The sequence below is a fragment of the Vulpes vulpes genome, chromosome 4 (genome assembly GCF_048418805.1).
Source record: "Vulpes vulpes isolate BD-2025 chromosome 4, VulVul3, whole genome shotgun sequence".
NCBI lineage: Eukaryota > Metazoa > Chordata > Mammalia > Carnivora > Canidae > Vulpes > Vulpes vulpes.
The window spans coordinates 18,967,667-19,039,755 of record NC_132783.1 but is presented as its reverse complement, the minus strand read 5'-3'; the positions used below and the strand labels follow the sequence as shown (position 1 = coordinate 19,039,755).

The following is a 72,089-nucleotide window of genomic DNA, read 5'->3' as shown; positions in this document are numbered from 1 at the left end:
TAATGGCCCCAGATGAAAAAAAATGAAAGTACAGGAACACAAGTTCAAGAGTTTCTAACTTATGCAGAAGGAAAAAATGGGACAATAGCAAAAATAATATTAAGAAGATAAATGAAGTTAAACTCTTATAATCTCCTTATAGTACTTAGGTCTTTTACTACTTTTTACTACTCTTGTGTTGTCATGATTGTATTTGGTATTTCTAATCTCTAAAATAATGATGCAAAAATGTATAACAAAAATAGTTAACAATAAAACATAATAATAAAATATAATTTATTAATGCAAAAAGAAGTAGTATCCTTAGTCAGTAAAGAATAGAAGGATATGACTCTTTTTAAATTTTTTTTTCTAATACAAGGTTGAACTATCTGAAGAGCTTCTACATTGGGTTTTTCATGTTTTTTTAAATATACTCTTAGAAACAACATATCTCCGTTTTCTTTTCCACTCCATATCAGCATGCCCACAGCTTGAGAGTATGCTTCACTATTAGTCTACTTATTTATTTTTAAAGATTTATTTATTTATTTATTTATTTATTTATTTGAGAGACAGAAAGAACAAGCAGGGGGAGGGGCAGAAAGAGGGAGACAAGTAGACTCCCCACTAAGCACAGAGCCCAATGCAGGGCTCAACCTCAACCTGAGTTCATGACCCCGAGATCATGACCTGAGATCATGACTTGAGCTGAAATCAAGAGTTGGATGCTCAGCCTAATGAGCCACCCAGGCATCCCTCTATTAATCAATTTAAATTACACACTGGTGTGTATTAGATTCCACTGCCTTCTTCATTCACTTGACACTAGATGTAATAGAAAATTTGCAACACCAAGACACATAAGTGTGCAGCATGCCCCATAGCCAGTGATCAGCTCATAAGGAATTGGGCCAACACGTCTATGACTATACTACTCTGAACGCACCCAATATTGTCTGATCTTGGAAGCTAAGCAGGGTATGGCCTGGTTAGTACTTGGATGGGAGAACTGGGCTAGCACAAAGATGATTATTATTATTATTTTTTTACCTCAAGTATGTTCTGTCCCACTTTCAGATATCATTAGAAGATGAGTAGGATTCTACTCTGAAAATGTATTAAAGTGGACTTGAGAAAAAAAGCAATTTTGATCAAGGTGTCATTAGAAGGCAATAAAGGGAATTAGATGCCAAAAATCCAAATTTTTACTTCTCACCCTCAGCCTATCTTTTTACCCATTTCTAGTTTTGTAAGTGTACTGATTTTGAAATTGTAGCCTGGGAGTACAGCCATATTTTTTCTGGTTTCTAACAGCAATTTTCTTATTCCTACTTTACAGGCCAGGCTTCCAAGACTTGTCAAAGTCTTGGAATAATTTATAGAGCATTTAGAAATAGAGATTCTCAAGTTTTGCCTAAAACCCAATTACATTGTAATCTATGTGAATGGGGTTCAGGAAATTATTGTTTTCAGATATGGAAATCACTCTTCCAATCTATGTTGTTTATTTAAAAGTACAAACAAAGCAAACAAAATTTCTACCTACCAAAAATGTACATGTGCTATACAAACTGCATTCCGTGACGCACATAACAGATCACAGTGCTGAGAACACAGTGGACTTCCCCCAAAAGAGCTGACCCACAGAATTATGGTTGGGTGAATCTTTACTAAGCATGTCTATTTGATAGTGTTATTAATGCAACTGCATTCCTTTACAAATATGTGGCTCAAGTAGATTTCCAAGTAACTGGGGTTTTCTAAGAATTATTATTCTTCCACCCTATTTTCAAATTTGCAAGATTTCACCAGTTGAAAGGAATGCACAGGAGCCAATGTTTCTATTCAGTTACATTGTCTGGCTTTTGAATAGGTTAATGAGCCCCAGGATCTATCTTAATTTGGGCGTTATTGCTCACATTCATATTCTACTTTAATTTTTCTTCCAAAAATAAAGTTTTGAGGGAATGATTTATTCCATAAAGCAAAAATCAGAAAGATACAGAATTCACGTTTTGTTACTAAGGTAAGAAAGAGTGTCAGGGCAAGAGGGGGGCAAAGCAGGAGTTCAACTGAGAATGAAAAACAGCTCCCCCAGTGTGGGGGCTTCCTCTCCCAGGCAACTCCTCGCCCTTCCTACAGGCTAAGTCGGCCTCTTGAGCAGAATGGCCTATTTTTATACCAGCCCAGGTGAGCTCTGAAAGAAGCAAAACAAGGCATAAACTGGGCTGTCAAGAGCATCCCACTAAAGGTTAAGGCACTGCACCTTCTCTCTTGCTGACAAACTCACTTGTGCATTAAGCCAGCCAGATCTTTTTTACCATTTACTTTCCAGACAGTAGAGGCAACTCGCCAACATTTAACCACAGACCAAACCTGGAAAAACTTAGCTCTGACCCAACCACGTGCTGGAGTTGCAGATGATCCTTAAAATTAACCTGTTCAGAGTCCTCTTCTTGAAGGCCAATTTTTATGCCTCTGACCTACCACTGTGCAGCAATGGCGCCACCTACAGAGCAATGTGTAAAAAAATGACAAGTGCCTCAGAGATGGTGGTCAGATTTGGTGGAGAGAGTGGAAAAATATAATTTCTAAAAACCATACCATTTTACACTGTATTTTCTGTATGCACATGGTAAGTTTAACTATCTTTACATTTATAAGGAAGCTCTGCATTTTTTCATTATCAACAGATTGCTTTATTTAAAAATGTGAAAAAGAGATAAAATGAAATATAAAAAAATAATAAATTTGGAATGAACAAATCACAATCCATGTAGTGTGTGAGTCATGACAAAAAAGATGGAGTCTTGAAGCCAACCATTTCAGAGGTAATCTCTTGATTCCTCATCTTCTATATTGGAATAGAGAAAGTGGCTTCTAGTCAGGCCAGTTAGAATTTATGAGAGTAATTCCTGCAAATTCAGCCTAGAGCTTGCTCCTCTAGCCTTTCCGAAAGTATTAGGAGTCACCTCAAAACTGCTATTTAACCTCTTTTAACATAAATTAACTAAAGGGTGTTCTGCTGCCATCAACCAAACCCTAACACTATATGATGACATAGAGGTGGAAGAGATTAATGACAGAAGAGAGTCAAGGGGTCCTCTGCTACAGCTGCTACAAAAAAACAAATGCTCCCATGATTGTGTTTCTCTGCAGAGACAGCACAAGCAGCTGAAGTGGGGCTTTTCCTAAGTTCCAATTATGATCTTAAATAATTATGAGTCACAGTTACAAAGGTAGATACATAAGTGTAATAGGTGTGTCTCCTAGAACTAGGCTGATGGTAGATCACAGGAAGCCTGACCTCTAAAGGTGTCTAGGAAATGTAGTCCTTATCCTCCAGACTGCAGCGTGCAGTAAGGTCCACTTCATGCAGATTGGAATGGAGCTGGTGAGCCAGTTTTCAGTACCAGCCTCATAGGATTTTGGCCTAAAAGATTTTTGTTGTTGTTGTTGTTTTGTGATTCAGCAAATTCTTCTTTGAGAAATTATAACCTTGCTATAACCATTATATTTTTTGTAGGGCATATTAATATAAATACATGACATTTAAGTTTCAAAATATTCAACAGAATGTCACCAAAAATTCTTGTGTGCCACTGCTGAGTACCCTAGTACCTGAAAAAGTGCTCGCTTTAGATTTAGGTCTGATCCTGCTCTACCTGTATTAGGCTCAGTAAGCTTTAGCATCCACTTTCCCAGAAAGATTCAGTCATAATGCTTATAAACGATTGCCAGATCAATTACCCAGTAGCCCTAAAAATAATAAACTATTAGATAAATTCTAATTTTCAAAGTTTCTAATATAGTAACTGATCTCTCTGGAAATCTTATATGTTTAAATATATGTCGTTTGACAATTATTCAATGAGGTAAGCTGGGATTTCACTCAGTAAGAAAACATGGGGCATAGTTTATAATAAAGCCAACATTGGTATCAGTAGAAAAAATGCCAAAATTGCTTTCATTTTTTTTGAGTTCTATGCTTATGATTTATGTACTTCTCTCTCTCTCTCTCTCTCTCTCTATATATATATATATATATATATTTATATTTATATGTATATCTTTGTGTGTGCATGTGTGTGTTATACTACAATAAAAGGTTTATAATAGAAAGAGATAAGTATCAAGAGATTTCATTCAAATCAACTTGGACATAGGTGGATGAAGATAAACAAGATAATTTCTATGGAAAAAATGTGCAATGAATGCAGATTAGCTATTCTGGCAGAATGAAAAGATAGCAAGAAAAAGATGCATGCATCTATGTTCTGGGAATCTCAATACAGAGTATTGGTTTGCATATCCAAGGGTCTCCTATTTTGCACATAATACAAATAGATTTGAGTCAAAAGAAAAATTATTGAAAATTACTCTTCATTCAGTGTTCTCACTTGGGTATTTTTCCCACTGATTTGAGTGAAGATTATATACATATTTTTAAATTATTCCATCCCCTCATATCATATAATTTGTTTCTTCTCCTTATGGCTTCAAGTAAATGTTTGTTGCTGTAGCATTATAGTTTCAGACATTTTAAGTGTAGGTGTTCTTCTTTCAAATACTTGGAAAATATAAGTACTTTTTATCTCAAAAATGTGTCATGATGTTGTAGAGAGGAAATTGAAGTAAAACTTTAACTGAGAACACAAAAATGCCAATACTAGAAGTTATGCAAACCATGAATTATGTGAAGGAGAGTACAATAGAAAGTTTCTAAAAATATATAAAAGCTGAAAGGAGCAAATAACAAGTTAAAAATGATACCACTGGAGACAGATATTGTATCTAAAGAGAAAATTACTCTTAAAATTTGTTTACATTTCTAACTGACTAAAGTTATAAAGTATAACAATAAGCATTAGGAAATCTGTCTATGTTCCCACAGTATCACCTTGAAAATTGATAAAACCAGTGTGGGCAAAACTCTGGATCCTGCTGGTAAAGATAGTCACAGAAACATTTGGTTTTTCTGTGACAGCTAATACAGTGGTATCAGGGCTGAGTTCCTCATTTTCCAGTATGACACAGCAGGTCATAAGTTGTCCATTCTCATGGAATGGATAGTGGCAGAGATTGTGTGGTGTTGGAGCCAGCAACAAGCACTGGCTTCCCAGTTCCCCACCTGTCAATGTTGGGTAATTAAGAAAAAAAAAAGGGGGCTTGATTTATTTGAATATGTGAGGCTAGAGTCTGTCTATTCTGCTGTGAGTAATTGATCCCTAATAGATGTAGGATGACAGAACAATAAAAGATTAATCATAGAAAATATGAATGATTTTAAAGTTTTGAGGAAGAATTGTGGCCCATTTTCAGAAAATTTAGGATAAAATCAACAACCATGTGTTTTCTCATTTTAGTGGGGTCTAATTCTGGGAAACTGAAGAAAATATTACTGTATTTAGCTCTATATGTCTATGTAGTAGAATGGAAGGTGGGATATTACTATGAATTTACAGAACTAGAAAGGATCATAAGAGAATACTATAAAAATTATACACCAAAAAATGCAATAACTTAGATGAAACTTAAAAAATTCTAAGACTTGGAGCACATGGGTGGCTCAGTCAGTTAAGCGTCCAACTCTTGATTTCAGCTCAGACATGATCTCAGGGTTGTGGGATTGAGCTCCACATTGGGCTCTGCACTGAGCTTGGAGCCTACTTAAAATTCCCTCTTTCCTTCTCCCTATGCCCCTTCTCCCCACTTGTGCTCTCTTTCTTTCAAAAAAAAATTTTTTTTGAAGAAAGACAAAAACTACTGAAACTGATTCAAGAAGAAATTTAATATCTGAATAAGCCAATAATTAATGAAGAGCTTCAATTAGTAATTTTTTAAAAATCCCACAAAAAAATAGCCCAGACCCAGATGGCTTCTGTGGATGAGTCCTACTAAATGTTTAAAGAGAAATTAACATATTCACAAACTCTTCCAAACACAAAACAAAACACAGAAAAATGGGAACAAGTCCCAATGTATTATACAAGGCCAGTATGATCCTGACACCAAAACCAGATAAAATAATCACAAGAAAATAAAATCATACTTCAATATCCATTATGAATATAGATGCAAAAACCTTCAACAAAATGCTAACAAACCAAATTTAGTGACATATAAGAATTATACCAAGTGGGATTTATCCCAGGTATGGAGTGTTCATTCAACATATGAAAATTAATAAATGCAGTCATGTTAATGGAATAAAGGACAAAAGTGACATGAACATCTTGATCGATATTACATGAATAGAAAGGAAATTATTCAATATGATAAAGGACATTTATGAAAAACCCACAACTAACATCATACTTTCCAGAGAAATACTAATAACTATCCGCCAAGTCAGGAATGATGCAGGATATACATTCTCACTATTTCTATTCAACATTGTTCTAGAGGTTCTGGTCAGGGCATGAGGAAAGAAAAAGAAATAAAAGGCATTCACATTGGAAAGGAAAAAGTATAACTGCTTCTATTCACAGAAGACATTAGTTTTTATATAGAAAAGCTTAGGAATCCACAATAAAAACAATCAGAGTTAATAAATAAGTTCAACAATATTGCTGGGTACGTGTTCGATATTCAAAAATCTGTTGTATTTTCCACACAGTAGCAATGAGCATCCAGGAAAGGATATTTTTAAATTTTTGTTTATAATTATGTCAAAAAAGAATAAAACATTTAGGACTAAATTTAGTAAAAGTACAAGACTTGTACACCAAAATTATAAAACATTGTTGAAATAAATTAAGGAAGACCAATAAATAGAAAGACATAAATAGATGAAGACATCTATGTTCATGGACTGAAAGATTTAATATTGTTGAAGTTGCAATACTCCCCACACTGATGTACAGATTCAGTGCAATCTCCATCAAAATTTGAATTTTTTTTTTTGCAGAAATTTAAAAAAATCTTAAAATTCCTATGGAAATGCAGGGGAACCAGAATACCCAAAACAGTCTTGAAAAGAGAGCAAAGTAGGACTACTCATGCTTCCAGATATTAAATTTTACTATAAAGTTGCAGTTACCTGTGATCAACAGTGGTCTGGAAGCAGATGGTCCTCCTTCTGAAGGTCAATAGGAGTCTAACACTACATCATAATGTCTATGCCATTCACCTCACTTTGATTTATCACAGGGGCATTTCATCATCTCACATCATCACAAGAAGAAAGCTGAGAGTACAGTAAGTTATTTTGAGAGAGATACCAGATTCACATAACTTTTATCCCAGCATATTGTTATAATTGTTCTATTTTGTAATTTAAATGTACTTGCATTCTAACACCAAATATGAATGGCTTTATCTACTTGTTATACTTTCCATTGTATTTTTTCCAAATGTGAGGCAATAAAGATATATAACATGAGAAAAATAGTACTTCAATTTTAGTGGGCAAAATAAGAACATCTTTTGTTTTAGGTCTTGAGTTTTACATTCTCAATGATCTGTGAAAGTAAGGCAATCATCAGATAAAAAACCCAAAACAGCCACTGGAGATAGAAATTTGCTTAAGTTATTCCAATTTAAGTTATTCATTTACCTAAATTCTTGTATTTTTATTATGAAGCCCAATTCTATTCTTTTTAAGCAAAAGAAAGCTTATAGTATACCTCTTTTATTTTCATTTAATTATGTGTGTATTTTGTTGTTATTTGTTTGTTTTAGAAATCATGTTCCTGGAAAAACTCAGCTCCAATTGACTAGGCACTTAAATCTATACGGTATACAGTTCTGTAAAATAAAATATAAATAAATTTAATATTTGCAGATGGAGTAACCAGTGATGCAATGTTTAAAGTAGCATCCTGTCAACCTGGTGAGATAGAGATTATGTACTTAGAGTTAATTTTATTAATTTTAACTTTATTTTATCTAAATACATTAATATGATATTCTTTACATTTCTGAGTTTTAGGCTTTAAACTTTCAACTACCACTATCTCATTGAATCTTTATACCCTTATTCTATAATAAGAAAGGTAAGATTCAAAGACATCAGTGAGTTATCTAAGCCAATTCAGCAAACAAGTGGTAGAGGTGGGATTTGAACCCCAGGATATGACTTTAGCCCATGTTCTGTCCACTATTCCACAGATGACTAAGTGTACAAGAAATGGAAATGGGGTACAGGGAAGGTATTCCAGGTTGTCATGAATGTCCCGCCTCCCAGATTAAAAGGCTCTTTGGTCTGGGGCACCTGGGTGGCTCAGTGATTGAGCATCTGTCTTTAGCTCAGGGCGTGATCCCAGGGTCCCGGGATCAAGTCCCATGTCAGGCTCCCCACAGGGACTCTGCTCCTCCCTCTGCCTATGTCTCTGCCTCTCTCTCTGTGTCTCTTATGAATAAATAGAATCTTTATATAAAAAAAAATAGTTCTTTGGTCTTCTTAGAATGAACAGAAGTGCCCAGATGATTATCACCCCTTGATAAAGTCCGGGTGATAACTAGTGAATTAACCAGGACTCCTCCATCTTTCAATTCTTCCCACACACCATCCTGAATGATAGTGTTTATACTCTGACTCAGACCTTTTGTTCATCCCTAATCCAGTTTCCTAAGCTAGCTAGAACATAAGTTTCATTAATGGAAGATCTGAGACCTCCCATCAAAATTTTAAGAGTTTCATGATCAAGAGACATAAAATGGTAAATTAAGAGAACTTATTATAAATTTCTGAGAAGCAACTATTCAATGTCACAGTCTCTGTACTCCCACACAACTTTCTTATCTTCAATAAGGCTTTAATAAGTATTACATGCACGCTAAAGCTGCTGGGTTTCTGCTGTGCTGTGACTCAAGTTGTTTATAAATACAAAATAAGAATAAACTCATATGACCCTTGAGGATAAAATAAGGATACATGTCAATTCAAATCAACAATTAAATATTTGACTGCTGCAAAGTGCAAAGCTCTATGCTTTGTACACCATATGTATATGTATAAACCATGTGTACATGTATATGCCACAAAGGAACCTACAAATTAGTTGGCAAGATAAGACATGAATGCAACCCACACAATATTAAGAAATAATTAAATAGCAATTTATGTAAATGATACCACCCCCTACCCTTACATTATGTGGGAACCTGAGATCCCTCCCTCTCCTCCCACTCCCCATAACCAATGCACTAGAGAATCCTGTCTATTCAACCTGCTAAGTATCTCTTCAATCTCTTTGGTCCTTCCCATCTTGATACTAATGTGTGTCTCTTAATAATGTCTAGCCTTCCCAGTAGGCATTACTACTCTCCGCTATCACAAACAGTATCTCATTTGTCTTACCACTATATTCTCAGAATCTAACAAAATTTCTGATATAGAATATGTCTCAATGAATGTGTTGAATAAAGGAATGAATAAACACTCAGAAAATATTAGCGTATTAATAAACCAGGATCCTTTTACATTTTGAACTCCAAGTAGTCAGTAACACAATGATTCAATAGCTTTTGAAAATGAATTCCACGCAAAACCCTGCACACAGATGTTTAAAGAAGCTTTATTCATTCAATGCCTTACATCTTTTCACTTACAGGTGACAAAAAAAAAATTCCAAATGGCTTAAATGAAAATTGAGTTTATTAACTTGTATTTCAGCATCCCAAGAGCGGATTTCCCTTAGTGAAGCTTGATCCGGGACCTGGTTTCTTTTTCCATTTTGTGCCTCCCCTCTCAGGGGAGGCCTTGTTCTTAAGTCACTGTTTGGCAATATTCACAAGATGGTTGCATCTGCACTTGCCCTGAATCCAGCAAGAAAGTGAAAGTGTTTCTACTTCAAAACTGACAAAAATGCCCTGGGCCTGACTCTCGTTGGCCAGAATTGGATCATGTGCCCATCCTTAAACCAATCACTGTAGCCTACACTAATCATGGAACATCTCCAGAGTTGAGAGTGGAGACAATTCTGATCAAACACAGTCTTATTTGAGAGAAGGGAATTCCCCAAAAGAAATTTTTCCCATAAAAAGGATAAATGTTTTCAGTATGGTCAAAACAACAAACAACAGATGCCCACTTTACATCCACAAAATTATTGTGAATTATTTGATTTTTGTTTATTTTGATTTTTTGCTTTTGATTATTGTTGCTACCAGGGCAGAAAAATACTGTTATATGTAGGAAGCTTGTGAGAGAGGAAGAAAGAACTATAGCATACACCACATTCCCCCAATGGTGCAGATGAAAGGTTTATTATAATATACGACTCAATATTTAGAACAAATAAGATCAAACAATGCCTCAAACCTATAAATATAAGCCCCAAAACAAGATTAGGAAGCCTTGGCAGATGAGACTGAGGCCAGAACAACCTGGTGTAGCAAAGAATGTGTTTCTTTATCCACCCTGTATAGGGTTACTACTGTCTGACTGAGAATTTGATGATTTTCTGAAAAATGCTTCCACATATATTCATATATTTATAATTTTTCAGATTCTGGTGACCAGAGTGGGTAAAATCAGGTGAGCAGCCCACTCATCCCTCACTTTTATAGAAATCTTTCTGTATATTTTCACGTTACATAAGGACACAAAAGCAAACAAGATCTCAGACAACAATAAAAGGCTGAATAGAACTGATTGCCAGAGACATGTGCCACAGGCGAAAAGTACGTTAAGAGTTGGAAGATAAATTGAATTAGGCCAAGCTCTTCAGGGAAACCTACAAAAATGTTTTGTCCTTCCTATAGGAAGATGATGCAGGAAACAAAAATATGTGGTTAGTTGCTTCTCCCCCCCCCCCCCCATAAGTAATAACTTCTTGGATGTGATTCAACCATGTATTCTTATCCTATCCCTCTTGTGACATAGGTGTGCACTGGTGAAAGACCAGCTAAGGATGAGGATGTCACCTATAGTCATGGAAACACAAAGCTTTGATCAGTTCTTGGGCAATCTTTTTTTTTTTTTTTTTAAGATTTTATTTATTTATTCATGAGAGACACACAGAGAGAGGCAGAGACACAGGCAGAGGGAGAGGCAGGCTCCATGCAGGGAGCCCGATGTGGGACTCCATCCCGGAACCCCGGGATCACACCCTGAGCCAAATGCAGACGCTCAACTGCTGAGCCACCCGGGCTGCCCATTCTTGAGCAATCTTCCTACAGAACGTTGAAAACCTCAGTGAGATTCCAGTTTCAAGGAACCTTGTTACCAGTGAGATCAGAGCCTCAAAAGAGAAAAATACCCTCTTCCTTTTCCTTTTTCACCCAAGGAGGTGATGAGGAAGAGATGGTGCCCAAAGGCTCAGCCACATCAAATTTCCAATGAGAGAAATGATTATCAGACAACCCAAAATCTCATCTAGTCACGGAAATCTGCCCTCTCGATGTTTTCTGGGCCACATCACACACTTTCTACCCTCCTATTGTAGCCACCCCTATTATCTGGGTCTGATGACAAAATGAAAACCTTTCATGTCTACTCAAAATCAATTCTTTTCCCCTTTACTACCTATTTTCTTCTGCTTTCTCATCATTTTTTTTCTGTTATTAAAAAACAGAACAGCTGGTATATTTTCAAGAAAATACCTCATACTTTAGTGTTCCCCTTCTCTGCTGATCTAAATTTCCCAGACAATCTCATTTACTCTTTGGCATTATTAGAAAAAATTTTTAATATCATGATATTTTGGGATCCCAGGGTGGCTCAGCGGTTTAGCGCCTGCCTTTGGCCCAGGGCATGATCCTGGAGACCTGGGATCGAGTCCCACGTCGGGCTCCCTGCATGGAGCCTGCTTCTCCCTCTGCCTGTGTCTCTGCCTCTCTCTCTCTCTCTCTTTCTCTCTCTCTCTCTCTGCCTCTCATGAATAATTAAAAAAAAAAAAAGACAATGATGTTTTGACTGACCATGAATTTGTGAAATCTAATTTCAATTTGGCCCACCTGCTCACCCAGAAACTCTTTCAATCATCTCTTTTTGACACATTCCACACAGTTGACTATTCTAGATCATTTCCATACAATTTAACCCTCTAAGCACTATTCCCTACTCACAGTAGATGTCTTTGTTTTATAACAAATCTTATTAGATTTTTTTAAAAGATTTTATTTATTCATTCATAAGAGACACACAGGGAGAGGCAGAGACACAGGCAGAGGGAGAAGCAGGCTCCATGCAGGGAGCCCGATGTGGGACTCGATCCCGAGTCTCCAGGACCACGCCCTGGGCCAAAGGCGGCACTAAACTTCTAAGCCACCTGGGCTGCCTTTAGATTTTTGATAGAATTCTCCCTCACCACCTCCAGGAATCTTTCTCTGCACTACTTCCCTTATCTAGAACATTCTTTAGTCCCCACAACTTGTCTAAAAATTTCAAATATCAGATCCTGTTGTCTTATTTCTCCTTAACTATTCTAGGACCTTCTCTAAATTATCATAGTAATATTTGGATCTCTTTTTTGATACAGTTTTTGCTGTCTAGTGTTGTCTTTACATGTGCATGTTCTGTCATCTTGAGTAACAGTAAACATCAAGACAGAAATCATAAGATAACTCCTACCGTAGTGTCTCAGAGTTCACACTTAATAAGTCTGCATTTTAAAGCATAAACAATCATTCTACAGGCATAAATATGTAAGTTTTGCAAATTTTTAAATTGTTACTTTATCATGTTCTCAAAAGTTCTGAAAATGGCTAATTAGTGAACTTATGTGTATGTACTTGCTTTCAAGATGACCAGTTAGGGGATCCCTGGGTGGCTCAGTGGTTCAGCGCCTGCCTTTGGCCCAGGGCGCGATCCTGATGTCCCGGGATTGAGTCCCACATCGGGTTCCCAGCGTGGAGCCTGCTTCTCCCTCTGCCTGTGTCTCTGACTCTCTCTCTCTCTCTCTCTCTCTCTCTCTCTCTCTCTGTCTATCATGAATAGATAAATAAAATCTTTTTTTAAAAAAGATGACCAGTTAGTTTCACTCAAAGCCCATTCTATGGACTAATAACTAATAAGTAGAGCTAACTATCTTGTAAATGCAGATTTGGCATATAGAAATCACTCAACAAATATATTTTGGATGGATAGAATAAAAATGTGATGACTTCATCCTCATCAGAAAAAGGAATTCAGTTGACATTGTGATAAAATGGACAGGGTTACCTGAGGGGGAAAGGAGTAACAAGGATGGTATAGTCTAAATTGGGGTGCTGGCAATTCTGCCCCTTGAGGGACATCCTCTCTTTCTATAAACTCATAAAGAGGGCAGCACCTGGATGCAGCCCCTATTCAGGCCTCCTGAATAGCCAAGATCTTTAATGCTGTAAGAAGGAGTATGAACATGCAGAGTAAATTAAGGAGACATCTGAAAAATACAGTTGCTATTAAAGGATGAAGATAGAATAAACAATCTAGGTAGTCATGCAAATTCAATAGAATGAAATCAAGAATTTAAAATAAGCATAATAGGAGCACCCAAGTGCCTTATTCAGTTGAATGTCTGACTCTTGATTTTAGCTCAGGTCATGATCTCAAGATCATGAGATTAATCCCTGCATCAGGCTCTGTGCTCAGCACTCAGCACTGTGTGTGCTTGAGATTATTTCACTCTCTCACTCCTTCTTCCCATCCCCTGCTCTATCTCTCTATAAAATAAATAAATAAATAAATAAATAAATAAATAAATAAATAAATAAAATCTTAAAAAATAGATGAAAAATATTAAATATCCTTCAAGAAATGTTACAGAGCTCACCTATACTTCTATTAAAATTTTTTTTTAATTAAGGAGGATTCTGGTGATATGAAAAAGAAACTGACAGTTACAATGAAAAATCAAGTGGATATGCTCAGTATGAAAAATATAAAATTTGAACTAAAAATATTATAAGCCAGGATCAAAAGACAGAGTAGATAGAGAAAAAGAACAAATTATTGAGCAACAATATCAAATTAGGAAACTCTCCCAGAAGACATCAAGGAGGTTTAAAGAGATGAAAAAAAAATCATTAATGAAAAATTGATGGAAATAGAGAGTGGAAGTAGAAGTGTCAAATCCATAGAATAGAAATTCTAGAAGAAAAAACAAAAATAAAGACAGGGAAGGAACTATTTGAAGAAATAATAACTAGAGCTCTCCAAAAATAAATTGAGAAACCTCAGATCCTATAAAATTTTACCATCATGTATTTAGATGTGTACTTTTTTCTTTGTTACCCTTAGAGTACTTTCAGTCTAAGTCAAAGAGCAAATTTTAAAAGATGCCAAAGAGAAAGACGGTATCTCAGACATCCAAATTCTTAACAGCTACATTGATATCAAACACAACATTACGGATTTAGATGTACTGAATGACATGAACTGAGAACTTAGACTTGTATATCTACCTAACCATCATTTAAGTATAAACATATGAGGAAAGATGTCCAGGCATACATGTACTGGATATTTTCTGTCTATCCACCCAGAATTATCTGCTCTGCATCACTCTGCTCCACGCCTGATCAAGGGGGTTGCCTTGCCTCTCAACTGTGTTTGGGGAATGGAGACCACTTGCAGATCAGAGGGACTATGACTCAGGTTAGTGCATTTGTGCTCATGGCACCTGCCATGAGGAGCATCATGGCCTGGCTCATGCCTCCACCCACAGTCACAACTTCTATAGGTAGCTCCCCACACATAGATTTTTCACTGTTCCTCTAATTTTTTTTTTCTCTTCCTATTCCTCCTTCTATTCATCCTCCTCCATCTTCTTGTTTGCTTTTCAGGCTTTGAGATAGAAACACTGCCTTGCTGTAGGTAGCAGCTGGTACTGTACCAACGCTTCTGTTTTTCTCTACCTTGCTCACTCCTTTTAAACCGTCCCTTTATTAATCCCCCCTCAAATTACTCAGTTTGAATGTGCCATCTGTCCCCAGGCACCACTAAATGATAAACAGAGCCTCAAGAGGTTTGCCACACAAACATACTTTAGGAAACACTTTTGAAGGAAACTTTTTTTTTTTGGTTCCTCTTAAATATATGGGGGATAAAAATGAGTAAATTATCTATTTTTAATTTCAGCAATATATTTTTAATTTCTTAGAGTTTTATTCACCCAGTTTTTCCCTTCTTGTAGCATGCTTTATTTATGGTTTTATCAAAACAGTATCTTTTTAAACCTGAGAATAGTACTAATTAAATTCATTTCTAAATTTTCTTTTGTTATCTTGAATTATTTGATTACTCTAGGGTTAGTTTTCTATCACTATCATAGTCTTGTTCCCTCATTTTTCAGGGTTTTCTAAAATGTATAACAATCCTTCAAGAAGGCAGAAATGAGAATTGATCAAGAACTTTGTAAACATGGGCTGATGGTGGCAAGCAGCTTTGATTAGGATGATTGAGTGTGGATTCATCACACTTGGGCACTCTGTCATTCCAGAACCCTGTGGTTTCTGCCAATAGTCACACTAATTGCTGTAGTTCTCCAATTTAATTCCAAAGGAAACTGTGTAGAGGGGTGGTGGGAGGAACCACTAAGTACAGAGAAGTAAACACCTTTATTGTGGCCATTTTGTATGTGGTGAGTAATGGGATGGGCTAGGATGGCTACCTTTTCTCTAGACAAATCATCAAGGAATCCTCTCCTTTTTACCCATCTTTTTCTCTCACTCTCCCACTCAGAGACTTCAAGTCTCTCTAGGATTCTGCTGAAGATGTAGTTTCCTCTTCTTAATCTGGTCTTCTCTGGGTGTATTCTAACCTATAACTTCCTCTGTTTTTCTTCATGATTATGATGTTTATAGTCAACACCTGAGCTCTGTTTTCAAGAAATTTATTGGAAAATTCTCATCCACTGTGACTACCCTTTGTTTTTCATCAATGTTGTGGGTTTATACATTTTGTTACTCTTTGTTATCATTCTGGTATCATAAATATGCTTATACAGTCTGTTATCTTAAATAAGAAATTCTTTAATTATTTTTGATTTCATTCAAGCTGGTAGAATTTAGAGAAAACCTGTGACACTTGAAATGTCTACTCCCTACAAAGAGGCTCTATAATTATAGATTTCCCAGATGCTCCTTCTCACTGAAATCTCCATGCTAAAAACTACCTTTGCCAGCTCATCAAAATATTTCTTTTAAAAATGGTTTCGGGACACCTGGGTAGCTCAGTTGGTTAAGCATCCAACTTTTTATTTTTAAGATTTTATTTATTTATTTGACAGAGAAAACCAGAGAGCACAACTGGTGGGAATGGCAGAGGGAGAGGGAGAAGCAGGCTTACTACTCAATAGGGAGGGAGGGCTTGATCCAGGGCTCAATTCCAGGCCTCTGGGATCATAACCTGAGCCAACGGCAGACACTTAACCGACCCAGACACCCCAAGCATCTGACTCTTGATTTCAACTCAGGTCATGATCTCAGGGAGATTTAGCCCCACATTGAGCTCCATGCTGAGCATGGAGCCTGCTTGAGATTCTCTCTGTCTCCCTCTGCCCCTCCCCACAGCTCTAGGCATGTGTGTACTCTCTCTCTCTCTCTCTCAATAATAATAATAAAATAAAAATAAAAAGGTTTCTTCATAGGTAGATTTTCCTAAGTTAACACAGTTTTGTGTTAATATAGCAATAGCCAAGGAATCTGGCATGGTGACCAGAAACCAGTGTAGTCAGAACAATATTTCAGTTATTCCTATCTTCTCAGGATTCTAAATATACAAATTGAAATATTTTATGCCATTTTATATCATTTCTTTCTGTCTTTTTTCTTTCATCGGTGAATCATAATCTCATTTCTAGAAGAAAAAAATTTGAACATACAAGAGGATAGAGGGCCTGAGATATAAGCCAGTAAAGCTATACATGTTTTTAAAGTATATAGACTCACCTAATTTTATGACTTTCTTCTCCCTATTCTCTCATTTGCCAGCCAACCTTCTTTAGCCTCATCTGGCTCAGAGTAGAAAGGATTTTCTTGATTTGAAATGGAAACAGGGTGTCTAGGTCTGACACATAGAGGAACTCCAAAAATATTGTTGAATAAGTGAATGAGAACAACATCTAAAAAAGGGTAGCCAGTCTACACTTTTTCATGAGTGGGTCTGTTTCAACATTTCATGGACTCCTGCACACTTATAGCTACTCCATTTGAAATGCAGCTGAACTGTTTAATCTCTGTTCATAGCAAAAACTTCTCAAGATTGTATTTAAAAAGCCTGCTAGTCTGACATATAATGGAATTAAACAGCTGCAGGCTGATTTGGGGGCTATAAAGCAAAAAAATCACGTTGAGGCTACTTTGATGAGCTGCGAATATCAAAACAACTCTTTGTGGAATGATGAAGAAAGGAATTGTGTTTTTATAGACCATATGCAGAATGGAGAGAGTCAGGCTGAATATTAGAAGGAAATTTTTTGTTTAATTTTCACATATCACCATAACTCCACCTGCCACACATGGCAGTAAACATGGTAATAAATAAAACATACAAATATATAAAATCATGTAACCATGACCAGAATCAAGATATGGAATATTTCTGTCATTCAAAGATGTCTCTTATGCCCTCTGTGCATTTAACTGCCTAAATTTAGCCAGCCCCTAGCCCATTTGCTATTCCTAGAGTTTTGTTTTTTCTAGAATTCATGTAAATGGAATCATAGAGCATATAGTATTTTCTTCTTGGCTTCTTTATCTTTGTCGTTGCATGTATCAGTAGTTAATTCCTTTTATTGCAGAGTCATATTCAATTGGATAGAATTACCAAAATGTTTTTATTCATTCACTGGTTGCTAAACATTTGGGCTGTTAACAATTTTTGGTTATTTTGAATTAAGCTGCTATGCATATTCATGTACAGGTCTTTTTATTTTTTATCAACGAAGTTCATTTTATTAAATTCTTTCTTCTAGGCTTCCTACTTTCAGTGCCCTATGAAATCTTTGCCTTGCCTAATCCAAGCTACAAAGATTTTATTCTATGTTTTATTCTAGAAGCTTTATAAATTAAGCTTTTATATTTAAGTCTATGATGCATTTTGAGTGAATGTATGTAGTATAAGGATCAAGTTCCTATTTTTGGTACTTGGCTATTGAATTGTTTCAGAACCATTTGTTTCAAAGATTTTCCTTTACCCATTGAATTATGTTGCCACCTTTGTCAAAATAAGTTGACCATATATGCGTGCATCTACTTCTGATATCTAGTCTTTTGCAATTGTTTATATTTCTATCCTTACGCCAATGCCACACTCTTTTGATTATTGTAATTTATAATAGGTCTTTGAATCAGGTAGCATAAACCCTGCAACTTGGTTCTTTTTAAAACATATTTGGACTTAGAGATTAGTGTTTAGTCAAACTAGTATGCATAATGCTGATGTCCTGATCCATAACAAAGTAAGCTACGATAAAAGAAGTGGGTTTGTCTTTCTTTCTTTCTCTTTCTCCTTTTTTTTTTTGTTTCTTTCTTTCTTTTTTCTTTTTCTTTTTTTTTTTTTTTTTTTTGGTACAGTGGAAGAAAAGACACAGCTCTTTTTGGCACAATGATCCATAATGAAATAAAAGGTTTAGAGGTCAGAGCAGTGATGCATATCTTTTCACTGATTTCATATACATTTTACCCAAATGCTAATGAATGATTTTAATGACTAGCTTTCTGTACCCCTCCACAACCCTATCTCCTGGATCCAAAGGGACCTTTTCAATTTTCACTTCAAGCACAAATTAAGGGGAAATCAGATGGAATAAAATGAGTGACAGCCTAAGGCAAAGGAAAAAAGGTGGGGAGGAGAAAGCAGATGCCTGGGTGGAGGACAAAGGGCCTAAGAGACTTAGGGGAGTGCAAAGTCTGAGGAAAGTAAAAGAAAGACCCGTAACCAGGGCTCCTTTTGCAAATCCAAGGTGAACTCTCTCTAAGCTCATAAGCTGTGTTATAGTTTTGGCAGGACTCATTGCCCAGACCGGACTCAGAGCTGCTTTGGCTAATTGTAACAGTTTCTCAATAATGGATTGGACCAGTTTTCTCTTCTAAACCTATATAATAGAGTAAGAAGATTGCATGTTTAAAGGACAAAAAAATAAGTGCTCTATTTTTGTTTCTGAAATGGCATTAATTCAATGTGAAGGGGAAAAAATCTTTCATAGGATGTCTGGACATTTTAGAGTAACTATTTATAATTTAATATCTAAATGTTTTTAGATCAAGCAATGTTTGGAAATTTAAAAAATCTGTAACCTTAAAAATTAAATGGTCAATAACAGTGATTTGTTCTTCATCAAGCTCTATTTGGAGCATGTGTCCATCAAATTTAGGAAGAGTCAGGTGGATATTTTCTGATTAAATAAGGACAATCAAAAGCAGAGAATCTGATTCATTTTTAATGGCTTAATGATAATTGTTGTTTTGCTCCAGGGTATCTAGCCATAATAAGATGCACACACACAACCCATAAATCCATTTCAACAAAAACCAAATCATCAGTTTTCTTCTCTTGATTTTGTTAATTTTCTTGTCATATTGCCATTTTTTCTTAATACCATGCAATGTTTCATTTTTGTACCATGATCCATGCTTATATTGACACACCTATAAAATTAAATGTCTATATTTTGAAAGATCCCAATGGCCTGAGTTCTCTGGGTTCCCAAACCTTGAAGCTTCCCAAGTGAAATACTCTGAGAATCCTTGAGCTTCTCTTCCTTTCTAGCCTTCCTGGAAGAAAGAGTAAGTGCTAGAAAACTGGAGGCAGAAGAAACATGTTAGCCAAGAGGCTGTGAATGGACTTTGGGAATCTCAGATGTTAAAGGGAAAGTGACAGGGCACTGCGATGCAGTCACTGGTTCCATGACATTTGAGGGTAAGAAGAGAAGATTGGAAAGAAGACGGGTTAAGTTTAAGGGAGACTCAGGTAAGGAAAATGGGTAGGGAATTCTGTTGTTCATCCTGGCCTCACTCTTGGGGGTCAATCTTGGGCACAGTAAAATCTCATGGGCTTGGAACGCATTCTCTCTCTCATCTGCTAACTGTATCTAAAAATCCTTTTATATAACAGTCTTTCATTCCACTAGTGAAATAAGGGATTGAAAAATAGAAATATTTGAGATAGATTGGAGCATGTATATTACAGTCAACCTATAAATGAGGTTCCCAGAAATATCCTTCTTTGGAATAGAGAAATGAGCTACAAACCAGATACATGAGGAAAGCTGCACAGGGTAGAGGACCACTCTTAGGAAACAAAAGGGAACAGGTCTCCAGGGGAGACCTGGAACAAGTTTCTGAATTTGAGAGTGCTTTAGAATATAAAGTGCTGGCAGGAGCCCTGTGAAGCAGAGGAAGGACCACCCCAGTTCACAAAGGAAAATACAGAGATGAGAAGTGGTTCAGTGGCTTGCCAGTCATCAGGGCAGCGGTGGATGGTAGGGCTGTGAGAGGCTCAAACTGGGGCATATGCTTCTAAATCTCATTCATCTGTCATTTTGAGGACAGACCTCATTTACAAGAGACTATACCACCAAGCTTCAACAGTGCACTTAAAATTACATTACTGTATTCAACTATTAACTCATTCAAGAGAGAAGGTTTAATCTTTAAGTTATTTTCTCATCTCATTTAGCAATACATAGAACGTCACCTTACAGGGGCCCCTCGGTGGCCCAGTCAGTTAAGCATCCAACTTTTGGTTTTGCCTCAGGTCACGATCTCATGAGTCCTGAGATGGAGCTCACTGTTGGGCTCCTCATTCAACGGGGAGTCTCCTTGAAATTCTCTCCATCTCCCTTCCCCAGTCTTCTCTCTAAAATAAATAAACAAATCTTTAAAATAAAAGAGTCACATTACATTGACTGAATTGAGGGAAAAACTACTATCCAAGAACATGTATTTCTGTACAAGTTTTTTCCTTAAGCTGATTTTTATAATCTAGAAGGATGGCTTACTAATTTTTCAAAACTGTGTTTTCATGTATATATATTTTTTCATGTATATTTTTAATGAAAAAATGGTTTGTTTCCTTCTTTTCATCACTGTGAGAATAAAAAAGTCTTCAACCTTTGCTCGAATAATTTTCTCTTCTGATTAAGCCATGAATGGTACTAATTATGAAAACAGTGTTATAATTAGTGCCCACTGCCTAAAGCAGAATTCTCAGAAAGTTCAGAACTGAACAGGGCAAGGTGTCATTTGAGATATTTTTTCCCCTCTGGTTGTTCACATAATTTGACTTCAATGTTGCCATCACTGAATGCTTCTCCTTTGGTCTCCTCTACAGGATTCTCTCTTCGGGAAAATATTGCTTTCTTCTGCATCATTGTAATTCCTGAATTTCCATGTCTACGTGCTGGAGATAAGGTTTCTTTTACTATGCAATAACAAACTGCAGATAAAAAATTTTTTTTGAAGTTTTCATTCATAAATGCATAAACAATGGGATTACAGATGGAATTGGAAAATCCAATTATTTGCACTATAGCAAAAATCATCTTGATTGTGACATCATCATATTCCTTTTCAAAATTGCCTGAAATAAAAAGTAATAATATAGAATGTATTATGTTCTAATGAGCACGAAATAAAATTATAATCTATCTTTACAGAACACTTATACTTTAACAAGTGACTAAAGGTGTGAAAAACTCTGAAGACAATTTTGGGAAGAGCCATCTGATGTCTGAAGAAAAATAAGCTCTGTGATGAGTCCTCATTCTTGGAGAGTCTTGGCTCACAAGCACAGCCTGGCACCCAGCACAAATTTAGGGAGCTTACTGCATTTCAATTTGATTCCAAGCTTCATATAAACTGGAAGCAGCAGTTACCATTCAAATGTTTGCTTGTGTTATAGAAACACAATCACCTGAGAATCATCTTAAGTCTCAGATTATCAAAGGTAATACACTGAGGATCTGGCTGAAATCATAGGTGTTATTAAATTCACGTGGTTCAAGTCAATATTCTAAATCTAAACAGAAAATTCATAGGATTTGGAGAAAAAATGGAGAACATTTCCCCAGTTTGAATGGCTTTGGGAGAACAGCAAATCATAGCATGAAAGAAGACTCTCCAAAATGTTTCTGTACCTTCTGTAATTATTAAATATTTGGTCAAAGTCATACATAATTATCTACCATGTAATGATCTGGTGGGTCTTGAAAACATGAAAGAAACCCATTAAATGTTTGCTATTTGATTACCCAAGTGAATAGCAACAAATTTCAATGATTCATTGTCCATCTAACAGGAAATGAACTAGGAGTCTTACCAAATGAGAATGAAAAGCACTTACTGTATTCCATCATCATGTGAACAACATGGAAAGGTGCCCAGCACACAGCAAAAAGAGCCACCACTGTCACCATCATAATGACAGCTCGCTTCTTCTTCCTGGACCCATAAAGATTATATTGTATTAGTTAACTTCTTGGCAAATTTGTCAAATATCAAAATTATTAAATAAGGGTTGAGCCTAAATCTCTCAACCATAATTTTTCAAATATTAATATAGCTCATGATAGGAAAACTGTGGGCTGTTTCTCGTCTGTTCCCATTGCTATTACCTCATCCCTATATTTCTCATATTATAAACATCCTTATGATGTATGCTCATGATATGTCTAGCACTCTGCTAGATGCTTTCCAGGGATTATATCATTCATCTTCTCAGTAAGCCATTTGACAGATGCAGAAACTGAGGCACAGAAGGTTAAGTAACTTGCAAAGTCAGACGACCAGTCAGATACCCAAGGCATTTAAACTGTAAGGGTTAGTGTGGACTCAAAGTTAGGCAGCTTAACTCAGTGCTTAAGCCCTTATTCGCTTTATGTTGAAGAGCACTCTTCTGAGGAAGTGGGAGAGCTCAAGCAGTTAAGTCCCAAGGTTCTCAACAGTCCAGCACTCTGCAGACAGGGAGGATTGCTTCGTACAAACTGGGCACTAGAGGTCGCTGCACACTTGAAGAAATGAGAAAATACCGCCCCACAAAACATAAGGCTTTGGTTTTGGTTTTTGCGTTTAATAGCCATTCCATGTAGATTATAAAATAAGCCATATTGACTACAAGTACCATATCAGTAAATTAGGTTTAAAATTTGTATTAATGAATATGATCAGAAAAGAAAGGTCTTATTATTATGTCAATAATAATAATTTAAAGTAAATAGAATACTCTGGTCACCAAAGAACTTTCATACATATCTCATGTATTTTAGCATCACTTTTGGGTAGGAGGAAGTGAGGATGGATATTTATTAAGCTCCCTGGTACCCATGAAGAAAGCAGGAGCCCTAGGATTAAAGAGACTCATCCACACCAAGTGTCTGGTGTGGTGGGGAGAACACCACAGTTCTTCCTACCATGTCATACTGACATGTAGATGAAAATGTAAGAATTATCTAAATTCCTGCCATACCTAAAAGCTCCAAAGTTCAAAGTCAGCCCATGCCCTAAACACAAATTACAAATGGCAGTTTGGCTAAATTTCCCAGGAATTCAGAGATCCCTGGCAACTGCTCCTTCAAGCCTGACTAATTATAAATATTTTAAACAGAGGTGAATATTTCATTAAACAGACCTGGTTATTTTTGACATTTCTTTTCCATGAATAGTTCGAAGCACTGAGCAATCCCCCACTCTCTTCTTTATCCAAAGTTCATAACCAATTTTACTGTATAGGATAAGCATCAGCATAAGAGGCAGGAGGAAGAGGATGACGAGGATGAAGGTGGTATAGATCTTCTGGTGTGCAGGGCTGGCCCACTCTTCCAAACAGCAGATGTGTTCTTTTTCATATAAGAAATCATACTTAATCTTTAACATAAGAACAATTCAGTTAGAGGAGCCAGAGTCACCATCAAAAAAAAAAACAAAAAAACAGAAAGCAGCCAAGTTGTATTGTAAGGCTGCATTTTTCAGATCCTATGTATTTACTGTGGGTACATATTCAGGTGAGATACAATTTTGATTGTTCTTTTGCTGTGAAGTGTCATTTTTCCATTTCATTCATTTCTTATATTCTTAATGGTTTTATACTGCCTTTTTTATTTTTATTTTTTTCCTTTTCTATTTTTAAGTAGAATTGAGATCAATAGCTTGTTTATTTTTTTAATCTTTCTGAACTTTTTACCTTAGAGCCATAATTTTCCAATTCAGGGAAAGAGCTATACTCTTTGACCAAAATGTGTATGTATACAGTCCAGATAAAGAACATTATTTCCAGATAAATAATATACTGCAATAACCAAAGTATGTATGAAAACAATATTTTGTACTTGCATGCCACCTACTTTAATGTTACATTATTTTGCTTCCTCAATTGTTGAAGAGTCAAATTTTGACAAGGCATCAGATGTCTTTGAATTGATGGGTACTGAACGCCTATATTCTGTTACTGCTATTTCAGATTGGAACAATCAGATTGCTTATAAAGATTTTAGAACGGTAACTGATAGCTTTAAGATTCTGAGATGAAAAAAAAGATTCTGAGATGAATAAGAAATTGGGATTCAAACTATTGTCAGTCTACAAATATTCAGACTCAGCTATAAGCCTTTGAGGTAGATATTTTACAGAAAGGCAATGTCTCTTTATTAACACTATTTCTGACAGACTCATGAGTTCAAAATATTATTAATAATAATATCAGTAATAATAGCAAATGCTAATAAGGGACAAACTAAGCAAAGCCTATTCAAGAGTCATTTATCTAGATAATAAGAACAAAAGAGAATTTAGCAAAACTATTGCCATTTTAGTTAAAGCTTTCCAGATGAAGAAAACCTAGGTCTTAGACTTATTTCTTCCTTCATTCCTGCAAATTTTATCACCAATCTTTAGTCAATTGAATTGGGGAGAAAGCTTTCTGGTATACTCATCAAAGGTAAGAGAATTCAAGCTCTAATCTAGGTGTTTTTTACAAATACAACAAGAGATGAAAACACTTATAATAATTTGAAGATCCAAACTCCCTGCGAACAGGATATAAAGTGAAATTCATTCTGATTCCATGTAGGCAAAGGCCGCAAAGGGCAACAACCATGGGGGCAACATATTGGCACATCTTAAAGCATAAGCTATACTAGCAGTCTCCAAATAGGTGCATGCTGCTCTGGGGACAAGCAAAACACCATGGGCAGATGGTTTTAAGGGAGCCAGTTTCAGATCTTCTATTCACAACCATACAGTTCACTAAAATTCTACTACCTCAGGATGCCTGGGTGGCTCGGTCAGGTAAGCATCTGACTCTTGATTTTGTTTTTGTTTTTTTTTTTTTTAATTTTTATTTATTTATGATAGGCACACAGTGAGAGAGAGAGAGAGAGAGAGGCAGAGACACAGGCAGAGGGAGAAGCAGGCTCCATGCACCGGGAGCCCAACGTGGGATTCGATCCCGGGCCTCCAGGATCGCGCCCTGGGCCAAAGGCAGGCGCTAAACCACTGCGTCACCCAGGGATCCCTGACTCTTGATTTTGGCTCAGGTCATGATCTCAGGGTCCTGGATCTGACTCTGAGTCAAGCTCTGTGCTCAGTAGGGAGTCGGCTTAGGATTCCTTCTCCCTCAGCCCCTCCCCCTGCTCACGCTCTCTAACGCTCTCTAAAATTAATTAATTAATTAATTTTAAAAAGTCTTGAAAAATCCTACTACCTAGGAGAAGTCTGAGACTGAGCATTGTGCTGGCTCTCCATTCCCAGTTTCTTGTTTCTAACTCCTCTTCTCCCTATCTGTATGTCAGGTCTCTTACAATGAGGCATTGAAAAAGGAGGTGGTTTGAATTACTGATGTCAGTGAAGCCACCTTGATCAAGAAACCATAAATACATGATAGGGCTTCGTGCTTTTCCCTATCTTAAACATATTTCTATTCAGGGTAAAGCTTGGCATTAGAAAAAAAGGTGCTTTGACAGGTATTGAAATGTTGTGAATTCACAGTGAAAGGACAGAAATGATGACAATTTTAATTTAACCACGTTGTTACTTCCATGCCCTGAATATTGTCAAATACATCTCTCCTGAGAAAGAGCCCAGTGACAGCAGAGCAAAGAGAACTTCATTAGGTGGAAATGGTGAACTCGGGGGCGCTTTGTTTCATCCAGGTGAGAAATTCAGGCTTTGTGCATGCTCACACACACTCTCTCTAGTAGAAATTTAGAAGTGACAAGGGAGCTGTGGGGATGCATATTAATACATTTATCTGGTATGAAAAATGAAATCACACTTCTTCCTGACAGAAATTTGATTTGGCTGATTTGGCTGATAGTGAGGAGCAGCTTTGCCAGTTACATATGCATTTTCTACAAAGTAAATAAGTTACATATTTAAACTATATTTAGAGCATATGATAAAATAATTTTATTTTAAAAATAGACAAATCCCCTTGTGTCTATGAGCCAGGAAGGGACCCCACAAATGAGTACTAGGTTGGGTCACTTATGAGAGGACTCCATTGGTACAGGATTCCTAATGGGATAAGGACAGCCTTGAAGAAAAGAACAGACCACCTACAACTATGTGTGGAAGCTCAAAGGTCTTGATGAGCAGCCTGCTGGAGAAAGGAATAACAGTCAGAAGCCTCAGTGTTGTTATCTTTGGAAAACCCCACAAGTAAAGAATTGATCATGGGCAACAGTCACCTGCAGAGAGCACAATACCCAAGGACACCTGCCCCTTCCTCTTCCTACCCTTCTCACCACTGCGCAAGGAGCCAGAGGCAGTTAATTGAATGGAAAAAGAGAAATGCACAATAAGGAAGCCGAGAGGAAGGGGATCGTGCCCCCTTTCCTAAAACAGCACAAGCTGAGGAGAGGGAGACATTTTGCATCAATTGAGAGTGTAGATTTATGTGATTATGACACTGGGCGTTTTAATAACAGAACTAACACTGTTGTGACTGCAAGTCACCAGAGGAATGTTGCTCTCTGCATGGGCTGGAAGAGTAACAGGGCCTGCTCGGGGCTGCATCCACAACATTGGGTCAGAGTACTAGGAAGTCCTCAGATCACATTTTTAAAGGTAGCAAGGGACAGAATAAAATTACCTCCTACTCTCACCCGAGTCCAGATCATTCAGTATACTGGTTACATAAAAAAAATCAAATCATATTTTAAACGTGCCCTCTCCTGAGGGCTCATTTACTATCCTTGCCAGTGGACATCGCGTATCCAGTAAAATTTCACATTTGCTTATATCAATTTAAAAAGGTATAAAGAAAAAAAATAAAAATAAATGAAAAGGTATAAAGAGGATAGATGGTTCAAAAAATTATCTTAGTGGCGTGTGAACAACCCCCTACTGCCTTTGAAGGCTACTGTCTGGGCTAGATCACTTAGGCAGGGGATACTGAAGTATGCATGCCCCATCAGACAGACTGGGTCGCTAAAAACAGCACGGTGCTCCCTCCACTGTGAATCCCCACGCAATGCTGGGCCCATCTGATAAAGGTGGGAGGGAAGGAGAGAGTTCAGATGAAATGATCCTGTGTCATGTTCCAATTCAAATTTCAATTTGTTAATATATGGGAGGCAGATAAGAAAGAACTTATGAAGGAGAATCAATTCATACGCAGATAATTAATGACAAATTCTTAATGTGATTTCAAAATGTAAAAAAATCTAGAGCAACCACTGAACTCTTAAAATGTAGTAAGATTCTGGAGGTCACTAGGACAGGCATGCTCAGCTGGCAAGAAAATGTACAAAGTGATCCTGGTGAATCTTCTTGTAAGCATGAAAGTCTTAACAATATAAGATCAAGGGAGAACTAGATACACGGGGGGGGGGGGGGGGGGGGGGGGGGGCGGGGGAGTCTCAAAACAAATCATTGCACTTGAAAAGTTTCCAGTGAAACTCTTCCAGTAGCTGGGGTCATACACATTTGCAGGAAGAAAATGGATTATCATTGAGAGGGCTGGGAAACATCTCAATAAAGGACTTTCAATAATCAACCCCAGTGCTGAATCTACCTCAAGGCGTTGCACGTGCCACATGGGCGATCCAACGATGACTGCCACCAGCCAGACCACACCTGCCAAGACATTAAAATCATGAGAATATGGTTCAGTCAGCGAAGCAAAACACATGCATGCTTATGCCATAAAGCAGATGGTCTAAGCATAAAGACTCCTTATATGTGATCATCTCTGCCCTGGAACAGTGCAGTGGCCTACATGTTCTCACAGCCACTCTTTCACTATCCTCAAAACTGCTGCTGGAGTAGTCTTCCTGAACCATTTTAAAATGCTTAATTAAAACTCCTTAAACATTTAAAAAAAATCCTGACTAGTATTTCAGTGCCTATAAGATAAAACTCAAACCCTTAACATGGTCCCTGAGGTTCTCTTACTTGCTTCTCTCTCCTCTTACATTTCTGTCCATGTTCTTCAAACCAGGGTCCTGTACTGAAGAATTTACAGAGTTGCCTTCAGCCCTCATATCCCAGAATGCATTGTGCTGCTCTGTGCCCTACAGTGTCACTCTGGATTAGTACCCTTTTCCCAACATCTATCTGTGAACTCATTTTCCAGGACTTGACTCAAAAGTCACTTTCTCTAGGAAATCTTTGAAGTCCACCATCATTTCCAGATAGAACTGACTGCTAATTGGCCGTTGTCTCCATGTGCCGTCTAGAGTGGCATCCTGTTGCCCTTGGTTGTTTCTTCTCAACTTCCCCTAAGATCACTGAGGGCAAAGACAATGCAATTTGGTTTGTTTGTTTCCCCAAATACGAGTCCAAGGAAAATTACTGGCCCTTAGTAGGTGTTGATCAAGCACCTGCTGTTTGGTTGTCAGACATGATATAGATCACCAGCTACAATCTCTTCTTAAAATTGAGTAAAATTTGTCTTAAGCATCACAACATGAGTATTATTTCCTTATTTACAAAAACACTTAAAATATCAGAAACCAGGGATCCCTGGGTGGCGCAGCGGTTTGGCGCCTGCCTTGGGCCCAGGGCGCGATCCTGGAGACCTGGGATCGAGTCCCACGTCTGGCTCCTGGTGCATGGAGCCTGCTTCTCCCTCTGCCTCTCTCTCTCTCTGTGTGTGTAACTATCATAAATAAATAAAAATTAAAAAAAAAAAAAACATCAGAAATCAGAGTGCTCTTTCCAAATTCCCTGTCCTCCACGTTTTGTTGGGAGAATTGCTTTAATGATGTGCCCTCAGCCACACACAAAAGAGAATCTGAATAGATTAGGATGAGGCTAGAACCAAGAGACCCAACATCAATTCTGAGAGCAATTTATTAGCTCAAACTCTTCTTGTTTTTTCTGTATTGGGTAACACCAGTGAGAAAACAGTGTATTGCCTTGGGTTTCAAGAAACGGAGACTCACTTAAACTGTAACTGGTGTTTCTCATAAGGAAACACATGAACTGACACTGCCTATAAAAAGTCATTATTAGGGGCACCTGGGTGGCTCAGTGGTTGAGCATCTGCCTTTGGCTCAGGTCATGATCCCAGAGTCCTGGGATCGAGTCCCACATTAGGCCTCCCATGGGGAGCCTGTTCCTCCCTCTGCCTGTGTCTCTGCTTCTCTCTCTGTGTCTCTCATGGATAAATAAATAAAATATTTTTTAAAGTCATTATTATTCAAAGATTCCAGATAGTTCTAAGACTCATAAATCAATCTTTCTTTACATCACCACACACATCTATTCCGTTTTGGTCCAATCAGTATCTCATTATGCTATCTTCTGCCCAATTACTTTTCCGGTCTTTAGTAGAAATGAATCTAATTGGCTTAGCTCATTGCCAATCCTTCTGGCTCTACTGCCCATTCAGGGAGAGAAGGGCCAGGGTTAGATTCATATTACTGGTATAATCTGTGAACCCATGGGTAAGTGAGTCTAGCAGGTCGCTGCTGATGGGGGCAAGGCAGTTTCAGCTAGGAGGTCCTGGGCATGAAGACAAGACTGGTTCCTAGTGTAACAGAGCTAGAGAGACATCAGGCAACACTGCACAAAAGCCCTACAGGGAGACGAGCCTTCTTGGTTTAAAATCTTTTCTGTCTCTCATGACTTTTTTGAGTCGAAAGTTCCAGGACTGCCTGTTACTGACTTTGCCTTCAGATATTGAAACTCTCTTCCTCTCTTTCCTTTTTTAATAACTTCTCTCCTCCATGTATGCCTTTTCTCACCTGCTTTCCACATCCACACATGCTTTTCAGATATTGTGAAGCGGAAAGATGTCAATTATTAAAAGGGAGATGAGGCCTTTGAATTCTTTGTAGGTAGGATGTGCCATACATTTGAAACTAACTAAAACTAAGGAATATTTTCCCTGTTTTCTCACTATTTGGCATTCCAAAGCCTTCAGGAATTCTTTCCCACACTGGCTAAATTCCAACAGCAGAAACAAATATTTACTCATTCCTCTCAAGATATTAGTAAAAATTGCTCTTTTTGGTTATTGCATTTGTCACTCCCTTAACCTTTCATTGGTTAGCTATCAGACATTCAAACAACTGGGAAGTGCATTAAGATTTTAAATGGCTCGATTATAACTATCAAATGGAGAAATGTTTCCATCTTATTGTGCTAGGCTTTAGGATGTTGCTTCGAGGTCACCACCTGTCAAGAAGTACCTGCTCATCATGACTTGCTGACTCAAGACCACTGACAGCAAGCCGAGGATTCAGAAATGCCTGGAGCAAAATTACAAAGTGGATGGAATTTGTCTTCACCAGGTGTCTCCAGCACTCAGCACCCAGGGTTCTCATGACCCTGGTGGCTTTCTGCTGTTGTGACCATTGGGGTCACCTCTGAGCAGCACCCTTGTTCTCTACCTTTCTAAAAAGCACCTTTCCTTCCCCTATCAAAAGCTATCTGCTCTAAGAAGGGCATTTTAGCTCAGATGCCTCTTACCTCAGGATGACAGTTTCCTAATCTAATAAATGTTAATGTGGTAATGCCACTAAAAGGTTATCTTAAATTAGCTGAAAGTAGTGTTAAAAAGTTAAGACTTAAACTGAAAAAGTAAGGCTGAAATGAGATTTTAAGTGTGGGAGTAGGCCTAAAGGTGAAAAGGAGTGGGGGTCAAGGTAAATGGGGAGACACCTAAAATCCCAGTTGTACCGCATGCCTACAAGCTCAACAAGAAGCTACTAGTCTGGTTCCTCAATATGATTCACCTTGAAGAAATTCTCTGTGTTCTGTAATAAAGACCGGCAGTACTGCCACTGGTGCCTCCTCACCTAACATGGTGAAAGCTCTCCGGTTGGTGTATTGTCCCTTCATTTTAAAAGGATGCACAAGTCCCTGGTGCCTTTCTGCAGCAATGCAGGTCATGGTGAGAATTTCTGTCACGACAGCAGTAGACTGGACAAATGGCAGCATCTTGCAAATGAAGGCACCTGCAGCAAGGAAACAGGAAAAGGTAAAATCATGAATAGAAGTTTTCTCTGTGTTTTTGTAATTGTTGCCATTAATTCTGAGCCTCTGTTCAAAATTTTTAGGACTACATAATCGCATTATAGACTCAAAATAACCGAGAAAGGTTGAACTGGCTGATATTTTCTCGAAGTTCCTAAATTATAGGTGATTACATGTAAGAGGACAATGAAAAGGCAAGTAAGTATCTGATCATTGATAATAGACAGAAAAAAAAAAATCAACATGAGTCTTGTCCAAGAAAGAGCAAAGTCAGTGTGAATTGGTCTCCTGGAGTGTCAACTACACAGTAATCGTGGATTATTTCTTCCTTTTTGGTTCTCTGCCAAATTATAACAAAAGAAGAATTCTCATCAGATTCATATTTCTTTTTTTATTTTTTATTCTCCTTTGACTTTCTGTCCATGACCTTACATGTGGATTACATCATTACACCCTGTAACTGATTTCGCTTTCTCTAATGCAAAGGTCTTAAACTGATGGCCCCTGGGCAAGATTTGGTCTGCAAACATGCTTTTTGTGATTTACAGAATCTTCTTAAAATATGTGAACACATTGACAGTATTTTGAAATGTTCACACTATCTGTCTTGCCCCTTCATCATTTATTTGCAACCCTGGTCTGGTATTTCTGCTCTTGAACCTATCCGCCTCATCACTATCAAATTAATTACTCTGAATTATCAGAAAATCAGAAGATCAGAGAATATGAAAAGTTGGAAGAGACCTCAGAAGTCATGGAGTGAGTGCAAGCTCTCCCCAAAGCCAGAAGCTGTCATTTCAGCTTCTCTCACAGACGCTCTGCCAGGCTCTGCTTGAGCACCTGCAGAGGAGGCTTCCTTGCCAGCATACTCCCGTCTCAGGCCAATATTTGGCTCTTCTTTTCTGCCTAGAATGATCTTCCCCCAGAGAACTCTCTCACACCATTCATCAAAGTATTTGCTCAGATGCCTCCTTCTCAATGAGGCTGACCTGCTCTGACAGCGTATCTGTGACTGAGGTCTGTCCCATTCCCCTTCCACCTCCTCTCATCCCTTGTCTCTTATTCTACTCTTTTTCCAAAACCCTTTCACCTTCCAACAGATTACATAATTTATTGATTGGTTTCATTATTTATTAAAAGTTACCCCATGCCTTCCAAAATGTAAACACTGCAAGAGCAAGGATTCTTGTCTGTTTTCCTCACTGATACACTTCAAGCATTTGGCATGGCACAAGAGGGCTCTCAACCAACATTCACTGAATTGAAGATAATGAGTAACCCAGGAGGCTTTTAAACCTCTAGAAGTGCCTCCATTCAACTTTAGGAAGGCTCTCACTGGAGAAACTGTTTTTTTTTTTTTTTTAATAATTCCACCCACTTCTTCCAGTTTCATTTTCTATTTCTTAGAGTTTTAGAACTAACCAACCATCTTTTCCAGACATCAGCTCTTCATATATTTGAAAGAAGCTTTCATGTCACTCTTAAGTCTTTTCTGGTTGGCCCAGCTGTTTCCCATTTGACACACTAATCAGACCTTTCAATTTCTTGCACATCTTCCGTGACTTTCTCTGGTTAGTAACTATATGGTCCTAAAGGAAGGAAACCCACTGTCCTCAAGATGAGGTCTGGCTAAAGCAGAAACTGCAGGAGTATATTGCCTCTTTGGGTCTGAAAACCTTTTTCTGTGACTGTAACTAAAATTTACATCAGCCTTTGGTGCTAGAATTTTCAATGGTTGGTTTCTTTTATACTTGAAATCAACCTGAAGTAAACTGTTTAATAGAAAATTGTTGCTTTCTTATAGAAAATTATTGTTAATCTAAGATTTTTGTGACTGAGAAAGAAATGCATTCAGATATCACTGTAGATACGACCTTTCCAGTCCTTTTTGGAAGTTCCAATTTTTAATCCAAAAGCCAATCACCCTCACTCTCAGCCTCTGTTCCAATTTCCCAAATCCTAACCCTGCTCAAAGTTTCTTTGTCTAGCAAGATAGTTTATATGCTAAATGAACAAATTTATTTTCAATACTAATGTATTTCACTGAATACTGATCATTACCTTAAATCCTGTTTCAGATGTGATATTTGAATAGAGGTATATGTGAATAAATTATTCATCTGAATATTTCTCCTTTGTCATTTTTAAAAAGTCTGATGAGTTTCTTCTATTCTTTCAACCAAGTTGTTTATTTTTAAAAAATAGTTAGATAGGCTGAGGTTAAAAAAAAACACCAGAAGAACCTTTCCATGAAAAAAACATGGACTTGGGGATCCCTGGGTGGCTCAGCAGTTTAGCACCTGCCTTCCGCCCAGGGCGTGATCCTGAGGTCCTGGGATCTGGTCCCACATGGGGCTCCCCACAGGGAGCCTGCTTCTCCCTCTGCCCGTATCTCTCTCTCTCTCTCTCTCTCTGTCTCTCATGAATAAATAAATAAATTTTTTTAAAAAAGAAAAAAACATGGACTCATTATCAACATCATTTAGGTGTAAGTATCCAAACAAGTAAGAATTATTATGGTAATGTCCACTGTAGTGTTACCTCATGGTAGTGTTATCCATCCTAAATATATTCATCTTATCTAACATAATAGCAATGGGAAATTGGTCAACTGATTCCCTGCTATCAAAACAAACTCTGATCCTGATTCACCTTATCTATTAGTTAGCACTCTGAGCCTCAATTTCATTATTTGCTAAAAGGGATTAATAACACCCATTTGTCATAGGACTGATGTGTGTGCTTTATAAAATCACATAATACCCAGCACAGGATGTGTTCTTTAATAAATGGAAGCTCTTTATCATCCAGAAACCTAGTTAAAAGAATTGAGGTAAATTTGGTACATGCAGAGCTAACAGATTCTTTGTGGATGGATTCTAAACTACCCACTAGAGGACATCTAGTTTTATAGCATTTCCCAGAAAGAAATAATGCAGCTCAAAAAACTCAAGTGATTTGCTCATGTCCACAGAGTTGTTTATTGACAGATGAGTGTTTGTGCCTATGTCATCTGACTCCAGTCCTTTTCACTGTGTCACCTTCACTTATCTTAACACACCTATGCTATCTGGGAGTTTTCTAGTCTCATAAATGTCTAATAATCTGGTTTAAAAATCCACTTGAGAACTTTGCACCCAGCTATAGTAACTCTATAATCCATTATCTTACCCTTCTAATGCATCCAGACACCATTTGCCCAACTTATTACTTCTGACATTTCTTCAACCAATACTCTAAGAAATTATCTTCAGTGGGTTTTTTTAAAAGATTTTATTTATTTATTTATTTAAAATGCAAATAGGGGGAGGGGCAGAAGAAGACGGAGAAAGAGAATCTCAGGCAGAGTTTGTACTGAGGCAGGAGTCCCACACAGGCTTGATCCCAGGACCCTGAGATCATGACCTGAGCTGAAACCAAAGTCAGATGCTTAATGGACTAAGCCACCCAGGAATCATTTTCCAAGGTCTAGAAGACTAAAGCAACATAGGTATTGAAGAGTTTGTATTTTTTTTTCTCTGCCCTTCATTAAATTTCCAACCCTCCCTTCCTTTTTCAGCTCCTTGCACTGGTAATCTCTCTGATGACTCTTTAGTCAGCTTGTTCTACATTTTAGTCTTCCCAATGTAAATTCCCAGGTCTGAGCTACTTTGCAAGAATGTGTCATTTGTGACACTTCTTCCTATAAAGGGCAATTTTAAACTGAGGTAATCCTAGAATTCCCTATATAGACCACTGTTTTCTTGGAATGTCCTTCCCTTTTTTCCTTATCGGATTATCTGATCTTAATATCAGCTTGTGTTTCTTAGAGTCTGCTTGGAATGGCTGTTTCTCATAATTCGATTATCCAGGCTCCACCTGTATTTTCTAGCAGCAACACAATCTCCTCTGGTACATAAACTCTCTCCTATGTGGGCAGATAAGGTAAGCAGCCCTGCTAGGGAAGACAAAGAATTCTCACAAAGAATCTACCAGCTTCCAATGTTCCAAATTTACATCAATTCTTTGAATCTGTTGAAAGAATGCAACAAAAGTGGAAGGGGGGATTGAGGTGCTACAGTGCTATGTTCACTGGATCTTGAGTGTTAACGGACCACAGCTTAGTTACTGCTGCTGACTTCTGAGGAACCTTGGTTCCTCAGTAACAGACCCACTCCTCCAGCTTTACACGGATTCTATGAGCCTCCCACATCCTTCTGGTACCTTCCTTTCTCTTAAGCCACTTAGCTATCAATAGTTGCTTATGACCAAGTAAACTTCTTCAATATACTCTATTTTTATTATCTTTCCTCTAGAAGATGGATTTCCTAAAATGTAGAAATCTCTGGATAGTGTTCCTTCTGTGTATATTGCTAATTCTAAGATAACACAGTCCAAATCCTACTATTACAATTTACCTCCATTGCTGCTTCCATCTCTACTATGTATGGCTCTTGCATTAGATGCTGCAAGTCTCCTTTGACTACTCGATGAGGAACAAATGCTTTGGTTTTACTATTTATTGCCTTCTACTTCCAATCTTACCTTATTTATACAACCTTATTTTCCCGAACATGAGTTCTGTTCTGGACATGAATGGTGCTCACTGTGTCTACTCAATTCTGCCCTCACCTTCTACGTACACAGTGTGGGTCTTGTGACTCAAATAGAAACAAGACCTCATTATTTCTAAAAATGATTATTAGAAATTGGGAACAATTTGACTTGCATTTGTTTTCACCCTAGTGTAATGGTGATTTTAAAACTGACCCAATGGGAAAGACAGAATAAAAAGAACAGAATATTCACATATAGAAAAATGAAAAGATTATTTTAATTTAGGAAATGGCATCATGAACTATAATTGCATAAAAGTATCTAATGATAGCTATTCTCTGAAGAATTTGTTCCCACGTTGGTAAAAAAAAATGTAAATAGACATTTGCAGATTCTATTATTAAAAAAAGACTACTTTATATAACCATTATTTGAAACAATGCTTTAAAATATTATAAAATAATCTAGCATTATAAGTCCTTAATTTCCTATGCCAAAAATAAAACAAGCCATATTCAAACAATCGATGCCCACTGGCCCAAATATAGCCTGTAAGTTTCTAGTTTTATTCAACATGTTTCTTAAGCAGATAGATATCAATCAGCAAATTTACCAAATTCTGAATCCTACCTCATCTTCAACCACACCTTATAGTAGGAGAGTAGGGAACAAATTAAATATAGTCAAAATCAGAATTCTTATACAAGCTGTGGCTGAGAACCACAGAAGAGTAAACTATGGAAGCCCCTCCAGAGAAGAGCCAGGTTGAGGCCTTTCCATCAGTGTTCCTTACAGCTCTGTGTTTCTAGGGGTACGCTAGAAGCTGCCAAGAAGGAGGAGAGGCAGGCTCAAGGCAAGAAGGGAGAAGAGGTTTTATGCTCTGACCCTGCTTCAACTGAAGCACTTCCAACTGCATCTAGTTTCATTGTTGAAGTTCCAGGATAGAAGCCACCCATAATTCTAGAGAAGTTATAAACCCTAAAGAGGTCTTATTCAAAATACATTATAATATTGTGTCTATTTGAGCCACACAACCCAAAGAAAATAGTTGCTAAATATTTTAAAAGAGATGTGTGAGAGATGACAGAGGAGTAGGGGACCCTAATTTCACCTGGTCCCTGGAATTCAACTAGTTAGTTATCAAATCATTCTGAACACCTGGGAAATCAATGGGAACTCAGAGAAAAGAATTGCTACAATCTTACAAATAGAAAAGTGGCCACTTTTTAGAAGGTAAGAGGTTCAGAGATGTGAATCTGGGACAATATATAGGAAGATATGGAGGAGGTTAGGGAACTTGCTTAAGGAGGCTGCCGCAAAGTACTAGAGCAGCAGAGTGCAAAACTGGAAAAAACTGCTACATCCTGGTTTAAAGGTGCTCAAGTGGCAAAAGAGGGTGCAGTCCCAGGTGCTACAATATTCTCAGGATCCCCAGGGTCACAAGAAGAATGGGAGTGCCTCAGTGTGGCAGAGTTCCCAGGCATCAGATCGGGAAGCCAGCTGAAAACAGTGAGTCTAGGTTCTGGCTTTCTGCACAGTGTTGCCATAAACTGCAAATCGCTGCATTGCCATGGGACCACTCTCTGATCAGGATCCCAGCAAAAGGCAGAAATCCAGGGAGACCCCACCCTGCCCCTGCCCTGGGAGGAATGGACAGGCATTGTTCCATGAAGCACAGGTCCCTAAAGTTCAGAGACTCCAATGGGGTCACGTGTCTGAGATAACAGTGCTTGGTCAAAGGCTGGGTGAATACAGAGTTCGGTTGGAAACAAGGGAGACAAGAATGAGGACTGCATTTCCTTGGGGGTGCGCTGAAGAGTAGGGGGATAAAGACAGGGGTGCTGTCATATTCATTCTGCCCGTCCATGCTGAAAGGCTTCAGGGAACAAAACATAGTGCCCAGGTACCACATAGTGCAATCTGGGGCCACTCACACTGAGCCCAGTCCTCTAGCAAGGGGAGTGCAGTTCCACCAGGGCAAGGACACCTGAGAACCAATACAACACAAGAGAACAAGAGCACAAGAGAACCCCCCTCCAGAGGACCAGCAGGAACAGCCAGTTAGCACCAAGTTTACTGATCCTAGAAACTGCAAAATTTCAGCTCTGGGGGAAAACAGTGGTTCTTTTATTATATTTTAGCCTTTCAATTTTATTTTTTCCAGCTCTTTTCTATTTTTTCCATTCTTTTAAAAAATTATTTTCTAGGGCAGCCCAGGTGGCTCCGCGGTTTAGCGCCACCTTTAGTCCAGGGTGTGATCCTGGAGACCTGGGATCAAGTCCCACATCGGGTTCCCTGCATGGGCCTGCTTCTCCCTCTGCCTGTGTTTCTGCCTCTGTGTGTGTGTGTGTGTGTGTGTGTGTGTGTGTGTGTCTCATGAATAGATAAATAAAATCTTTTTTAAAAAATTATTTTCGAATTTTTATTTGTATATGTACATATATATGTATATGTATGTTTCCTTTCATTGTATTTTATTTATTTTTGTATATATATATAAAAGTTTTTCTTTTTTTCCTATTTTGGGATCTAGTTTCATTTAACAAACAGACCCAAAATACACCAGGATCTAGTTTATGGTTTTGTTCTGTTTTACTTCTTGTTTGATATTATCTAGTTTTGTTTCTGTTTTCTTCTGGTTTGTTCTGTTATTTTTCTGGTGTTGTTGTTATTTTTGTCTTTTCTCTCTCTTTTATTCTTTTCTGGACATAATTACACACCTCAAAAGAAAGAAGAGGAGACATTCCTCACTGCCAAAGATTTCATCAATATGGACATAAGATGTCAGATTAGAATTCAAAACATGGATTATAAAGATACTAGTCAGGCTTGAAAAAAATAGAAGACAGTAGGGAATCCCTTACCATAGAAATAAAATTAACTACAATCTAATCAGGCCTAAATTTAAAATGCTATTACTGAGATTCAGTTAAAAATAGAGACTCTAAAAGTGGGATAAACAAGGCAGAAGAGAGAGTCAGTGATATAGAAGACAAAATGATGGAAAATAAAGAAGCCAAGAAAAAGAAAAACAACTACTGGATCACCAAGGAAGATTTAAAGAAATCACTGATATTATACGATAAAATAATATTTGAGTAATAGGGGTCACAGAAGATCAAGAGAGAGAAAGAGTGGTAGAAGGTTTATTTGAATACATTGTAGCTGAGAACTACAAGGTTAGAAACATATGGCTGGCAGCAGACCTGTCCACAGAGATCTGGCAGGCCAGAAAGGACTGGCATGATATATTTACTGTGTTAAATGGGAAAAATATGCATCAAAGAATACTTTATCCAGCAAGGCTCTCATTCAGAATAGAAGAGGAGATCAGGAGTTTCCAGAACAAACAAAAACTAAAGGAATTCATGAACACTAAGCCAGCTCTGCAAGAATATTAAACAGGATCCTTTCAGTGAAGACAGATCCCAAAAGTAACAAAGACCAGAAAGGAACAGAGAAAATCTACAGAAACAGTAACACTAAATCCGTATCTTTCGATGATTACTCTGAATGTACATGAACTAAATGCTCCAATTAAAAGACATAGGGTATCAGAATGGATTAAAAAAAAAGTCAGCAAAAAAAAAAAAAGTTAGCAAAAAAATGCTGTCTACAAGAGACTCATTTTAGACCCAAAGACACCTCCAGATTGAAAGCAAGGGGGTGAAGTACCATTTATCATGCTAATGGACATCAAAAGAAAGCTGGGGTAGTGATCGTTATATCAGACAAACTAGATTTTAAACCAAAGACTCTAATAAGAGATGAAAAAGGACACTACAGGGGATCCCTGGGTGGTGCAGTGGTTTGGCGCTTGCCTTTGGCCCAGGGCGCGATCCTGGAGACCCGGGATCGAATCCCACATCAGGCTTCCTGTGCATGGAGCCTGCTTCTCCCTCTGCCTATGTCTCTGCCTCTCTCTCTCTCTCTCTCTCTCTCTCTGTGACTATCATAAATAAATAAAAATTTAAAAAAATTAAAAAAAAAAGAAAAAGGATACTACATCATAATAGAAGGGTCTATCCAAAAAGAAGATCTAACAATTGTAAGCATTTATGTCTCTAACTTGGGAACAGTCAATTATATAAATCAATTAATAACAAAATTAAAAAAACATACTGATGATAATACAATAATACTAGGGAACTTCAACACCCCACTCATAGCAATAGACAGATCCTCTAAGCAGGAAATGAACAAGGAAAGAAGGATTTTGCATAACACACTGGACTAGATGGACTTCACAGATATATTCAGAGCACTTCATTCTAAAGCAACAGAATACACATTCTACTCAAGTGTACATGGAACATTCTCCAGAATAGATCACATATTGGGTCACATATCAGGTCTCAACTGGTACAAAAAGATTACAATTATGCCATGCATATTTTCAGACCACAATGCTTTAAAAGTTGAACTCAATCACAAGAGAAAATTTAGAAGAAACACAAATACATGGAGATTAAAATGCAGGCAGCCGGGTGGCTCAGCGGTTTAGCGCCTCCTTCAGCCTAGGGTGTGATTCTGGAGACCTGGGATTGAGTCCCACATCAGTCTCCCTGCATGGAGCCTGCTTCTCCCTCTGCCTGTGTCGGTCCCCCCCCACTCTGTCTCTCATGAATAAATAAATCTTTAAAAAAATGCATCCTACTAACAAATGAAGGGGACGACCAGGAAATTAAAGGAAAAAAAATTTTTTTAAAGATTTTACTCATTTATTCACAAGAGACACACACACAGACAGAGAGAGAGAGGCAGAGACACAGGCAGAGGGAGAAGCAGGCTCCATGCAGGAAGCCCGATGTGGGACTTGACCCCGGGATTCCAGGATCATGCCCTGGGCCAAAGGCAGGCTCTAAACTGCTGAGCCACCCAGGGATCCCCTAAAGGAAAAATAAAGATGAAAACATGACAGTTCAGAACCTTTGAGATGAGGTAGAGGTAGTCCTAAGAGGGAAGTATATAGTGATATAGGCCTTTCTCAAGAAACAAGAAAAGTCTCAAATACATAACCTAACTTTATACCTAAAGCAACTGTCAAAAGAACAGCAAATAAAGCCTGAATACATCAGGAGGAGAGAAATATAAAGATTAGAGCAGAAATCAATGATATAGAAATAATGCTAAAAAAACAAAACAGCAGAACAGCTCAATGAAACTAGGAGCTGGTTCTTTGAAAGAATTAATAAAATTAATAACCCCTTAGCCAGACTTATCAAAAAGAAATGAGAAAGGACTGAAATTAATAAAATCATTAAAGAAAGAGGAGAGATCACAACCAACACTGAAGAAACAAAAAAATTATAAGATAATATAATGAGCAATTATATGCCAACAAATTAGGCAATATGGAAGAAAAGGATGCATTCCTAGAAACATATGAACTACCAAAACTGAAACAGGAAGAAATAGAAAACCTGCATAGACTATAACTGGCAAAGAAATTGAAGTAGTAATAAAAAAATCTCCCAGCAAACAAGAATTCAGGGCCAGATAGCCTCCCAGTGGAATTCTATCAAATATTTAGAGAAGAATGAATTTATATTCTTCTGAAGCTATTTCAAAAAATAGAAATGAAAAAAAAAAAAAAAGAAATGGTAGAAAACTTCCAAACTCATTCTATAAGGCTGGCATTACCTTGATCCCAAAACCAGACCAAAAAGGAGAATTATAGACCAATATCCCTGATGAACATGGATACAAAAATTCTATCTTGGATCTTGGATCTATTCTAACTTGATGCAGTACATACAAAACATTGATCTTATCTTGATACAGTACATATAAAACATGACACACTACATATAAAACAACAGTACATATAAAATATTATTCACCATGACCAAGTAGGATTTATTCCTGGGCTGCAAGGGTGGTTCAGTATTCCCAAATCAATCAATGTGATACACCACATTAATAAAAGAAAGGAAGAAAGGACAGAAACCATATGATCCTCTCACTAGATGCAAAAAAAAAAAAAAAGCATTTGACAAAGTATAGCATCCTTTCTTGATAAAAACTCGCTGAAGTGTAGGGATCAAGGGAACATACCTGAATATCATAAAAACCATATATGAAAGACCACAGTGAATATCATCCTCAACAGGGAAAAGCTGAGAGCTTTTCCCTAAAGTCAGGAACACGACAAGAGTGTCCACTCTCATCACTGGTGTTCAACATACTACTGCCATAGTCCTAGCTTCAGCAATCAGACAACAAAAAGAAATAAAAGGCATCCCAATCAGCAAAGAAGTCAAACTCTCACTCTTCATAGATGACATGATACTCTATGTAGAAAACCCAAGACTCTAAAATTGCTAAAACTCATATAGCAATTCAGCAAAGTGGTAGGATATAAAATCAATGCACAGAAGCCATTTGCATTTTTGTACACTAAAAATGAGGCAGAAGAAAGAGAAATCAAGGAATTGATCCCATTTATAACTGTACCAAAAACCATAAAATATCTAGGAATAAGCCTAGCCAAAGAGTTAAAGGATCTGTACTCTGAAAATCATAGAAGAATTATCAAAGAAATTGAAGAAGACACAAAGAAATGGAAAACATTCCATGTTTGTGGATTGGAAGAACAAATATTGTTAAAAGTATATGCCACCCACTGTAATCTACACATTCAATGCAATCTCTATCAAAATACCATCGACATTTCTCACAAAGCTGGAACAAACAATCCTAAAATTTGTATAGAACCAGAAAAGACCCTGAATAGCCAAAGGAATATTGGTAAAGAAAACTAAAGCTGGTAGCATCACAGTTCTGGGCTTTAAGCTGTATTACAAAGCTGTAATCATCAAGACAGTATGGTCCTGGCACACACAATAAAATAATAAAAAATAAAATAAAATAAAATAAAATAAAATAAAATAAAATAAAATAAAATAAAATAAAATAAAACAAAGACATATATCAATGGAACAGAATAGATACCCAGAATTAGACCCTCAAATCTATAGTCAACTAATCCTTGACAAAGCAGGAAAGAATATCCAATGGAAAAAAGACAGTCTCTTCAACAAATGGTGCTGGGAAAATTGGACAGCCACATGCAGAAGAATGAAACTGGACTACTTTCTTACACCATACCCAAAAATAGATTCAAATGGATGAAAGACCTAAGTGTGAGACAGAAAACCATAAAAATCCTAGAGGTGAACACAGTAACCTTTTTGACATCAGCCATAGCAACTTATTTTTAGTTATGTCTCCTGAGGCAAGGGAAACAAAAGCAAGAGTGAACTATTGGGACTTCATCATGACAAAAAGCTTTCTGCATAGCAAAGGAAATAGTAAAAAAAAAACAAAAAAAAAAAAACTAAAAGGGAACCTGTGGAATGGGAGAAGATATTTGCAAATGACATAACAGATAGGGGCTAGTGTCCAAAATCTATAAAGAACTTATCAAACTCAACACCCAAAAAACAAAAAAATCCAGTAAAGAAATGGGTGGAAGACATGAACAGATATTTCTCCAAAGAAGACATTCATACATATGGCCAACAGAACATGAAAAAATGCTCAACATCACTCAGCATCAATGATATACAAATCAATACCACAATCAAATATTATGTCACACCTGTCAGAATGGTTAACAACTCAGGAAGCAATGTTGGTAAGGATGTGGAGAAAGGGGAACCCTCCTGCACTGCAGGTAGGAATGCAAAGTGGTGTAGCCACTCTGGAAAACAGTATGAAGGTTCCTCAAAAAGTTAAAAATAGAACTACCCTACAACCCAGCAATTACACTACTGGGTATTTATCCAAAGGATACAAACATAAAGATTCAAGGGGGCACATGTGCCCCAATGTTTATAGCAGCAATATTCACGATAGGCAAAATATGGAAAGAGCCCAGATGTCCACCAACAGATGAATTGATAAACAAGAGGTAGTATACACACACACACACACACACACACACACACACATCATGGAATATTACTCAGCCATCTTGCCATTTGCAATGACATGGATGGAACTAGAGGGTATTATGCTAAGCAAAATAAGTCAGCCAAAGAAAGACAAATATCAGATGATCTCACTCGTGGAATTTAAGAAACAAAACTGATGAACATAGAGGAAGGAAAGGAAAAATGAAAAAAGATGAAACAGGGAGTGAGACAAACTGTAAGAGATTTTTAACTATAGGAAACAAACTGAGGGTTGCGGAGGCAAGGTGGGTGAGGGATAGGGGTGGACATTAAGGAGGGCACATGATGTAATGAGCACTCAGTGTTATACGCAACTGATGAATCACTAAATTCTATATCTAAACTAATAATACACTACATGTTAACTAAATTGAAATAAAAAATCTTTTAAAAGATGATATTTAGCTCCTCTAGGCCCTGTGCTTACTGATATATATTTTAAAATTATCTTGCCTATGTTTTCAAAAAATCTTTCTGGGATTTTAATAGAAATTACATTAAACCTATTGATTGATTTGGGGAGAACTGTCATCTTTAATATCTTGAGTCTTTCAATCCATGAACACAGTATAACTCTCCATTCTTCTATTCACTGACTTCCTTCATCAGCATTTTCTAATTTTCAGCATGTACTACCTGTATGTTTTTGGTTCATAGTATACTTAAGTATTTCTTTTCTTTTCTTTTTTTTTTTTTTAAGATTTTATTTGTTTATTCATGCTCTCACAGAGAGAGAGGCAGAGACACAGGCGGAGGGAGAAGCAGGCTCCCTGCAGGAGCCCGATGCGGGACTCGATCCTGGACCCCAGGATCATGCCCTGAGTCAAAGGCAGATGTTCAACCACTGAGCCACACAGGCGTCCCAAGTATTTCATTTTCTTTGGAGTAATTATAAGTAGTATTGTATTTTTCATTTAAGTTTCTGAATGTTACTTGGTAATATAGGTAATATATAGAAATACCATTAAGTTCTGTGCACTGATCTCGTATACTGTGATCTTGCTGAATTTACTTATCATAGGAATTTTTTGTAGATTCCTTGGAATTTTCTATGCAGAAAATGTCATCTGCAAATAAAAGCATTATTTCTTCCTTTCCAAACTGCATGTCTTTTATTTCCTTTCTTTGCCTCCCTGCCGTGACTTGAATTTTGAGTGCTATATTATGTAAGAGTGGTGAGAACAAATATCCTTGTCCTGTTTCCAAACTTAGAACAAAAGTACTGTTTTTTACCATTAAGCATAGTGTTAGCTGTAGGTTTTTACATTTTACATTTTCTTCAGCAAGTTGAGGAAGTTTCTATTTCTAATTTGCTGAGAATTTTATCATGAATGGTGCTGGATTTTGTAAAATGTTATTTCCTGAGCAATTGCTGTGATTATATGATTTTTCTTTTTTAGCTAATTACATTGATTGGCTATGGTGGATTATATTGATTATTTTAATCAATTTGAGTCAGCCTTATACCTACAATAAATCCCACTTGATCGTCTTTTTTTTTTAAGATTTTATTTATTTATTCATGAGAGAGAGAGAGAGAGAGAGAGACAGAGGCAGAGACACAGGCAGAGGGAGAAGCAGGCTCCATGCAGGGAGCCTGATGTGGGACTTGATCCTGGGTCTCCAGGATCACGTCCCGGGCCGAAGGCCGCGCTAATCCTCTAAACCACTAGGCCACAAGGGCTGCCCTTGATCGTCCTTTTTGTATGTTGTTGGATTCTATCTGCTAATATATTAAGGATTTTTGTATCTAAGTTCATGAAAGATAGTTGTCCACATTTTTCTTTTTATTGTACTCTCTTTCTGGTTTATTTATCACAGTAACAAACACCTCATAAAATGAATTAGTAATTATTCCCTCTGCTTAAGTTTTCTGAAAGAGTTTGTATAAAACTAACATTAATTCTTTAAATGTTTCATATAATTTTCTAGTATAATTATTTGGACACGGAGATTTCTTCTTGGCAGATTTTCAGATGCAAAGTAAATTTGTCTCTTTCTTTTAAAAAATGTATTTTATATCACAGAATTATGAGCAATACTAATTGCTTCTCCCCAGAGCTTTTAATTTTCTTATAACACTCTCTTCAATAACTTCTTTGGAAAGGTTTTGGAGGTTATTTCCTAAATTCATGAATGTAGTTTCCTCTATCTTAGACTCATGAAGTAATATTTTTAAACCCCTATTCATTGGCTTCTCAACTTCCAACAGTTTATCTCGTTCCTCACTTTGCACGATGATACCTCACCTGCTTCTTCCTTTTCTCTCTCTCTTCTTCCTTTAAACTTCTATCAGTTTAGCTTTACATTTACTTTAAGGACAGGGATAGCTTTCCATTCTGTCTCATAGGCATATTAAGTCTTCTGCGCTTGACCTACATTTTAGTTATAACAGATTAATACTATAAACAGCATTTTCATTATTATATCTAGTTCAATATTATAATGACAAAGCCAACTTGTATGTTCTAAATACATTTCTTTTTCTGATTTTTATAATTGTGATCCTTGTTAACTTACTTATAGCTCTAAAGTATGTCATATTTTAATCTAGGCCATAACTTTCTTGTATAATATTTTTGTTTATTTAACTCTTCCCAGAGTTTTTGATTGCATTTGTTTTTTTTAGTTGGAAGAAGAAACATGTACCTTCATCAACACAATCTAGTGGTTTAGAGTATGAGCTCTGGAATTATTGCCTAAGTTTGGACCCTGTGTCTACCACTAGTTAACTGTGTGACCTAAAGCAAATTGTCTTACTTCCTTATGTCTTGTTTTCTTATCTTTAAATGTTAATGATGATAATACTACTTGTCCCATATAGCTGTTGGAAGATTAAATGAAATAATAAGTATAATGTGCTTAAGACAGTGCCTGGCACTATGTTAAAGTATATTCTTGAATGTTAGCTACATTTATTGCTGTCATCATCCCCATCATCACCATCTTCATCATTTTTACTATTATATCTCATCATTTTACTATTATATCTCAACATAACATTTACTGCTTAGAATTAATTACAAATGGCGTTAGGAAAACTGGGCAGCAACATGCAAAAGAATGCAACTGGAGCACTTTCTTATGCCATACACAAAAATAAATTCAAAATGGATGAAAGACCTAAATGTGAGATATGAAACCATCAAGATCCTAGAGAACACAGTCAGTAACCTTTTTGACATTAGCCATAGCAAAGGCTTACTAGATATGTCTCCTGAGGAAAGGGAAACAAAAGCAAAAAATAAACTATCAGGACTTCATCAATATTTGTTCTATGAAGATCCTTCTAGAAGACTACTTACTTCCAATTTTTTTAAAGATTTATTTATCTACTTTAGAGAGAGAGAGAGAGCACGAATGGGAGGGACAGAGGGAAAGGGAGAGATAATCTAAAACAGACTCTGCCCTGGACTCCACACTGGACTCTCCGACATGGGGTTCATTCTCACGAACCTGAAATCACTACCTGAGCCAAGACCGAGAGTCAGATGCTTAATCAACTATGCCACGCAGGTATCTCTACTGACTTCCAATTTTGATTATTACAGTTTTATAGGGGTTTGGGTTTTTTTTTTCTTTTTTAAGACTGCTGTAGAGCTGTTACCTTAACACCCATTTCATTGGATTCCTTCACCATTTCTTTCATTTTATGGCTTCTTATTCCTTGTGTTTTACATGAACCTTTTCAAGTAATTTCTTCAAAATAATGATTTTAAAGTAAGCTCATTAAGCTCTTGCATATCTGAAAATGGTTATAATACAACTTTAAATTCAATATCACCTTCCTTTGAAGACCTTACTTTATTGACTTTTAGCATCTACTTTTGATGTTAATGCATCTTTATTATCCACCTGATTTTTGTTCCCTTACAAGTATCCTGCTTTACTATGTGGAAACTTTTATTGCTCTCTTTATAATTGGAATTCTGAAATAGTGTGGAGAAATGTCGAAGGATGTGTTATTTTTAGCCTTCCTCTTTGGCTTTATGTGCACCTTTTGAATTTAGAGACTTCTAACTCATCTATTTCTGTTTTTCTTTGAGCATCTTTTTGTGTATGTGTGTGTAACTCCTGTTAATCAGATGTTGGAATTCCTAGGTTGCTCTTCATATGTTTGACACTTTTGTTTAAATATATTTTTTGCTTTATAAATTCTCTTTGTCTGTTTGTTCCACATCATGGAGATTTTCTTGTCTTTGTCTTCTAGCTGTTATAATTTATATATAAGTTCAGCAATCATGTTTTCACTCTTGAGAGCATTTTCTTGTTCTCAAAGTGTTTCTTTTTCAGAGAAACTTACTCATGATTTATGAATTCAGTATCTCCTTAAATCCAGATATCTCCCACTCAACATCAGTAACCCATTCATGAAAAGAAGACATTCTGTGTGGGATCCCTGGGTGGCGCAGCGGTTTACCACCTGCCTTTGACCCAGGGCGCGATCCTGGAGACCTGGGATCGAATCCCACATCGGGCTCACGGTGCATGGAGCCTGCTTCTCCCTCTGCCTATGTCGCTGCCTCTCTCTCTCTCTCTCTCTCTCTCTCTCTGTGACTATCATAAATAAATAAAAATTTTAAAAAAAGAAGACATTCTGTGTGAAATATGCACTGGTAACCTATTTTCCATCATTTAAAAACAAATTAAAGTCCTAGCAGATTTCCTTAACTGTAACTTGTGACTGAAACACAGTGAAACCCTCCTTCACTATATAAAATGTTGAAAATAATGCTCTTGACTGGAAAACAGAATGGTTGTTATAAAATGGTTTATATGCATGTTTCTCTGTATGCAGCATTCTCATGATGCATCATTAGTATTTTTTTCACAACAAGGCAGGGCAAACAGCACACATAAATTAATATTAATAAATTAATAAACATGTTAGAAGAGGGTAAAGGTAAAATTTGCAACAAAAATAGGGCAAATACCTTGGATGTCCTGTAGTTCATGAAGAAAGGAACAGAGAAGAAACATAAAAAAGGAGGAGAGCTGAAGTATAATCATGGTCACTGGTACTGGAAAGTGATATCATGGGTAAGCAGAATTGCAAAGGAACAATTTCAGGCAAACTATGAAACTCAGAAGCTTACAGATTCTTTATCGCTCCTGTACTGAAGCAGGGGTACTAAATGGATCTTCAGGGAGGCAGATGACATTTGAGCATGAAAAACTACAGAATGGAGCTTTATTTACTGTCCTCTAGTTATGTTTATAGAATTCTTTGCATAGTGCTATAAGGAGGATCAAGCAATAATATCTCCACCAACTTCATTATCACTGTGTCTGTATAGCCCACAGACTATTTTCAGCAAGCCATGTCTCATGGTTTAATTGAATGCTTTCCAAGTTACCATTAACTCTTCCAACTGATATTCTAACCAAGTTCAGTACTCGCTAATTTATCAGTATGATATTTAAAGAATTCTTCAATATCTTCTTCATTGACCTTTTCTCAAAGCCAGTTTTCTTTACAAGAGTTAATGAAGAATTGCAAAGAATGGCTCAATTGCAAAGAATGTATATAATGATGTGAAGCTTCTCTCAGTGTCAACAACATTTGGCACACACATTTGTGGACACTATAGGCATGCTTTTCAAAACATCTATTGGTAATTTTGATGTTCTACCAACTAGATTTGGAATATAGCTAAATAATAATTTTTCTCTGTATCATTTTTAAATGTTTTATTAATTTTGGGGACGTAAGTTTTTCTTATGTAGGTATCAGCTTAAAAATTGTGGTGCTGAATGATACATTTATTGTAGAAGTTTGAGACTTAAAAACAAATAGGGGCACCTGGGTAACTCAGTCCTTTAAGCATCCATCCAACTCCTGACCTCAGCTCAGGTCTGGATCTCAGGGTCATTATTTCAAGTCCTGCATTAGGCTCCACAACCAGCATGAAGCCTCCTTAAAAAAGAAACAAAATCAAACAAATAATAATTCCACTGAGGAAATATCAAATGAAAAGACATTTTTTAGGATATATCTGTAAATATAAACACACTACCTTAGAGTTTTATTTCTAAATTCATTTATAAATAATCCATATCTTCTGGTTTCATTTATCTGTCTTGTACCCTTTTATTCTGCAAACTTTACTCAAATTATCTAACAATTCTTAGTTGTCTTTACATATTCAAGAATGTGGCAATATGAAAAATAACTGACATTCTGTGTGTACATAGGCTGGAGTGGTACCCAGAAAGACTTTGATTTAGGATGAGTAGGCCTTACAGATTGCAAAATCTTCAGGTTTTTAATTGTGAAGCCAAAGCTACACCAGTTAGGTAGTTTTGCTCAGAGTGCTTTCTTCAATTACTTTATAAGACTCTTCTGGGTGTATATTTGTACCAGACAACAAGTTCAATAGAGTAAAATTGTGTGTCTCCTGTTATTTTTCTTCTAATTTTCATTATTCTAATGGCTACAAGTACTATTTTAGAAAAATAACTGAATTGTTTTTTTCCTCTCCACTAGTGGCAGTAATTAGACTTTCAAATGACAGAATTAAATGAGCCCAGGTTAAACATTAGAGGAATACAACAAAAAGCAGTATTACTGTGGTTTCATTACATTAAAAATGTTAAATAACTCATCGTCAAGTAATGTAGGAGGAATTTTTCTGTATGTATATTATAAAAGATATGAAAAAGGTCAGATTAGGCATTAGAAAAAATTCTTTGAAAATAAAGCCAACAAAATGTATTCTGAAGCATCCTTCCCAAGAATTGCTAAATTAAATTTTAGAAATATTTATGCAGTTTATTTACTCAGTTTCTCCAAACATACAATAATCTCAAATTAGTATAAACTAATCTCAAATAGTGAAAATGCTAAACAAATTATATGTCAATAAGATGTAAATTATTAAATTTATGAATACTTTAAAAGGAAGCAGAAAACTAACTGAAATCAAGCAGTAAACAAATAATATATACATGTGCACACACAAACACCCAAACATTAAAAGGTTTCTATTTTTCTGAAAATATATGCAGGACAAAACTAAAATATAATACACTAAAATGGTCATTATAATTCTTTCTAGATGTCAGAATATATAATTTTTATTTAGATTTGTTTTATGTGTTAGGATGTTTTGGACTGCAAATAAAAGAAAATTCAACTCAAGTGGATGAAAAAATAAGGAAAAGCTATTATTTCACATAGAAGGCACTCCAGAGGTAGGAAAGTAACAGTATGGTAATTCCACAGCGGAATGATTTCACCACAGATTGAGTTATCTCCATTGGGTTACTTTGTGCTCCTCAGCATGGTTTTGCTTTTGTTCTTGGGATTGTGCCTTTGTACAAATAAGATGACTTCAGTATCTCTAAGCACTGCACCTCAAACAATATTCAAAAAACAAAAGGGTAAAGGGAAGTATATATTTTTTGCAAGCCCTTCATAAAAATGAGGAAAACCTCAGACCCTGTGAACAAAATGGATTGCATGTCCATTTTTAAACTCATTATTGACAAGGAGGATGAAACTAAAAATATTGGCTTAAATTAATCAAATTCAACTCCTAGAGCTGGGAAGGAGGGGTCCTAACCTTCCCTAAAGAACATGCCCACCCAATACCTGAACATATCAGGTTTTGGCTAGCAAGGAATAACATCAAACAAGACCTAATAAATGGAGAGTTATTATATATGTATAGGGTGATTGTGTTATTTTCCTAATGCTGCTAGAACAAATTACCACAATCTTAGTGGCTTAAAAGACACAAATTTATATCTTATAATTCTGTAAGTCAGTTGTTTAAAATGGGTCTGTGGGGCTACATTCCTTCTAAAGACTGTAGGGGGGAATCTGTTTCCTTGCCTTTTCCAGTGTCTAGAGATTGCCCACATTCCTTGGCTCATGGCCTTGTATCATTCTGATCTCTGATATAGTTGTCACATTTCTTCTCTACCTCTGACATTCCAGACTCCCTTTTATTAAATACTCTGTGATTGATTGGGCCAATCCAAATAATCCAGGATAATTTCCCCATCTCCAGATCCTTTTGCCATGTAAGGATATAAGGTAATAGAGTATAAGGTAATATTGTAGTAGGTTGTGGGGATTATAATGTGGAAATCTTTGAAGGACTGTTCTGTTTTCACACAAAATGTTAATATGACAAATTATACAGTGACTTGACATTATAAAGATGTCAATTTATCTCCAAAACTATAAACAAATTGAACACAATACCTATCAAAATTCCAGGGTAATTTTTTTTTTTTTTTAGGAAATTGACAAACTTATTGGTTTTAAATGTATATGGAATAATAAAAGTCCATATATAGCTAACTCATCTCTGTAAAAGATAGTCAAGGAGTAGGGGACTTTCCTTATTCAATATTTAGATATGCTAATGACCTTTGCAATAAACGCTGCAGCACACAGGCAACTAGACAATGTTTCAAAATTGAAACTTAAGAAGGAGGGAAATTGATTTATAATTAAAATGGCACCACAGATCAGTGAAGAAATTATAAGCTGTTTGTTTATTAAGTGCTGTAAAGAAGACTAGCTCTCTATATGGAGAAAAACCCGATGTCTACCTTATATAATATACAAAAATGAACTTTAAATAGATAAATTATCTGCTGTAAACAAAAGTATTAGGTAAACATAGCAACCTGGGTAGAAGTCAGACGAGCCCATTTCTGAAGATAGAAACAGTCACCATCACTTAGTTACATTTTCAGCATATTCTCCCCTCTAGGGAGATATTCAGATCCCCCTTCCCAAAAACGGAATGTGTGTCTGTTGAGAATTCCAAGAGCTAGCCCCAGATTTTAGGCCCTCCAAAGCACTTGTGGAGGCCGAGAAAATTAAGGCCATTCCACTTTAAGTTCAGCGTTAGCACAAGTACAGCCATCCCAGGCCCCTCTTGAGTAAGAGCTGAACTTCACATTACTTCAGTTACAGGAAAAAAACAGCCTACAGCTTAATGTCCTAGAAAGCCCTAGAAAGCCCTATATTAGAAAGAGAACAGAGCCCAAGCCAAGGGCAGGAAGCCCCATATTAGAATGAGAACAGAGCTCATTGCCCTTGAACCCCATATCAGAATGTAAACAGAACTTGAGAAATTCCTCCCCCCACTTCTGGAGGTCCCCTAGACCAGCCCTTAAAACTCAGCTGAAACCCACCTCGGGGTCCAAGTCTCTGCTCCGCTCTGTCGGGTATACTTGGACCCAAGCTCGAGCTTGTAAATAAACCCTCTTGTGTTTGCATCAGTGTCAGCTCCTTGGTGGTTTCTCGGATACCTAATCTTGGGCACAACACACTGGCTCTCAAACTTGGCTACATGTTGGAATAACCTGGAAATCTCTAAAAGAAATTGATGCCTAAATCTCACTCTGAAAGATTCTAATTTATGGAATATGAGTCACACCTTAGCGTTTTAAAAAGTTCCCTTCCCGAGTGGTTTTAATATGTAGTGAAGTTTGAGAACCACTAGGGTGGAAATGGATTTGAAAGCGAACCTTCATTTCAAGGTCTATCTTTCTAACATTACTTCCAATTGTGGGGGGCTGGGGAGGTCTTGGAAGGATATTCTTAGTCCATCATATTGATTTTTCATTCTATATTTTGTTTTCTCATTCATTCATGCATTTGTTCATTCATTCACTTAAGGCTTTTTAAATACAGACCAAGACAAAACATAAACACCTCCAGCTGTTCTTCATGGAAATGATAGAGGAAAGTTTGGTTCTTGTTTCACAAAGAATGAATCTCACGGACAAAGGAGAGTGAGTAAAGGGATAGACGTTTATTAAGTGAGGATACAGAGAAAGCTCTCAGAAGTGAGAGGTGTTCCAATGGGTTGCAACTGGGGGATTGTAGGGTTGGTCTTTTATTGAGAGCCTAATCAGGGAACCTAAATTTTTTTAAGGTATCCATTAATATCATCATTGAGTGAGGACTAGTGATAACATCTTTAATGACTTACTTCCTTTTTAGGGTGGGATAATTCTTTGTTGATCACAAGTAGCTGATATAACATCTTCCCCACCCACACCTAGAGCAGGGTGGTCTGGCTTGTTCCATTATCTCTGGTTTCCTTACACCTCAGCGTTTTGGGGATTTTTGTGGGCCTGCTTCTGTGGCCCCTGCCTAGTCCTGCTTAGCCCCATTTGTCCCTAACTCAGAAAGAGAGCAGACATTAAACAATATTCCACAAATAAACATTTAGTTACAAGGTAGTATTCCAAACGATTCCTTTTGAATAGACACAAGGATAAAGGAATCAAAATATTTAAAAACCAAAAGCAAAATGTTAAAGTTGAGAAATGATAAAAGAAAAATATGCATTTAGGCAATAGTGACAAGTAATACCAAGAATGCTGTCTATTATTTATCATCCACGTTACAAGGGATACAAGTGAAGATGTGCTGGTAAAAGTTAACAACCAGCTCTCCAAATTAAAAAGAAGAAAAGATCCTGATTTGTAGTGTTTGCTAATTTCCTTGACATAAATAATCTCACCATGCCCATTTCCAAACTACCAATACGGTATGAACGGATGTGGAGTTGCAAAGAGACGCACACAGTTGGTTCTCATGAGCTGATGCAATCTAGCTCTAGTATACCATTAGACACCTGATAGTGTTCAAATAAATTATAACTAAAAATAATGCCAACTAATATATGTTTTATGGCCTCTTTTTTGGTTTCGTTTTCTTTTCTGTTCTTTCTCTGTGGTATCTGAATCACTACTCTCAAAAAGACTAATTGGAGGAGGTTTACATTTTATAGATGAATTCTTGTGATAGTTAATTTGATGTCAACTTGACTGGATCATGGGATGCCCACATATCTAATTAAGCAATATCTCTGGGTGTGTCTGTGAGGGTCTTTCCAAAAGAGATTAGCATTTGAATTGATGAACTGAGTAGAGCAGATGGCCCTCCTCACTGGAGTGGGTATCATCTAATCTTGTTGAGAGCCTAAATAGAACAAAAAGACAGAGGAAGTTTGAATTTGCTCTCTGCCTGACTGCTTGAGCTGAGAAATTGGTCTTCTCCTATCCTAGCATTCCCTGGTCCTCAGCCCTTCAGACTCAGACTGGAATCCACACACAGGATCTCTGGCTCTCAGGCCTTTGAACTACCACCACTGGTGGCTTTCTTGGACTTCTGACTTGCAGACAACAGATTGTGCAACTAACTATGGGAACCAGTTCTTATAATAAAATATAATTTTTTAATATACATAAAATTGGTTCTGTTTTCCTGGAGAAGCCTAATATGTTATCTTTCATCTCTTTCTCTGTACTGCTCTCATTAACTTCTGGAGTTTTGCAACAGCATGAAATTCCATCTCTGCTCTCTCCTGCTGTCTCTTCTTTTGTCCCTGTTTAGTACCCTATACCTGTCAGAAGTGTCCTTGGCTGAGCCACTGATGATGGTGTTCAAAGTTAAAAGACTAACTTCCCCTCTATTAACAATTATTCACCACTTACCATGTGCTGGGTACTGTTCTAGCAAGCATGAATTCCAGCCGTAACCACCATAAAATCCTTGTAGCAACACTATAAGGTAGTTACTATCTCCAGCTGAGAAAGAAATGAGGACTAAAGCAAATTCCCCTCAGGTCACTCCTATATTCCATAGTGATGGAGCCAGCAGTCTGACTCCACAGTCTATTCTCTTTGACACCGTAGAAGACAGCCCCTAAATCACAGGTTTTCAATACTAGTGCAGGCCTTACAAAAAAGTGAGTGTTCATTGTGTCTCAATGATTTGGAAGCATCAATGCTATTTCTTTTAAATTACTTCACTACCTGCCAAATTAATACAACTCTATTCTCTACTTGTGTGTATATTTAGACTGGAAGATGTTGATTGTCGCCATTCCTTCTCTGCATCTCATCCCTATGTTCTTCACATTTCCTATTGCTCTCCCCCTCTGTTTTTCTAACTGCTAGTTTTGGGTAACATTTTTTCTAAAATTTATTTGAGTGGAGGGGCTCCTATGATATAATTTACTAATCTCTAACTTCACACAGTCCGAAAATTAAAATATAGTATCCAGAAAGAGTACATACTTTTTTTTTTTTTTTTTCAGTAAAAGCTCTGTTTTTATTGCAGTAATAAAAAACAGAGCTAGGAGGCCCTCAGTAAAAATCATATGTAAGACAGCCATTCTTCCACTCAGCCACCACTTATGTCTTCTGACATAATCTAATCTAAGCAGTTTGCCTTTGTCACAGTCTCATTTATACCCACACTTCCAAGATGGATAAAGAACTTACTACTTTATTAGCAGCTAATCACAGGTAAATCAATTTTTCAATTATCTGTGTCCCTTTAAATTGTATCATCAATTCCTCCAGTTTAGTAACCCTATTGTGAGAGTTGGCTGGAAGGAAGTATAGTCACTGTGTAGCAATAGGCCCAAATCATGGCACTGCTGAGCCCTGCTGGGTTTAACCTGTTTATGGTCAACTGTACTTGCTCTAACCCAACTCCCTTGCCATCACTGGTTTTGGGGGGGTTTTTTGTTTGTTTGTTTTGTCTTGTTTTTTTTTTAAGATTATTTATTTATTTATTTATTTATTTATTTATTTATTTATTTAATTTTATGATAGTCACAGAGAGAGAGAGAGAGGCAGAGACATAGGCAGAGGGAGAAGCAGGCTCCATGCACTGGGAGCCCTATGTGGGATTCGATCCCGGGTCTCCAGGATCGCCCCCTGGGCTGCAGGTGGCGCTAAACTGCTGCACCATCAGGGCTACCCCCAACAGTGATTTTGACCACAACCCGCAGTAAGAAATACTTTACCATTATACACACACACAACTAAAGGTATTTCTTACTATGTGTGTATATATATATTTATATATGTGCGTACACACAACCAAAAGTTTTATCATATAAATGTTCTTTGATATTCTCTATTCTAATATATTTGGTTTTTTTCTCAATTGATAATCCTGACTCACCAAAAGACTTCATGACTTAAGACATTGCAACTCCTATTTTGAGATTCACTGCCCTAGACAGTGATGCCTCTGCTCCAAAATGAAGTTCAAACTCCTTAACATAGAACCAGAAGGCTCTTCATGTTCCGTCTTCCTTTCTCTTCAGTTTCATCTCTCATCACTTCCCCTTTGAATGCTAAACTCCAGGCCTACAGAACTACTTATAATTTCCAGGAAGCCTGATGTCTCTCAAAATCTTTACAATATCTACACCATGTACTATTCACCCTTGTGTCTCAGTTCAACATAGTGGTTGGTATCTACTAGGCATTCAATAAATAATAGGTGGATTAGTAAATACATGAATGAATGAACAAATGGAAAAGTTCTATCAACATCTATTTAAAAAATATACTTTGACTATAAAATCCCATCAATTTCACTCTGAAAATCCAGACATTGGCTACAGAAAGGAGAAAAAACATTCAATAACCTAGAGGTTTATTAAGAAAAATCGTAATTTCTGAAATCCAGAGTCAACGGTTTCCTAAAAGCTTATTTACTCAGGAAATTTTCACCCATTTAATTTGGGTCAGCTTGATTTTTTTGTCATCAATAAATCAAGCCCACAAGTAAAGTTGATTGCGTACTAAATTTTGTGCCCTTCTTGGGATAATGATGACTTAGAAAAATAGGGTGCAATGGCATAAGTCCTGGTTACTGTAGTAACGGCTTTTATGGTATAATAGATAATTAAGGAGAAGTATTTAGCCAATCTATTTGCTAATGGGAAGTGCTCAATAGGTAGCCTTTCATAGTTGGTCAAAATAATCTATCCTGTGTTCATCAGAAGCAAAAGTGGAACATAGCAACAGTATATTATAAACTAGCCTTGAACTTCCTTGTGCATATGGACTACACGGTTAATTTCATTAAAATACAGATTCTGATTCAGTAGGTCTGGAATGGAGCCTGAGACCGTTTCTTTTTTTTAAATTTTTTTTAATTTTTTTTTTTTTTTATTTATTTATGATAGTCACAGAGAGACAGAGAGAGAGGCAGAAACATAGGCAGAGGGAGAAACAGGCTCCATGCACCGGAAGCCTGATGTGGGATTCGATCCCGGGTCTCCAGGATCGCGCCCTGGGCCAAAGGCAAGCGCCAAACCACTGCGCCACCCAGGGATCACCCTCTGAGACTGTTTCTAACAAGGTTCCAGGTGATGCTGATGCTGTTGGTTCATGGAACAGATTCTAAGTGACAAGAAAAGTACACAGAATACTGAAGACTGTTTTGCTCCTAGGGAATATTATTTCCTGACACAAGCATTTTTGTTACCTAGGTAACTGGGCCACAAGTGGGTCCTACCACTGCTTGACCTAATGACTTACTGTGTCTTCAGAACTGTTTTAGCAAAGGAGAAGCCTTCCCTTGGACTCCTTCTCGGACAATGAGTTTCTTTCCCCTTTTCGAATTAAAGGAATCAGTACAGTGTGTATCTTCTAGTTACCAGTGAAGCAGCCAATTTTTATTTATCTCTTTTTGTCAGAAACTTAAAAGAAATTAGTAACTTTGTTAACTACTCTCTAGTGTTGAAAACATGGGGAAAAGATATATAAGAGCCATGCAGAACCCAAATAGCTCAGTATAGAATTTTGACTTGTATGATTCTCACTTAATAATTTTCTGTTAGGGATTTCCTTAAGGTTTTTAATGGAAGATAATCAAATTCCATTCTTATATAATCAGTTTTCCATCTGTCAGTAACATTTATAAGTTAAGATTTTCTGACAATATTAGAAAAGTGTGGGTGTTTTTTTTTCCCCAGTTCTCTTCCTTCTTAAAAGGTCTTTTTTCTTTTTTTTCCTTTTTGCTATACGCTTTTCTCCAGGAAGAGAAAAATAGGCATAGGTGTACAGAGTTACTTTAAATACAGAGAAAATCTTTCTTTGACATGTTTACTACAAGAAAGACCATTGAAAATCAAGTCTGATAAGGATATAAAGCAAAGCCAATTTAGAAAATAACCAAGGTTCATACTTGGCTGACTTAAAATTCTCATCATTGTTATTGAAATATTGTTGCAAATATATTACAGACAACTGTTCTAAAACTTTGAGAATTTCACAGATAATTTAAAAGAAATGAATCAATTAACCTCTCTGAAACCATATAAGCCTAGTGCATTTTGCAGCCTCTTGCGATTTCCTAAAGAAGGGACCCAAACTACATCTTAACTCAGGCCCATCCTGCCAGGCTAAGGCAATGACCTTCTCTCCAACTCTGTTGAAAGATAGGCCCAATATGGGGCACATGAACCACTTGTCCCTCCTAGCCCTTTGTTGACTGAACTATAATTGGATCCAAAGTCTAAGCCAGTCAAATTCCTTCTCTTTGGGCTTACGACATAAGAAACAGAACAAGAGATAAAGCCAATGGGTATACAGAAAAGCCTGTATTGTATGGATGGAGATTTCTGTGATTTGTCCTGCATAATTGACCACTGTGACCTACACATATGCAGGCAGGCTAAAGAATGTTGTTCAGTGAGGTTTGTGCTGCATGAGTGACCTCGGGAGCCTGATTAGTTGACAATAGCTGGCCTCCAGATCAGAATTGGCCCTTCTGGTCTGGATGCTAAGAGCTATAAATCTTGCATTACATCCCCTCTGGCTCCAGGCTGGGCTGGCCCCCAAGAATGGGATCTGGGAAGGGAGGCAAGCACACCCTAGCCCAGGCTCCTTGAATATGTAATGACATGTTAACATAGGAATGCAGCTCCCTCTAAATTGCATATAGGAGAACAAATGTTTAACTTCAGACCCTGGCATGTGTCCTATAAATATGGCCCTCATAGGGATGGTCAGTTGGAAGTCTCACCTGAGGAGAGGATGCTCTGCCCAGGCCTCTGAATTGGGACTCCATCCTGGCTATATCCACTGAGCTTCCCCAGCTAATGAGGTTGGACATTATAAGTACCCAATCTGATATAATTCTGTCTTATTCTCCTCTTCTGGTTATTATTTCCCTCATCTATCTGTAGATTTCCCTTTTCTTCTGTTTCTATTAGATTTTTATAATATCAATAAAGTGTTTTTTTCCCCTTCAAAACTGAGAGGAGGGCCACTGTGAATCTTCAGAACAGAGCCATGAGTAAGAGTGGGAGCCATAAGGGTTATGAGAAGGTGTTTAGAAAATCTAAACACAAACAAATACAGCGGGGGCAAAATTAGTCTATGAGTTTTCCTAGGTTCTTCCTCTCCTCCACTCCTCTCTCCCTAACTAAAAGACATATCTGCTGGATAGTTCCCTCCATGGGCCATTTTATTAACCAGATTGTGTGAAATAATTTGGGTCAGAAATCAGGATGGGATATTTGCATAAATAAGAGTGAGATTTAAGGAGAGAGAGGGAAAGGGTAGGAGGTGGGAGAGATTGAGAGAGAGAGAACTGGGGGGGGGAAGGGGAGAGGAATAGAAATACGAACAGTGAAGAGGAGAAAGGCTCATGAGGATGGAGGGAAGGAAGTAGGCAGTAAGAATGTCCACATGGAATTGGAGCATATGTTCATAATCAAGGGAGGTTTCCTTGGGTTGGGATGGAGAAGTTGAGAGACCTTGAGGTCCTGCATTACAAGATGATGGTGGGAGTCAGTGACAGCTTTATATTAATACTAGTGTGGCAACATTGTGTCTACGTGTGCTGCAGGCTTGAAAAGACACATGATCTTTGCAAGGTGAAACAAGTTCTGTGGCACACTACTAAGTGTAATAGTAAAGACCTGAATGAAATGAAAGAAAGGGGTTTTAGGCAATAATTTTGTGAGTTAATGAATTAAAATCTTTTAAAAGTTCTTTGAGACATGTAAGTAAAGAATAAAATTATTTTATATTAGTGTTGGTCACTGGACTAGGGCTCTTTGAATTTGACACTTGGTGCACTAGGATTTATTCAGCTTTTCAAGAGTACAAAGCAGAAGGTGGAAGATACAGGATAAAAAAAGATCGAATAAACTGAAAGATTGACTACTATGGGAGTAAAAAGCAACCGGATTTAATAAGCAAGGCTTTGTCTACTGGTGGAGTGAGGTAAAGTCACATTTATGGCCGAGCCCTGGAAATTCATGAATTCTTCATGCTGAGCTCCACACAGCTGCTATTTTAGGTCCCTCTTCAGTTTCCATGAGACCTACCTGTTACTGTCCTTAAATTCAAGACATCCCTCTCTTCTTTACTGCTACAAAATAGGCTTGCTATAACTCCAATTATTTGAAGTAAATTGAATCTTCATTTCTTGCAACCAAAAAAGGAAAGATATACAAAAGATAAATATGATCTCATTCTTCTTTATATCACAAAAATAAATACAATGGACTCCTTAAAAGCATCAAATATTAGTATAATGACAGATAAGGTGATATATGTTAATACATTCAAAAAATATTTATTGAGAACTACTATGTAGTATCGAGAGCTTTCTATTACTGGGCAATTAAATGCTGGATAAACAAGAGTTGAAGTCTTTGCCATTCTAGGAGGAGACAAAAAAATAGGCAAATAGATTTTATCTTCAAAGTCATAAAGTTCACATGTATTATTTCCTCATCACTGAAAATTTAATTGAATAATGTGCTCACTGAATTAACCAGCTGTTTTTGCATCTTGAAAACACAGTGTGAAGATCTGTACTGTATACCTAATGATTCTATTTATAAGTAATATAAAATTTTAACAGGATCTACATCTTGCTCAGAGTGGAGTTTTACTTCGTTAAGTCTTCATTTGTTTTAAGCATTAGACCAGTGCTAATTTCCAAGGCTTCATCACCTTGCTTTTTTTAAAAAAAAGTAAAACTGTCCTTTTAAAATACATTTCCACTCTTCCTTCCTCAGACCCACTGAGGAAATCACTGCTTGTATTAGGTTTATATTTACACTGAGATTGGATTTTGACCCAAAAAAGTCCTCCTCGTAAAAATAAATCCTTTATTGTTTATAGTAATGCAGTAAAGGAAAAGTTCTAAAAGGCCAAGCATGTTGCTCTATCTGTAGAATAGCTTGACAGTACTCCTAAACCAGTCAATATGGACTTCTACAAATATGTATGTGTTAAGGTTCCAAGCATCAGTAGACAGGTGAGCAGAGCCAGAGCGTCAATGTGCAGGAGTCCATTCTCAGGAAGGTTTCTGGGGAGAAGACCAGGATAACTCTTCATTTCAGAAATTTGTCCTCCAGGTCCCAGAAACCCACATTAGCTCTACTGGAATGAGGCATGATTTCTCTTTCTGCAGTGCATTGTGTGTTTCATCACCTGCTTCTGCCCTGTTTGTGCACAGTGCTGCCTACAAGTAAATATTTTCATGGTAATTATTCAAGACTTTAGTAACAAGAATAAGTTATACATGAACAGGATTGTTGATAATTGTTTTATATAAATGTATATCATATGTCTTTGGGAAATTAATATTACAATTATAATTTTTTGACTCTATCATCCTTATTAACTATAAATCTATTGCACACACAAACATGCCTAACATTTTAAATAGAAATACTTTGCAAATGTAAACAACAATCAGCTTCCTTCCATTAGGTACCTACCACTAAGTGCCAAGTTCCTTTACACATTAGGTCATTCTTTCTCACAGTAGCCCTATAAGTTAGGCATAGCTTTTCCCAAATTTATAGGTGGGGAAACTACAGTAAAGAGAAATAAAATAATTGTTCCAGTGTGAAACACTGTGTTTGCACTCTGCAAATAATGCTGCAGATATTAAATGCATCTCAATTTCACAAAGAGGTTTTTTAAAAAATGGTTTTTTTTACACATGCATTGAAAGGGACCTTCAAGTTCGTTTCAGGTTTTATAGGTGAAAGTTTGCATAGGTGGAAGTGTATAAATGTTGCATACTTCACACTGAAATACAATGGGAAATCTTAAGAACTGGATATGCACTACAATTTTTGATAACATACAACATGATGTAAAATTTGCAACTTTGTTGTGGTTTCTGCCACTGCATCGACCACTGGGGGGCAACATCATACATAATTTTATAACTTCTCTGCTTGGTCTCCTAATAGGGGTGGACAGAATGCAAAGAAATGTAGTTAATAGTTAATTCAATAATTTATGAGTCGTAAATGGTGCAACAGGATGAGAACCCAGTATTGTCCACTCTAGAGTACATACTCATTTTCACTGCACCAAACTGTCTCTCTCTTTTACTTCTCCCAGGTTATGAGAACACATTATATTTTAAGGAGAATTCCACTAGTCCTTAATAATCTGCAATCCTTCTGGTACTACAGCCACAGGAAGAACAAATTTAGTCTTGCCTACACAGATAAAAGCAATAAACACTTGAGTATTTTAGAATCAATCATTAGAAATCAATCCTTAATTTTAAAATAGGAAATAAAACAACAAAATAATCTGTGAATACACATTTGAGTTGAAATAGGGAGGTTTTTTTGTTTTGTTTTGTTTTGTTTTTAGATTTATTTATTTTAGAGAGATGGGGTGGGGAAGAGCAGGGGAAAGGACAGAGGGAGAAGGAGAGAAAATCTCAAGCAGACTCCACGCTGAGTGTGGAGCCAGACTCCGGGCTTGATCCCAGGACCCTGAGTTCATGATTGGAGCAGAAACCTAGAGTTGGATGCTTGACCAACTGGGCCACCCAAATGACCCCGAAATGGGTAGTTTTAAAGAAAAAATGAGCTAATAGCTCTTTCTTACTACCTGACAAAGACAATCCAAAAATGAAACTGCAGTATAAAAGATGTGAGACAATATTATCCTCCTTTTCTTAAGTTATTTAAGATAGGCTTCTCTACTTGCAAACAAGAATCCTAATAAACCACCCACTGGTCAAAGAACATGCTAAGCTATGCTCTAGAAAAGCAAATGAAAAAGGGAATTCTTTTTATTCCTTCTAAATGCACAATGAAATTTTCAAATTTTCTCATTGCCAAATTCTTTTGTGTCCTGATTTTAAGTAAAACGCTGTTGTCCTATGTAGACAGACTCATACAAATCCCATTGCTGTTACTACCACCCTCCAGCTTTCTGAGAAAACTTAGTGAGTTTCCTGACTACAGCATCTTTTCTTTGTAAAGGGTGCACATAATTGATTCTAGAGAAGATTACCCAGAGACTAGCCCCAGGGCACAATTTTTTGACTTCCAAACTACTGTTGCTGTTGGGCCTTCTCTTTGATTTACTTCTTTTATTTTTTTTTACTACTCCTCTACTTCAGTGAGTCTATTCTTTGTCAATAGCTTTCATCATTACCATTAAAAGGTTTTTTAAAAGCCCCATAATAAAAAAAAAAAAGCCCCATAATACTGTTGATTCTACATCAGTTTTACCATATTTAAATTTCCCTGGGGATGCTGACATTTCTAAAATGTTAGAGAAAAGTGAAAATTATTATTATTATGTTTTCTAACCACTAAGCAAATAATAAAATAGACCTGAAGAAGTTCCAGTCTAATTCCTTTGCTCTGAGCTGGCCCCCTAAACTAAGATCTTTTCACCACATAATAATTCAATAACTTCCTTTACAAAAAAGATTTTATTTCTTTATATGAGATAGAAAGGCAGAGAGAGTGCACAGGCAGGAGGGCAAGGCAGAGGGAGCGGGAGAAGCAGGTTCCCTGCTGAGCAGGGAGCTAATGCCGGTGGGTGCAAGGCTTGATCCTGTAATTCTGGGACCCCAGGATCATGACCAGAGCCAAAGGCAGAACCTTAACCAACTGAGTCACCCAGGTGCCCCAACCACTTCTTTTAATAACCCATTTCACAGTTTATCAGGTTGAAATCTCTAAAAACTCACCTAGATTTTTTTTTAAGGTTTTATTTCTTTAGATAAAGAGAGAATGAGAGTGGATTGAGGGGGAGAAGGGGAGGGAGAGAGAATCTCAAGCAGACTCTGTGCTCCGTGGGCCTCCATCTCCTGACCCCTGAGATCATGACCTGAGCTGAAATCAAGAGTTGGACACTCAACCAGCTAAGTCACTCAGGTGCCTCTCACCTAAATTTTTTGTGCAGTATACAGTGAGTGTTCTTTTCTTTCCTACTTTGTTTCCCTCTTACTGGGAGGTTCTTCCTCCCAGTAAAATCCTTTTTTTACAAATATGAAATCTTATGCAAAACCCAATTTATTATAAAGAGAGAAGGGAGCTGTTTTGTTGAAGCCTGCGAGCCTGCCTGCCTGCTCCACGTTCACCCACACCAGCCACCAAGGCTCTGGGTAACATGGACTGAAAATCTTGCTGTGGGGAGTGCTCATTTAAAATTAGAGTTTTATTCTCCAGGCGAGAAAATAATTCTTTTAGTCTTTCGTCATATGTCAGGTATCCCAACATTATAATCATTTTTGACTTCTTTCTAAATCCACCGTGAAAGACTCCAAAAAAGTTTAGGGCTTTAGTGAAGATGTGGTTGGCTGAGTAAAATGGAAGAATTGCCTCCGAGTTCCATGTCAGGCTCCATTTTATACAACTTACTTGTAGATCTTCCAAGCATTGTAACTCCGATTGCTATTTTTTTTTCTGTATAATATAGAGCAAACTTGCAGTGGTGTAATTGGCAGGCACTGTGCCTCTTAAACACCTTACATCCAATATTTCATTTCACCTCCACAGCAGCCCAAGCCTTGATGCTGTCAGCATTTGCACTACTTCAGTGGTTCTTCACCTTGGCTACAAATTATATTATTGGCGGACTTTTGAAAATCCAATACCTAGGTATCACACACAGATCAATTAAATCAGAATTTCTAAAGGTAGAAGCCAGGCATCATTTTAAAGCCTCTCCGGGTGATTCTGTATGTTTGCAAGACTGAACTACCACTCTAAAAGGAACTTCCCATCAGCTGCTGAGAAAATTAATTTTTACATTTTCTTACCCAAGCAAGTAGTCTTCAAAAGTAATAAATATACATGAAAGTGCACTTCTCCCGGTGAGGCTGCCATTACTTAGGCTATGTTTGGAACTCCTTTTTTGTAATTGCTTTTAGTCAATTTACCAGTCCTCCCTAGAAAATTCTTTTCAGTGCCCACAGCAGGATTGCATGGAGGTGCAGAGAGCTCTGGGTGCACCTGAGGAGGCCATCCCTTCCCCTGGCTGTGAGCTTACCCACAACAGGATAAAAACTAGGAGAATCCTGTGGCTCCTGGCAAGGCCATCAGCACCTCCCCCTCTCAATTCATTAATGCTGAGAGCCATAAAGGAGGCTCTAATGAGTACTGGTTTTCTACCTCCTTCTGGGAATTCTTCAGACTTAATCCCTCCATGTTTTAAGATCACATTTAACTTCAGTCACCATGAGTCCCATTCTCCTAGACTAGCCATGTCTCTGGACCCAGTCCAGGCTCTAAACATCCCCATTCTGACTCAAGCCTCCCTGTTCCTCAACACCTGCTTTCTCCACAGTGCACTCTGGAACTCTGACATCAACAAAATCCCCTGCCTTCATCATTTTTTCTTTGAATGCCACCTTCCCCTTCTTGCTCTAACTGAAACCTAGCAATTATGGATATAACTTTTCTACACCTATAATATCCCGGTACACATAGCAGATACCCAGAAAAAGCTGAATACAAAAAATGACTCAGAGTACTATTGATAATAGTTTAGATCCTGGGCAGAGAGACAAGGTAGGGTGAAAGAATGTTGGATGCTAACAAAATATCTAGGTGTAAATGCCTAGTCTGATAGCAGAGGAATTAGAGCTGAAGATAATTAGATCCTGATTGCAGAATCATCAGCAAAGGAAGGAGGGTCCTGATTGGAGCCTCTAGGCAGAAATGGATGATGAAAAAAAGACCATGTGCTAGGCTTCAGTGGACACACACTCAAAAACTAAGAGGAAGTGTGCGAACCATCAAAGAGCAGAATATAAAGAAAGAGATAGACATAAAGAAAACTAAAAAGGAAAAGACAAGCTTATGGAAACCTAGAGAAGAGACAATAATGTTCTGGGGCATTGTTCAGAAGCAAAATCTACTATATGGAAATTAGTTGAAAAGAAAAAGGAACATAGTCAGTGAATTTGGAGGAACATGTAGATATTTCCAAGAAAGATATTAAAGGAGAAGGAAAAAAGAGACAAAATGAGGAAGAACAGGCTGCAGATAAGGAAACATAAATTCCCTGGCCCCAAGAGTACAATGAGCAAGTTCACTGCTGGAGTCTGACCAAAAGATTGGCGAGCAGAATGCACACAGGACTTCCAAGACTTAAACTCCTAATTTCTATGACAACACAACGCCATCCTCTTATTAGTGATTAAAAAAAACCAAACAAACCATAAGCAAATGCTATTTACTATTCTTAGGGGAAGAGAATCCCTACTCCTGCTAGCTCTGTGTTGGGTATTCTGGGGAGTGGTGGTGTGGGAGCGAATCAACTGGTGGGTCAAAGAGCAGTGGCATTAGGATGGTAATGTCAAACTTATAGAAGGACTCCACATACACTTGTCTCCATGCTGAGCAACACTTAGATGCTGAATTTAGATCTCCTTCTAAGTTGAGTGTAATTCATATAAATAAACTAAATATTTAAGGATGCACTTTGTTGCACCTATCATTTATGGTGCCATCACTATACCAAAGAAAACTCAAAGTCTTTGCTCAGTGATGTGCTGGAAAACAACTGTGTGGTTTTGTGTGGTTGTTTACTTGTTTGTTTTTAAAGATGTGATTTGTAGCTGATGATGTCCACAGTGTAAATTCTCCTATCATGACTGATTTCAAGCCAACCACATGACATCTCTGAATGGGGAACTGGGTAGAGATGTGCACAATGGTCTATAAGTGAGTGCAGGCTGGCTCCAGAGAGTCAGACGTAACTGGTTGACTGGGGCTAGCACAGATCATTTTTAAAGCCCCCTTAGAAGGTTCTCTGTGCAGCCAGATATGTGAATCACTACTTATGGTGGTGCTTCTCAAATTTTATGTGTTTATGAATCACCTGGGGATCTTGTCCAAATGCAGAGTTTGACTCAGTAGGAAATGTTGGTCCCTAGCAAGGGAGAGAAGTGGACTAAAAAAAAGAAGAAGAAAACTCATGTATAGCCCTATGTTTGTCAGAAATGTTTGATAGGGAGGCTTTGAAGGAAAGTCACAAACCAGAGGTCCATGAATTATTTGTGGCCAAACCCACAGAGAGCTTTTATTTTACCCAATTGCATTTTACTTTTTAAATCTGAACTAAATGCAAAAAAAAAAAAAAAATTTTGAACTAAATGCCAAGATCACAAAATTCTATATTCTCAGCTTCTCTGGAGAAGAAAAGGAAGAAAAGAAGGAAGGAAGGAAGGAAGGAAGGAAGGAAGGAAGGAAGGAAGGAAGGAAGAAAGAAAGAAAGAAAGAAAGAAAGAAAGAAAGAAAGAAAGAGAGAAAGAAAGAAAGAAAGAAAGAAGAAAGAGAAAGAAAGAAAGAGAGAAAGAAAGAGAGAAAGAAAAAAGAAAGAAAGAAAGAAAGAAAGAAAGAAAGAAAGAAAGAAAGAAAGAAAGAAAGAAAGAAAATTACAGCAACAACAAAAGATCTGACAATTCAGGGCACACACCCCTACCTGCAGGGGTCTGCCTTTAGGGGGGGTACTGAGGCTTTCCTCTGCCACTGTTGCCTCCTAGAGGTCCCTACTGTTTTATTTATAGTTTCTTCTACACCCTGAAGGAATCTGAAGGGTATTCATATTTTAGGTTTGGCATAACTGATACTTTTTCCTCCCCAAGTTGCACTAACCTACCTTTCTGTCTCATTTCCCACCATTGCTCACATATAAACTATATATTCTTGAAATGACTTACATGGCGTTCTTAGGACTTCATCATCTTCTTTCTTTCCTCCAAACTTTGAATTGACCCCTGTTCCTAGAGTACTCTCCATCCTTCTTTCTCTGTTAGAAACAATCTGAATCATTCTTCAATATGTAACTCAAAAGCCTCCTATTTGGGGACAACTTCCGGACTTCTGTGCTCCTACAGCAGAGTGGATCCTTTTCTATTAAATCCTATATTTGCTCATTTGGGGATATTTTCTATTTTCTGAGACCCAAAAAGGGATCAGATAAGCTTTATTCAGTTTTTGTATTACCAAGGTAGAATGCTTTGCCATCAGGATCCTCAATAGCTTTATAAAATAATGAATCGTGATTACCTTTGAACTGTTACTCTATCCTCACCCCAACCTGTAAAATACATGCACAATACAGTGTCCTTTTTCAGCATTTAGAAGCTATAGTGCAATGTCTTCCATGAACTAGGAAGCAAGGAAAACAGAAAGTTTAAGAAAACACTGCACTGCTCACTTAAGTCCTGGAGATGAAAGATCCACCCTAGAGTATTCCTCAGGCATAATCTCCCAGTATGGCTAAGGTCTAAACATCTGCCTCATTCCATTTCCAAGCTTCCAGAATTCCTAATACTGTGTTGAAAAGCTGAGGCCCAGCTGTGTTGAACTAACATGTATCAGAGCCAAAGTAGTAATCCAGTCTCTGGATTCCCAGTATAACATCCCACATTTCTTATGTTCACCTTTACAAACAGAGCTATAATCCTCCAGCAATACATACGTGCTTCACAAATCTGTCTTCACAAATATGTAAAAATGAAAACTCCTCTCAAAAAAATAAGTTATATATGATGATAAAAGTTTACCCATTAATTTTATGGAGTGAGTTGCACCAGGCAACTTTAAAATGCCCAAGTACGATGATTTCATCAGAGTGCATAAGAAAGGCTGTAACCCATAAGTCAGTGTAACTTCCTGCATTATGTGTCACTCTCACATCCACACTACGTTCTCTAACGTTTAGTGCATTTTTGAAAATATTTACATTATAGATGAGATGGGAATCAAATATTTTAGCCTCTTCATCCACTAACAAAAAACCCAATGCAAATTAATGGAAAACAAAAAGCAATGCAAGCGAAAGAAATTGGAGATCTCAAATTGTTAATGGTAGGATGAAAGAAACTCTCTGTGAGATTAAAAGGAAGCAGCCAAGGAGTGGAAATGGCAGGGCTTGAAGAGATAATGATCCATTTCTCTCAAATCCTCTCTGTATTTGCAAGCATTATTCTATGAATTTTGATGTGGTCTCAAGAATGCACCCTTCCATGGCAATGGGGTTACAACCAGTGCTTCCTCCCCAAGGCACACCATTAAACAGTCATGACAGGGACACCTGGGTGGCTCAGCGGTTGAGTGTCTGACTTTGGCTCAGGGCATGATCCTGGAGTCCTGGGATCCAGTCCCACATCAGGCTCCCTGCCTGGAGCCTGCTTCTCCCTCTGCCTATGTCTCTGCCTTCTCTGCGTCTCTCATGAATAAATAAATAAAATCTAAAAACAAACAAACAAACATGACAATAGAGGACACTACTGCTTATGGATTGGAAGATGCTCTATAGCCGTGTGTCTGTAAAGACTGGATCATTTGGGGGAAGTGCCCTATTTTTTCTCAACCTCCAGGTACTGCTCCCAGCTCATAGACTCTGAATGGCTTCTCTGCCCTTTCCACTCCCCTTTTAAGGAAAGGGGAGAAATCAATGTCTCCTTTATCAATCAGGAGGGGGTTGTGTCTTCTCTGTTCCCTCTGCCTGCCTGACTCTGTGAATCCAATCTTGAAAGAAAAGGAGTAATTCGAGATTGCCCCCCCTCCCCTACCGCCCCCCGAAAACATACATGTAAGTTGGTTTCACCGGTTTGGATGCCACAGAAGCAACTGTGGGGTGAGCCCGGAGGCTCACTTAAGAGAAAAGAGTGGATATTGGTATTTTTATTATTTGAAATACTTTAATCTTACTTTTATAAGAAAATAGAAAACAAACTCTAGTACGATTATGGGAAAAGGAGCTCAAACAACTGATCAGCGGTGCGAACCCCCCCTCCCCTGCACCTTTCCTAACATCTTCCTGTGTCTTTAAGCGACAAGTGGGAGAGACGTTAGAGACCCAATCGAGTGGCCCAAAAAACTTCTCTCCAAGGGAGCGCAGGTGAGTTGGTTCTAAGAAAGGGCCCGGATTCGTTTGGTCGAGAGAGAAATGTTAGGAAGAGCGGGGCAGGGGAGCCCGGGGGGCGGCGGGGGAGAGGGCGCGGCGCGGCGGGCTCACCTCCCAGCCAGGTGTCCGAGACGTTCTGGAGCATGGTGACCGGGATGCAGAAGAAGGCGATGAGCAGGTCGCTAAGCGCCAGGGAGCAGATGAAGATGTTGGTGACGGTGCGCATGGCCCTGCGGCGGGTCACCACGTAGACCACCAGCGCGTTGCCGAAGAGCGCCAGGGCGAAGATGAGCACGCCCGTGAGAACCAAGGCCAGCTTGGCGCGCCCCGGCAGCTCGGGCGTGTAGACCAGCGGCCGCAGCCCGTAGCGCGCGATGAACTGCTCGCGGCTCAGGTTGTGGTCCCGCAGCAGCCGGGACAGCTGCTCGGGGGTGACGTTCAGGGCCTGCATGCCGCGCGCTCCCCGGGGCCCGGCCCGCCCCCCCGCCGCCCCCCGGACGCGCCCACAGCCCGGGCTCGGTCTCCCGGAGGTTCGGGGGACCCCGGGCGGCCGGGATGGGAGACGCGAGGCCGAGGCGCGGGGCGCCGTCCCGGTACCAGCAGGGTTCGTCCGCGAAGAAAGTTCTCTCGACTGCTGGGGCGGGCGGGAAGGCTGGGTCCCTCCGCCTCCCAGTCCCCAGCCTTCGGGTGCACGCGCGGCCCCGGCTCCAGAAGCCGCGGAGGGGGTGGGGCTGCAGCTCTGCACCCCCCTCCCCGCGGCCCGCCCCGGCCCACCCCGGCCCGCCCCGGCCCGCCCCCGCCGGCTCCCGGGCGCCCACCCCCGCAGGGCCCGGCTACACCCCCGGGCGCCCTACGGCCCAGGCCGCGGGGATGCTCCTGTGCCAGACCAGTATCAGGGCTTCTACCGTCTCACGGTTTCTTTTCTTTTCTTTTTTTTTTTATATAAATTTATTTTTTATTGGTGTTCAATTTACCAACATACAGAATAACACCCAGTGCGCATCCCGTCAAGTGCCCCCTCAGTGCCCGTCACCCAGTCACCCCACCCCCTGCCCTCCTCCCCTTCCACCACCCCTAGTTCATTTCCCAGAGTTAGGAGTCTTCATGCTCTGTTTCCCTTTCTGCCATCTCCCACTCATTTTTTCTCCTTTCCCCTTTATTCCCTTTCACTTTTTTTTTTTCTTATAGAAACGACAAATACCCAGCATTTGCTTCCACGTGGAAGGAACTGGAGGGGATTATGCTGAGTGAAGTAAGTCAATCGGAGAAGGACACACAGTATATGGGCTCATTCATTTGTCTCAGGGTTTCTCCTCTGACGAAGTAATGTGGGCCACAGCTACCCAAGGCAACATGAGATCTATTTTTAGTTTT

At 37.9% G+C, this 72,089-nt stretch overlaps 1 protein-coding gene across 1 annotated transcript; it reads right to left on the bottom strand.

Annotated features, from left to right (window-relative positions):
* Window positions 1–19,277: 19,277 nt before the first annotated feature.
* QRFPR (pyroglutamylated RFamide peptide receptor) lies at window positions 19,278–71,422 on the bottom strand. Its single transcript, XM_026016814.2, has 6 exons — window positions 70,827–71,422; window positions 31,098–31,256; window positions 27,866–27,927; window positions 23,483–23,718; window positions 22,199–22,296; window positions 19,278–21,436 (listed from the first exon to the last, which is right to left on the bottom strand). The coding sequence occupies exons 1-6, from the start codon at window positions 71,164–71,166 to the stop codon at window positions 21,096–21,098; spliced, it is 1,236 nt and encodes a 411-aa protein (XP_025872599.2). The 5' UTR covers window positions 71,167–71,422; the 3' UTR covers window positions 19,278–21,095.
* Between the last annotated feature and the right edge of the window lie 667 nt (window positions 71,423–72,089).

Coding starts and splice junctions, on each gene's coding strand:
- QRFPR (XM_026016814.2), bottom strand. CDS start 71,166: ATGCAGGCCCTGAACGTCACCCCCGAGCAGCTGTCCCGGCTGCTGCGG. Junction 31,257..70,826: donor CTCGGACACCTGGCTGGGAG/GTGAGCCCGCCG, acceptor TCCTTGCTGCAG/GTGCCTTCATTTGCAAGATG. Junction 27,928..31,097: donor GAGAGCTTTCACCATGTTAG/GTGAGGAGGCAC, acceptor ATGTCTTGGCAG/GTGTGGTCTGGCTGGTGGCA.